General features: G+C 31.2%; 3 protein-coding genes and 2 long non-coding RNA genes across 13 annotated transcripts; 2 read left to right on the top strand and 3 right to left on the bottom strand.

Moving 5' to 3' along the window:
* Positions 1–2,236: 2,236 nt before the first annotated feature.
* LOC140440333 (uncharacterized) lies at positions 2,237–12,178 on the bottom strand. 3 transcript variants are annotated; one of them, XM_072530771.1, is made up of 3 exons: positions 12,160–12,178; positions 10,060–10,365; positions 2,237–3,735 (listed from the first exon to the last, which is right to left on the bottom strand). In XM_072530771.1, the coding sequence occupies exons 2-3, from the start codon at positions 10,292–10,294 to the stop codon at positions 2,237–2,239; spliced, it is 1,734 nt and encodes a 577-aa protein (XP_072386872.1). In that variant the 5' UTR covers positions 10,295–10,365; positions 12,160–12,178. The 3 variants fall into 3 exon arrangements, with proteins under 3 accessions (XP_072386872.1, XP_072386874.1, XP_072386873.1); XM_072530773.1 differs by lacking the exon at positions 12,160–12,178 and adding an exon at positions 10,719–10,942; XM_072530772.1 differs by lacking the exon at positions 12,160–12,178 and adding an exon at positions 10,567–10,665.
* LOC140440335 (uncharacterized) lies at positions 12,172–35,014 on the top strand. Of its 2 annotated transcripts, none has more exons than XR_011950814.1 (3): positions 12,172–12,379; positions 14,145–14,257; positions 14,832–14,961. It is a non-coding gene; the product is annotated as an uncharacterized lncRNA (long non-coding RNA). The 2 variants fall into 2 exon arrangements; XR_011950815.1 differs by lacking the exon at positions 12,172–12,379 and adding an exon at positions 34,929–35,014 and having other exon boundaries at positions 13,483–14,257; positions 14,832–15,702.
* Positions 15,629–31,529, bottom strand: LOC140440334 (uncharacterized). Of its 5 annotated transcripts, none has more exons than XM_072530776.1 (4): positions 31,396–31,529; positions 29,754–30,059; positions 22,814–22,990; positions 15,629–16,761 (listed from the first exon to the last, which is right to left on the bottom strand). In XM_072530776.1, the coding sequence occupies exons 2-4, from the start codon at positions 29,986–29,988 to the stop codon at positions 15,629–15,631; spliced, it is 1,545 nt and encodes a 514-aa protein (XP_072386877.1). In that variant the 5' UTR covers positions 29,989–30,059; positions 31,396–31,529. The 5 variants fall into 5 exon arrangements, with proteins under 5 accessions (XP_072386877.1, XP_072386879.1, XP_072386876.1 ...); XM_072530778.1 differs by lacking the exon at positions 31,396–31,529 and adding an exon at positions 26,708–26,919 and having other exon boundaries at positions 29,754–30,345; XM_072530775.1 differs by lacking the exon at positions 31,396–31,529 and adding an exon at positions 30,258–30,345.
* LOC140440336 (uncharacterized) lies at positions 31,498–34,923 on the top strand. Its single transcript, XR_011950816.1, has 3 exons — positions 31,498–31,615; positions 33,455–33,567; positions 34,140–34,923. It is a non-coding gene; the product is annotated as an uncharacterized lncRNA (long non-coding RNA).
* Positions 35,015–41,348: 6,334 nt separating the features above from the next.
* LOC140440332 (uncharacterized) lies at positions 41,349–56,288 on the bottom strand. 2 transcript variants are annotated; one of them, XM_072530769.1, is made up of 3 exons: positions 55,815–56,288; positions 51,506–52,774; positions 41,349–43,677 (listed from the first exon to the last, which is right to left on the bottom strand). In XM_072530769.1, the coding sequence occupies exons 1-3, from the start codon at positions 56,032–56,034 to the stop codon at positions 41,429–41,431; spliced, it is 3,738 nt and encodes a 1,245-aa protein (XP_072386870.1). In that variant the 5' UTR covers positions 56,035–56,288; the 3' UTR covers positions 41,349–41,428. The 2 variants fall into 2 exon arrangements, with proteins under 2 accessions (XP_072386870.1, XP_072386871.1); XM_072530770.1 differs by lacking the exon at positions 55,815–56,288 and adding an exon at positions 55,645–55,762.
* Positions 56,289–60,948: the final 4,660 nt, after the last annotated feature.

Below are 60,948 nucleotides of genomic sequence, written 5' to 3'. Positions count from 1 at the left end.
AAATTATTGTTGGAAACGAAAAATTCGATAATAGGGTAGGATTAAAAATGATACTTTTGTTTATCTATATAAAAATAACGATTTTACACATTTTTAATGGAGTTTAGAATAAAAATTTAACAACAGCGATTCATTGCTCAGTTTTTGAAGTTATATGCGTATATTAAACATATGCGTAAGCAAGTTATGTATATTGTCATTTTTAAATAAACTCCTGGACAAAATTAATGCACCACTTTAATTAATCTAAATATTTACAATATGAACAAAAAATAAAACTAAGTTACATTGAAATAATAATAAACACCTACAAATAAGTCCAACATGACTTTACCATGACCTTAATTTACCTTATTGTTTCCTTAAAAATTTTTTTTGCCGGAAACGCGTAAATAAGCTTGCATCTCCAAATTGCAAGAAGAAAAAAATCAGTTAAGTAACACAATAAAATGCATCTGGATCAACACTAATACTGTGTAGGCCCTCCCCTACTTCTTATGACTGCATTTATGCGTCGAGTCATCCTTGATATAAAATGTTCAACAAAAGCTTGCGGAATATTCTCTCATTCTTCAATAACGGCCTCAACGAGTTGGATGTGATTGGCAATAGAGGGTCTACGACTTTGAATCTTTTTTTTGAAATAGTCCCATAGATGCTCTATAGGATTCATGCCCGGACTGTTAGGTGGCCACTCTAATAATGGAATATCAACATCATTTAGGTAGCCAATAACCTGTCGAGCCACATGAGGACGAGCGTTGTCTTGCATGAATAAAAAATTAGGTCCAAGAAACGGAGCAAAAGGTATTACATGTTCGACAATAACGTTATCTAAGTAATAATGGGCATTCATAGACCTCGTATGTATGGGGACCAACTCCGTACGAGCTTCAAAACAAATTCCCCCCAAAACATTTTAGGGCCACCACCAAAAGGTACTTTAGGAGAGATATTACAGCTGGCAAACCTTTCTCCTCGCCTTCGCCAGACACGCTCACGACTATCTGGAGCTTTTAGGCTTACTAGTCCCATTAAAGAAAAGAACTCGTTTCCAATCATCGATGGTCCAATTTTGATGCAATCTTGCAAAATTCAGTCTCTGAACCCTGTGTTCTCTGGTAAGCAATGGTTCTTTGGCCGGTTTTCTGTTACTCAATTCTGCTTCATGTAAAGGTCTTCTAACTATTCGAGACGATATCGCGACATTTCGAACATCTGCTAGTTCACTTTTCAGCAAATTTCTGGTGACTCTCCTATCTTAGAGAGCACGTTGTCTCAAAAAACGATCCCCAATTTGATTAGTGCAACGTTTTCGCCCTTGCCCTGGTCTTCGATGGTACGACCCTGTTTCATTATATTGCCTCACCTTGCGACTGATGCTGGAATGGTGTGTTCCTAAAAAACCTGCAACGTATCGCAATTGAATATCCTTCATCTAGGAAAGTCGATGCTCGCACTGCCTCCTCCATTGGCAAATTTCTTTGGCAGTTCATTTTTTTATTTGATTTTTATGCAAATGAACTTCTAAACATGCATGTGATGAAAAATGTCACAATAAAAAGCTTATTTCTCACAAGCACTTTGCTTTAATCGGCACTTTTTATGAAAAGTTTAACTCACTTTTAGACTAAAACGAAGTTTAATACAAACTATTGCTAAAACAAGACTATTGTTAGCTTACATAACAATTGTCACTGTCAAACAAGGTCCATAGGCAACTTACAGTACAGTCGTACAGTAAATTATCAATAAATAAAGATTATTGAGAAAAATATGAGTGGTGCGTTAATTTTGTCCAGGAGTTTACTTATGACTATTGCATTTTAATTTGTATTGTATTATTATATTGAATTATGTTGCAGTGTATTGTATTTTTATATTAATAACAAAATAAACAATGAATTTTACTGCAGAGTATGTGTAAAAAATTTTTGTTCATTCAACTCCTTTCATACATATATGAAAATAAAAATATACATTTTCATCAAAATATTATTATATTTTGATAAAATCCTCCTATTACAAGTCAAATGTTTTTTATATACAGCAAAGGATGCACCATATACCTATATACCTAATTCTGTTTCTCTTTCTGCTCTCTCTTACCTATAGCATTACATATGTAATGATTGTGCAGATTGACCCCTATAAAAATTTGTAACGGCGAACGCTTGTATAGAAGTATATCTTCTACCAGCGGTCCCACTGGTCCTGCTTCACTAAATTGCTTAAATCAAATGTCATACTTGTGAGGTATTTCTCCAATGTGATCTTTCATATGTTTAGTTAAATTAACTTTTTGTGCAAATTGTTTTAAACAAATCTCGCACTGATAGGATGTTTCTCCAGTGTGCACTCTCAAATGTACTCTTAGATTAAAGGCGTGACTAAATCGCTTAAAACAAATTTCACACTTGTGAGGTTTTTCTCCCGTATGAATTATCCAATGTTTTTTTAAAGAACCTGCCTCACTAAACTGCTTAAAACAAATTTCACACTTGTGAGGTTTTTCTCCAGTATGGATTCTCAAATGTTTTTTTAAATTACTTGCTTCACAAAATTGCTTAAAACAAATTTCACACTTGTGAGGTTTTTCTCCAGTATGGATTCTCAAATGATTTTTTAAATTACTTGCTGTACAAAATTGCTTAAAACAAATTTCACACTTGTGAGGTTCTTCTCCAGTATGGATTCTCAAATGTTCTTTTAAACTACCTGCTACCCTAAATTGCTTAAAACAAATTTCACACTTGTGAGGTTTTTCTCCAGTATGAATTATCAAATGTTTTTTTAAATTACTTGCTTGATAAAATTGCTTAAAACAAATTTCACACTTGTTAGGTTTTTCTCCAGTATGTACTCTCAAATGTTCTTTTAAATTTCCTGCCACCCTAAATTGCTTAAAACAAATTTCACACTTGTGAGGTTTTTCTCCAGTATGTATTCTCAAATGTGTTTTTAAATTACCTGCTTGACAAAATTGCTTAAAACAAATTTCACACTTGTGAGGTTTTTCTCCAGTATGTATTCTCAAATGTGTTTTTAAATTACCTGCTTGACAAAATTGCTTAAAACAAATTTCACACTTGTGAGGTTTTTCTAAAGTATGGCTTCTCAAATGTTTTTTTAAAGTACCTTCGTGACTAAATTGCTTAAAACAAATTTCACACTTCTGAGGTTTTTCTCCAGTATGGATTCTCAAATGTTCTTTTAAACTACCTGCTACCCTAAATTGCTTAAAACAAATTTCACACTTGTGAGGTTTTTCTCCAGTATGGATTCTCAAATGTTTTTTTAAAGTACCTTCGTGACTAAATTGCTTAAAACAAATTTCACACTTGTGAAGTTTTTCTCCAGTATGTATTCTTAAATGTCTTTTTAAATCATATGCTTCACTAAATTGCTTACAACAAATTTCACACTTGTGGGGTTTTTCTCCAGTATGTACTCTCAAATGTTCTTTTAAATTACCTGCTATCCTAAATTGCTTAAAACAAATTTCACACATGTGAGGTTTTTCTTCAGCGTGCACTCTTAAATGTACTTTCAAATTACCTGCTGTAGTATATTGCTTAAAACAAAATTCACATTTATAAGGTCTTTTTCCAGTCACAAATTTTATATTTTTATTTAATGTTTTTCTTTTAGCATGTGGATTCATATTATTTTCTTCGTGAGATAAATGTTCAGATAGTGTCTCCATAACTTCCACCTTGATCTCTTGGAAATAATCTAAAAATCAAACTGACTATAATATAAAGATATGAGTACAAGAGAAAATGAATGTAAAATAAAGAAATGTAATAATCAAGTTAAAGGTTAATAAAATACAACACAATGCAGGGAAACACGATTAACAATAACAACATACATGCAAAAATTGACATACAAAAATTGAGACAAGATACTAAACAGAACGATGAGACAGAAATAGCACTAACTCTGACAAATACAAGCAGTTTAGGACCTAGGTAGCGAAGTGTAGTATCGAAGCTTCAAACCAGTGACGGACTAAGACTAAAGCGGGCCCTAGGCACCATTGTAATTCGGGGCCTATTTTTCAGTCATGACACATATTTTGCGTTTGATAATTTAGTTTCAAAGCATATAGTATGTAGTTTTATTTAGATGTCGGATTCCAAAAAAAAAGGAAAAAATAATATACATGTACAAAAATTAAATAAACATAGTTTATTAAAACTAACGATAATACATTTTAAGGCAACCGGTAAAATATTTGCATGTGTATAGTAAGTTTACTGACCCTCACTCCTGCAGGCGAAAACTATAGTAAGTTGAATTACTGTAGTCTTCGTTGCAAGAAACAGCAGAAGGTATTGCAAGTTTGACTTACTATGGGTTTCACCGCATGCTTACTTGTAGGGTATGTTTGTTAAATGCTATTATAAACATTTAAAGTTGCTGCTGTGTGAAAATAATCATTTTTAACGCGAATTAAAATGAAATCAAGAACACAAAAAATTTTGCTCAATGGAAAAAACTTATGTGAAAAACAATCATCAGATTCAAGTAAGTTTGATCTATATTAATTTTATTTCTTGTTTTTTACTAACATGAATTATTATTTTAGAACCAGAAGAACATTCGAAAACAGTATGCTCTTCTAGCACATGCACATTACAATCTATGAAATGACAACCAAGTTTACTTATGCCAGTAAAATTAGCAAATAATGTACCAGTGAATTTAGGTATGTTCGTTGCTTTTATTATTTATTTATTTTAACTTGTCCTTTTTTAGAATTGGATGACTCTCAAATCACTGAATTTACTTGTGCTAGTGAAGTACCCATTGTATCAGATGCAGGAACCTCATTGTATGATACAGCTTTAGTTCCCAGCAACCACTCTACAGACAAGCAAATCAGTGCTCATAATGCACAATCAGGTACATCACTATTACTTAATATAACTGTTGATAACACCAACAACTTTACTTGGAACTTGTCAGATAGTTCAGATCTCGATCCTAATTATGAACCAGAACAAACATCAGATTCTGACTCATCTAATATGCCAGATACTGAAGTTAAAAGTCAAATTAAGGGTGTCAACGTCCGTAGAAAGCGTAATATGATGCGTAAATAAAAAACAGGTAGAAAACGTGTAAGAAATACAAGTGGGTGGCTTGATGTGAAGGCTAAGAAGGATCTAAACGTAGGCATCGAAGACAAAAATCGTAATGATGAATTTATTCCTGCCAGACAGATGAAGAATCCATGCAAAGAAGCCTGTAGAAATAAATGTCAAGAGAAGATAAGTGAGGAAAATAGGAAGATATTGTTTGAAGAATTTTGGAAAATTGGTGATCACGCTAGACAATGGGATTACATAGCAAGATACGTTAAGAAAGAGGATAAAAAGCAAGTGAGAAAAACAGACGGCAAATCAAGACGAAATTTCTCTAGAAAATATTTGCTCGCTCTTAACAACAACGACATACCGGTTTGCAAAGCTATGTTTCTCAATACTTATGGAATATCCGAACAGTGGTTAACAACCGCTTTAAGTAAAATTGGAAACAGTGGATCTCTTGAGGCATATAGAAGAGGGAAACACGCTACAAGACCAAATAAAATTGATGAAAGCATCTTAAACTCGATACGACATCACATTTAACTTTTTCCTGTAGTGCCTTCCCATTACACCAGACAAAAGTCAACAAAAATGTACTTGGAGGAGGGTCTTAACGTTGGAATAATGCATAGATTGTACTTAGAATACATGCAAGAGAAAAATGTTGTAGAATTAGGTACTTTAAGACAATACAGGGAAAGTATTAATGCCGAGTTAAATCTTCCATTTTTTAAACCAAAAAAGGACCAATACAGCCTCTGTAGAGCCTATCCACTAGCAAGTCCAGAAGATAAACTTAAAATAAAAGATAGGTTTGATAAACACATTTCTAATAAAATAGCTGCCAGAGCTTTAAAGGATGCAGATAAGGAGGCGGCTATCGATGATAAGTCAGTTTGTGCCGCTTGTTTCGATTTAGAGAAAGTCAGTCACAACCTCAATCTGCTGTGAGCGACTTTTATTACAAGAGTAATCCCGCCACATATAATTTTACAATTTATAATATGGGAAATAACAAGGACTATTGTTATGTGTGGCACGAGGTTCTTGCGAAAAGAGGGCCAAACGAAATAAGCAGTTGCATTTTGCATTTTTTAAATCATCAAAAAGAAACCGGAGTAAAAAAGGTTATTCTTTACTCTGATAACTGTGGCGGACAAAACCGCAACCGTTTTATTTTCTCACTGTTTTCTTATGCTTCTATCAATCTCAATATTCAAATAGTTCATCGATTCCTAGAAGCAGGTCATACACAAAACGAAGGAGACAGCATGCACACTGTTCCCTTCAATGGATCATGTTGGTTCGCATGACAAAAGTGTCTTGAAAGCCATACATTGTAAAAGAAATAGCAAAAAGCAACTTTTTTAGTTTAAAACAAAAGGTGAAATTAGAAAATTGGGATAAAGATAACGGTGGAGAAAAGCTAAAGATAATCAAGATTAAAGAAGTGCACTTTTTATCAGATATGCCTCATAAAATGAAGTTCAAATATGATTATGCCGATGAGCTAAAAATAATAACTTTAAAAAAGACTAAAACAAATACAATAAAAAACGATAATTCTAAAGATTTACCTCAACTATATACAAGTTTGCTTCCAATAAATGAGAAAAAAATGAATGGTTTATTTGATTTATGTAAACCCAGAGGAAACAGTCTTCCTAACATTCCTGAGGTTTACCATGAGTTTTATTTTTCCCTCAAAGCCGAGAATGGGACGAAAATACAAAAGGGACAGAATATTAAAACTAGTAAAAATATGGAAGCAGAAAGTGACAACAATGAACAAGATTCTAATTTTAGTTATTCTGATTAGTTCTAGGAATGTTTTTATTAACATTTATTAAACAGTAATGCTTTTTTTCAATAAATCTGTTACTAAATCTAGAGTAAGTGTTTTTTTTCTTCGACGAGAAATGCTTGGACGAAAACTATAGTAAGTCTTCAAAATTTAGCAGAAAAACAAGTAATTTTGTTATGTTTAATTTGTGAAATTCCTTAAAACCCTTTATATAATAATATATCAGAAATTTAAGTATGTAAGACATATTTCTTCCAAAAATAACGCCATTTCTTAGAGCGAAATCTTTGCGAAAAATTTTCAAACGCGATTATCTCAGTTCAACCAAAATTGAGGTACAATAGTTTTTGTTGCATGGGTCGATATATAAATACAATTCCTGAACAATATTAAAAAACAAATTTTCATTTTTTATAAAAATTTCGGCAGCAGGTATGAAATGGACAGATAAAATATAATGTTTTATTATGGATTGAAGTACCTTAAATTTACTGGACATATTAAACCCATTATCATAACGCTGTCCCCGCCCGTTAGTGATGGAGTTAATGTGGTCACTGGAGTTTTCGTAGTCTGACAATTTTCTATGTACATTTTTCCAATCATTCGTCATTTAGGGACATTTTCCAAATAAATTCATTTCACGATTTACTGACTTTCCCTATCCTGCACATTCTCCAGACTTAACATCTCCTGACGCATAAATTTGGGGCATTGCTAAAACTGCCGTTTTTAAACGGGTACCAAAACTATCAATGAGTTAAAGGATGCCGTTAGAGCCTTCTTCGCGGACTTGAGACAACCTTTATTCCGTAACATTAAGAGAAATCTGGAATATCGGTATGAAATCTGTCTTGAGAGAGGAGGAGCTCATTTAGAACATGTTATAAAGTGCCAATAATATGTTTTTTTTTAAACAATAAAATAATTACAAATTCAGTTGTAAAATATCTGATTTATCTAGCATGCAAAAAACGCTTAAAAATGTTTTTTCCCTATAATCAATCAATTGATGATTAGTAAATTTGTATATGCCTACCTTTTAGGCAATCAGAACTGTAATTTTAGAGCCATTTGTTTACTACAAAGCTAATAGTATCATTTAGATCGCGAGGAACTATGAGTGTGGGAATTTGAAACAAATAGTCTATATTTTTTTTTTGAAGTTATACTTCTATACGCGCGCTCCACGTTGGAAATTTGTATGGGAGTGAATCTGTGAAATCATTACATATGTAAGATAATGAGTAAGAGAGAGACAGAAGATATATTTTCTCTCTCTTCCTCTCTCGAATATAAAAATGTTTCTTTTGTATATATATTTAATATTATATATAATAAATATACATATAATATAATATAATAAAATATTTATTAATATTATTATTTATGTGATATGTTTTGTATTATTTATTAAATGTTCAGAATTATATTAGTCTTTTGTATTTCAAAATAATAATCTCAATAAATCACTGTATGACCCAGAACTGTCAATTTTGAAATAAGTTTGCGTCATGTCTTCGGTAGCATAGTAGTCAGTATCCCCGCCTGTCACTCGGGAGACCGGGGTTCGATTCCCAGTCGGGGAGGACTTTTTTATTAATATTATTACATGGTAAATTAAACATATTATGCGTAAGTAGAAAAGCTATTATAGTATGTATATTATTGTCATTTTTAAATACTTACGAATATTGCATTTTAATTTATATTGTATTATTATATTGAATTATGTTGCAGTGTATTGTATTGTATTTTTATATTAATAACAAAATAAACAATGAATTTTACTGCAGAGTATGTGTAAAAAAATTTTTGCTTCAACTCCTTTCATACATATATGAAAATAAAAATATACACTTTCATCAAAATATTGATTCAATCCTTCATTTACTATACTCCTATTACAGGTCAAATGTTGTTTATTAATTGTGAGTAAGTTGTTATTAATTCTGTTTCTCTTTCTGCTATGTCTTACCTATAGCATTACGTATGTAATGATTGTGCAGATTGACTCCCAAATAAATTTGTAACAGCGAATGCGTGTATAGAAGTGTAACTTCTACCAGCAGTCCCACTGGACTGCCACACCCGTTTTTTTGTCTTAAAGACGGATATATTAATTCCTCTCATGTCCAACGACAGTAAGAGTAGGAAGACAATGAATCATCCAATATTCAAATCGAAAATTGGTTTTGATCAGCCCCGAAAACCTATAGTATACTTGAAAATGATTGATAGCACAAATTTTATTGCACAGGAGATAACTTGTCTTAAATTTTGTAGTCATTTTAATCCACAAATGATATAAGTATGTAATCTCTACAGGTACAAAACATTTACAATTTCCAAAAAGGAGAGGTTCAATTTATGAGCCCTTAACTTTCTTAGAAACAATTAAAATTTCCAAGAGGTGGAACATATTTTGCAGATTGTGAATCATTTTAGTTAAGAAATTATTTGTTGGAGCAAGAAATTCGAAAATTGAGGAGATAAGGCAAAAATATTTTTTATTTAGATGAAACATGGATAAATGAGGGCATTTTGTAAAAAAGTTTGGCAAGGTAAAGTGGTTACAAATGCTTCTTAGGCATTTATAAAAGATTTGTCTATGGGCTTAAAATTTCCAAGTGGTAAAGGTCACAGTTTAACTATCACTTATATTGGAGAAGATAAAGGATTTGTTGATGGAGGCTTGCTAGATTTTATTTCAAATTCTACGAACAACTACCATGAAGAAATGACTGCTGATGTTTTTGAGGAATATTTCAGTCAAATAATATATTATTACTGACCAATTCTGTAATAGTCATGGATAATGTCAGTTACCATTCAAGATTAAAGGAACCATTACCTAACACTAAATGGAGAAAGCAAGAACTCTTGGATTGGCTAATAACCAAAGAAATAGTAATAGCAGCAGAAGTTTTACTCAAAAAAAGAGTTATTGCAGCTATGCAATATTCACAAAAATTTGAGAAGTACAGTATAGATGAAATAGCAAAAGAACATGGAGATGGAGTTAAAGTGTTGCAATTACCACCTTATCACTGTGAACATAACCCCATAAACTAATCTGGGCTCAAATGAAGGGATATGTCTCGAAAAATAATATAACATTTAAACTTTAAGATGTTTGTCAACTATTATACTAACCTTTTTCAGTTTTTTGATTTTCTTCAAATGGATGGAGTTTATTTCCATGTTGTTCTGTTTTAGTATTTATGAGACAATTCTTTAAGTCTAAAGAATCATATGTGTCATCAGTACTTTCTCTATTGGATTCCTCCTTAATTTCACATTTAAAGCCATCCAAAAGAACATCATCCAAGTGATCATAATTTATTTCTATATTACAGGTTTCCTCGCTGATTTCTTGTTTTACTTCCATTTGATTATACTTGATTTTAGATATTCCAATAATTTTACATCCAAAAAGTTAGAGTTAACCTCAGTCACATTCTATAAGAAAACACACACTTAACTTAATTTACATTAACATGATTAACATTACAAACAAAAGTAATGCTTGTACTCAAATGTACTGTGGCCACAGTATATTGCTTAAAAAGAATTCTTTTTAAGCAATATACGAATATACTGTGGTCTGGACACACTTTAAACTGTTTTATAATATTGATTTATTAACAATAAACTACATACTAAAAAACAAGTAGGTAGTAAGAAAACTGAGTAAGAGCACAGTTACAGTTTAACCAGAGAACAACCGAACACAGTTTTCGGTTTTTCTATGGTTTAACCACAAACCACTTTTTTATACTATGGTTAAGGTTAAGAGTTCTTTTCGTTGTTACCTCGGTGTCCTCGGTCTGTCGTCTCGTGGTGCAATGACGTATAATATATTATACGTCATTGTCGTGGTGTGATCACATGGTACAATGTTATAGACATATTTATGTGTATTCATTCATTGTACCATGGTTTGATCGTGTTCTGGTTCTGACAGTGATCAGCTCTCACATGGTACAATTGAATACTACATCCAGTGTTGATCGAGTTGTTAATGAATACAAGGTAGTCAAGGTCTCTGTTATTCTAGGGTTTAACCACAACCACAAACCACTTTTTTATACTATGGTAAGCAGAGTTGCCAACCTTCTTGCAAGCTTTTTCCCTCAACTTGCCTTAAAAATTTCCACTTTTATGAAAAAATTCCCTCCCGTTTACAAAATGGGTTTTATAACAGAAATATAAGAATGTGTATATTAAGCCACGTTATGTTCAGCAAAAAAAACACTTAATCTTATTTCGGCGCCTTTCACGGCATTTTGGTGTTTTAAAGAAGTATTACCAGTTGCTAAAAACGAGGAAATACTTGAAATACATTTAATAGCAGTCATTTTTTTAAATGTTTCTTACCTGCAGCATGTTTTGCAGTTTTCGCTTTTGTTACATAAAATGCATTACACACTTTCCACATACATTTTTTATTATTATGTGGCAAAACCTTAACCCAGATTTTAAAAGAAGGATCTTCTAACCACTTAACATTTAATGTTTTTTCTCTAGATTTGGTTTTTTTTTTCTATTGGATAACTACTACCACTATCACTAAATACACTACTGTTATTATTGTCATTAATTTTTGTTATACTTACACTCTGCTCTAAACTCCAATAATTATTAAGAAGTAACACTATACAGAAAGCACAGTAAGTATATTTATACACAAAGAATTATACTGTGCAGATGCAGAAAGTACCAAATACTAAATACGACAAATCGGTGGGTTTCCCACTTCCACTACAATATTTATTCAAACAACCATAATTGAAATTTTATTTAAGTACCTAATAAATAAAGACGAACTTATTGGGACAAGTTCTACATCAGCATTAATTAAGTTTTATTATATTTTGATTTAGGGAATAGGTACCTAAAGATCTTAATATTTATATAAAAGTATAGTGATCTGGTTGTGAAATAATTACCCAACCATCATATATTTTAATTTTTGACACTAAGTGCTTGAGATTCTTGAGAGTTATGATTACCGAATGATGTTTTGTTATGATTAAGAATACCGAAATAGGAGAACCTTATGGAACATTTCAATTACTACCACGGGGTAAAGATATGTTTAATTCTTTTGAATTTTTTTTTAACATATTTTACAATTTGCACTGGAGTAAATATTCCCTTTTGAGTTAATTTTTTCCCTTTTGAGTCAAAAATTCCCGTAAAAAGGGAAATTTCCCTCCGGTTGGCAACGGTAAGAGTTCTTTTCGTTGTTACCTCGGTCTGTCGTCTCGTGGTGCAATGACGTATAATATATTATACGTCATTGTCGTGGTGTGATCACATGGTACAATGTTATAGACATATTTATGTGTATTCATTCATTGTACCATGGTTTGATCGTGTTCTGGTTCTGACAGTGATCAGCTCTCACATGGTACAATTGAATACTACATCCAGTGTTGATCGAGTTGTTAATGAATACAAGGTAGTCAAGGTATGATATTGCGCATGACATTTGACAGCTGGTCCAGGAGTGTGACGTAGTCAAGACCGCTCGAACCCATTCTTTCAGTTTAACGTACACATTAATTTTGAAATTATGATCAAAAAATGATCGAATTTTTTTTAAATGTTTTGTTTTCGTTATAATTGAATAACAATTATATTTTCAGTAGCGTAAAACATTTACTTTTCCTGGGGGTTCAGGCGAAATATTTATTTTTGTTTTCATACATATACTACATACGCACTATTTTGTATAGGTAAATAGTAGTAGATTTGCGTATTTTGATTCACTGTCACTCGTTTCCAAGCAATTTTACTGAAATAAAAACAAAATAGATTACAATAAAGAAAAGTCTGATTTATAATTCAATATGGTATTTTAGATTTATTTATTTTTAAATTTAGTAAAATAAAAAATATACAATTACTATAACCCACCGATTATTATATGGAAAATTTACTTACCAAACAATATAATAATATGAAAATAACGCACAAATTAGTTCAAACGCAAAACACAATAAATATCGACTAAAGACGACTTTACACCGACAAAAGACAGAAGGCTTGTATAAAAACAAAAGATCGACAATAATATCGGTTATCAATGGTGACGACTGCAAATTTCAAGTTATGAGATAATAAATATATTTTAAAATAACTCAATACTGACCAAGTCATCTATTTTATAATAGAAAAATAATTTAGATATATGCTTACATAATGTCTCTTTATACAAATATCCACTTCGCAAGGGCTTAAAAAATTTGATGGATAAAATGTTGAATACTTTGCTTCACCACTGCCTGATGTTCATGGTTTGAAGATCTTCCTCCATATATCCTCTATCCACCTTTTATTGGGCCTACCTCTTGTCCTATTTGCTTGGGGTTTTAATCTCTGGATTACTTGTACAGCTCGATTATCTCGCATTCTTTTTAAGTGGCCAAGCCAGTTTAGTCTTTGTGACTTTACAAATCTAACGATATCTGCTCTCTGCAGTAATTAATCCAGCTCCGCATTAATTCATTTTTATTCTTCATGAACTTCATAGTTATGCAACTAGAAAAAACTTTATTATAATATCTTTCATTTTGTAGATTAACGAAGACCCAGAATTCATATGAATATATCAGTTTAAAGCTTTTTAACATGTTAGGTACTATAAAATTGTTTTTTTTCTTTTACAGTAACCTTAAATGGTTTTTTCATATCGATTTGTTAAGTAAGAAACTAGCCTCAATCTGCTATGCAATTTGCAATAAGATCTGTTTCGGAGGAAATAAACTTAGCATCTTCCAAAATAACATATTTTTCTTTGTTAAATCATGTTATCATTATAAAAATATATAATGCTTTCAACATCTGAAATATCAAACTCTGGAGTATAAGTTGATTAACCTGTACCTACGTGTAATAAAAGATAATTAAAACTTGTTTTATAAAGGATATCTATGTTAACAAAATAACTATACCAAAAATTAATAAATTTAAATTAACTTCAAAATTTTATTTATGATTAAATATTATAATAGCATAATTTTATTATCTCTTTATAATTACTATAGCCAAATTATATAAAAACACTTAAAATTAAAAGTCTTTCCTATACAACTACATTCAAATGTTGCGTGAAGAAGCGGTCTTGACTAGTCATGCGCGACGCGAACCTATTTTGGAACATTTACCATACAACATTACCATGAAACATGTATCATACCTTGTGTTCATTGTACCATGGTACATATTTGTAGAACCGAGTAGGTCACTTAAATTAAAGTGTACTCTCTTTGAGGTTTGTAGTAAAAACATTCCGGTAATATGCGAACTGTCTTGACCTTCATTCCGAAGACTATCTTTTCAAAAGGTAAAAAACTTCGACATTCTCTCACCTATATTGATTGATCAAATAATTATTTCAACTCTATTTAAGAGGAACGTGGAAACGCGAAAAAAAAAAAATAAATAAAGGATAGGGAAAAAGGATAAGGATGAAAATCTAAAACGCAATTCGAAATGTTAAATAAAAAGCTTATGAATTTTTTATTATACACAAAGTGGACAAAAAATACTACAATAGTTTTAATCTATATAATGAACAGTTTGTTGTTTTTATAATATACATATACGCAAGTTTGTACTATTTTTTGAAAGCACTTTTTCTTTATCGAAGAAACGCAAATTTGACACTTTTAATACTTGAGCGTACAATTTTACTTTGGTAAAGTTTTTCTCTAGCGTTAGCAAAGATTTTGTTTGCAACGTTTTTAATTTTATGCATGTAGGAATCTTACAAAAAATAAATTGAATAATAATTCTATTTCACTTTATCCTGTATTTTCAATATTCATAACCTCACTTCTTCCAAAGCCACGTTTTCAATTTTATGCATGTAGCAATCTTACAAACCTTAACTAATGTTAATAATAATTCTATTTCAGTTTATCCTTGTCATCTGCAATTTGTTTGATTGTGATTTTGTAAAATAATTGCCAAGGAAGTTAACCCCCTTTGATGTCTTTCTAATACAGGCTATGTTATATTCTAGTTTCTGGAATATTTTATGGGATAATTTATTAAATTAAATGATGAATTCACCACATATTCAACCAAATAAGACTGCAGCTGTTTTAAGACCATCCAACCATCATCAAGAGCCATGAACAACTTACCTTGTCAACCACATGAAGCCATAACTATCAGTTTTGAATTTGTTTATTGTAAAGCTTTAGGCAGAGTTTATTTGTGCAAACTAAATATTATTTTGTTTTATCCTAAATAAATATTAGTTAATTCATTGTTTTATTTGTTACCAGCTGAATTTTCATTGTTTAAGACAAGACGGATTCATACTTAAGAGACTGAGCTAGGCGAAGCATAGACGATAAGCTCCCATGGTCGATTGAGGTATTATTTTATAATAGTATTTCAATTCTCTTTGGTAGTCTTATCGTTACACATTGTCAGTTGCACACTTATAAGCATTTTTCTGCAGTGTGACTTTTTATGTGATAAGTTAAATGAGCTTTTCGAGCAAACTGCTTAAAGCAAATTCCACACTTGTAAGGTTTTTCTCCACTGTGCGTTCGTAAATGATTTTACAAATTAGTTTGAGAAAACAGCGTAAAACAAATTCCACATTTATGAGGTTTTTCTTCAGTGTGCACTCTCAAATGTATTTTCAAATGAGGTGCTGTCTTTGTCCTTAAAACAAATTTCACACTTATGAGGTTTTTCCCTAGTGTGCCTTTTTATGATTAGTTAAAACGCATTTTTGAGAAAACTGCTTAAAACAAATTTCACACTCGTAAGGTTTCTCTCCAGTGTGCGTTCTTAAGTGATTTTTCAAATTGCTTTTTTGAGAAAATTGCTTAAAACAAATTTCACACTTGTAAGGTTTCTCTCCAGTGTGCGTTCTTAAATGATTTTTCAAATTGCTTATTTCAGAAAACTGCTTAAAACAAATTTCACACTTGTAAGGATTTTCCCCAGTGTGGAGTCTCAAATGTTTTTTCAAAGTACGTGTTTCACTAAACCGTTTAAAACAAATTTCACACTTGTAAGGTTTTTCCCCAGTGTGCAGTCTCAAATGTTTTTTTAAAGTACCCGTTCCACTAAACTGTTTAAAACAAATTTCACACTTGTAAGGTTTCTCTCCAGTGTGCGTTCTTAAGTGATTTTTCAAATTGCTTGTTTGAGAAAACTGCTTAAAACAAATTTCACACTTGTAAGGTTTTTCCCCAGTGTGCAGTCTCAAATGTTTTTTCAGAATACCTGTTTCACTAAACTGTTTGAAACAAATTTCACACTTGTGAGGTTTTTCTCCAGTGTGCAGTCTCAAATGTTTTTTCAAATTACCTATTTCACTAAACTGTTTAAAACAAATTTTACACGTGTAAGGTTTTTCCCCAGTGTGCAGTCTCAAATGTTTTTTCAAAATACCTGTTTCACTAAACTGTTTAAAACAAAATTCACACTTGTAAGGTTTCTCTCCAGTGTGTCTTTTTAAGTGATTTTTCAAATTGCTTATTTGAGAAAACTGCTTAAAACAAATTTCACACTTGTGAGGTTTTTCTCCAGTGTGCGTTCTTAAATGATTTTTCAAATTGCTTTTTTGAGAAAATTGCTTAAAACAAATTTCACACTTGTGAGGTTTTTCTCCAGCGTGCACTCTTAAATGTATTTTCAAATTACCTGCTGTAGTAAACTGCTTAAAACAAATTTCACATTTGTAAAGTCTTTTTCCGGTCACAAATTTTATATTTTTATTTAATGTTTTTACTTCAGAATGTTGATTCATATAATTTTCTTCGTGAGGTGAATGTTCAGTTATTTTCTCCATAATTTCCATATTGTACTCTTGAACACCATCTAAAAATCAAACTGACTATAATTTAAACATTTGAGGGTAAGAGAAATGAATGTAAAAACAAAGATATGTGTAGTATCTTAAGAAATACTTTGTGCAAACTTGGCTTTAAGAAATATGACAGAAGGAATGGTTTCCGCCAAGCGATATAATTAGAGATTAGCTTGGCCCCTTATGTAGAAGCTTAGAACGTAGTCAGTTTTGTATTATACAATTTAATAATAAAGTGCCAAACGCTAATTTAGAGCCTATTTGTTTTCTGCTCCTCGGTCACAACAATATGAATTAATCAAATTCAATAAAATACAAGACAATGAAAACAAACAGGGGGGACAAAGAGAAACAAACAACAAAACAACTAGACGTACAAAAATTGAAACAACAATATATCAAACAGATCTATGAGACACAAATAATACAAACAACGACAAATGCAGGCAGTGCAGGACCGAAAAATATTGTGAAGAATTTGTAAAGAAAATGTCTTAAATCCAAAATTTCGTTTTTTCGATGTTTTAATTATATTAAAAATGTTATAGGTTTCTTCAGGTTTCGAATAGTTTTATGCACCAAAACGGCTTATTTAATATTTAAAAGTACATTGGAAAATTGTATTTATTTTCAAAAGGTCTCATCTCCCTACTTGTTTTATTTGCAATGAGTCTTAAATCGGCCTGGCCAATCTATAAGAGCATTAAAGTCACGTGACTTATCATTGCTGTTTTCTCGTTTGCTTTCGTTTTATGTTTATTTGAGTGAATAACGATAATTGCTGATTTTTGAAGAAGAGGTGTGTCTCAGAGGGATCGTGCTGCTAGAAAATGATCACGAGCACCTATACAGTGGACGAAAAATATAGATAAAACACGTAAATAGGTCACGGATAGCTTGTATACGTAATCGTAGACATTATCGATTATTATTCCATTAATAATGGCTGAATGAAAGTATTTTTGATTCTGAACTTTTTGGACAATAGGTACACAGTGTTTAGGAAAGATAGGTCAGAGCATAGGCTGCGAGGTGGAGAAGTACTTTTAGCAATTAAAAATGAACTACCTTATGAACTTGTAAATGTTACCTGTGATAGTAATTGTGTAATACTTAAGATAACTTTAAAAAACTTTACACTTTATGTTTCCGTTGTGTATTTTATACCTAAAGTTGATGTTGTGATGTATGAAAATTATTTTAATTTGTTTGAGAATATTTTATTATCAATAACTTAAATGTGATGTTACTAGGAGATTTCAATTTGCCCCATTTAATGATAACAGCTTTTTGGATTGTGATAAAAATGTGCTGATGCAGCAGTTTCTTATTATTAATAACTTGCAACAAATAAATAAAATTCCAAATTGCATGAATAGATTTTTAGATTTTGCTCTAACTAATATTGATGTTTGTACTGTGGCAAGGTCTGACTGTCCATTAGTGGCTAAAGATTCGTGTCACCCCGCTCTCATCTGAGCAGTGCTGAACGAGGTCAGCATTTAACAGTTGTATGTTCAATGAATGCAATTGGTACTTTTGTACGACCTTCATTTATTTTTCCCAGAAAAAGGTTCAAAAATGAATTAATGGACGCTGCCCCACCGGGAAGTGTTGTTTTTTGCCAGGAGAAAGGGTGGATGTCTTCAGACATTTTTGTTCAATGGCTTAAAAATTTTATTCACTATACCAAAGCTTCGAATGAGAACAAAAAATTATTATTGTTAGATGACCACAGTAGTCATAAGGGACTGGAAGTCTTACAAGTTGCAAAAGAAAATGGTATTGTACTTTTGTGCTTTTTACCACACTGTTCCCACCGGGTGCAGCCACTCGAAGTGGGCTTTTTTAGTCCTCTATAAACCTATTACAGCCAAGAGATTCAAAATTGGTTAAAACAAAATCCTGAAAGACTCGTTACGCACTTTCAAGTTGCTGGGTTGTTTAAAACAGCTTACCTTAAAAGTGCTACTCCTGCTAATGCCATAAATGCCTTTGCCAAAACAGTGATTCAACCTTTTAATCCTGATATTTTTGAGGAATGGATGTTCGCTCCATCATCGGTTACATATAAACTTATAGACAGCAATCAAGATCGAACTCAAAACATCCATCTAAACAAACCAGATTATAATCTAGAAGAAAACTTAGAAAGTGGACAAAATCACCCACCTAAACTGCCAACTGCCAACGGGTCCTTCTAGAAAATACTCGACAAGATTTTCTTCACATAACAATCCAAGATTTATCACCCATTCCAAGTGTTTCGCAGTCAAACACAAAAAAACAAAAGAAGTGTGGAAAAACAGGGGTAATAAATTCAACCCCTGAAATTCAAGAATTGAAAGATAAGTTTGTTGAAAAAGAAAATGTAGAACGAAGAAAACTGACAAACAAAGTTAAACGACAAATAAAGCAGAAGATAGAACCTAAAGGGAAAGCTACGTACAACAGTGGATTAGAACGGAAATCTGTAGATGACACTTTTCCTGAAAAACGAACATTATGCCAAATGGCAAAAGAAGGGATAGAGAGAAATAATGAGAAGGAACAAGAATTCGCGAGCGATAACGAAAATTTTGAAGATGATGATTCCGACGTCGCTTGCTTGTATTGTAATGGCCTGTATCGTATCTCAAAGTCGAAAGAATGCTGTATTAAATGTCAGGAGTGCCAATCCTGGTGTCACTTTGACTGCGCTGGGGTCGATAAAAAATGGAAGATATTTTATTGTGATTTATGTTCTTAATTGTTTTAATGTGTGTTACTTTTTTATTTGTTGTATTATTGTTCATATAATTATGCCATCATAATCAAGGAATGTGCCTATGATGGCACACTTGACATTTCTGATATTTCAATTTTTTAATATAAAAATCCACATTAACTTTCACCTTTATATGTCCAGCTTAATTGGTACATTCAACTGAACTAGAAAAAAAAATTGTAACAAATATGATCATGTATTTTAATAAAAAAAAACGAGAGGTGAAGTTAGGTATGCCATCATAGGCATATTTTTACTTTACATATTAATACTATTAAATATACTACAACAAAAGGTAAGAAACTTCGACATTCTCTCGTCTATATTAATTGATCAGATGATTATTTTAACTCTATGTAACAGCAACGAGGAAACCCGAAAAAATAAAAGGATAAGTAAAGGAAAAGGATAAAAATCTAAAACGCAATTCGAAATGTTTAACAAAAAGTTTATGAAATTTTTATGATATACTTACAAAGTGGACAAAAAAATAAAATAGTTTTAAAATGTATAATAAACAGTTAGTTGTTTTATATTACAAATATGAGCAAGTTTTTCTTATTTTTCGAAAGTACTTTTTCTTTATTCTAAAAACGCTATTTTGACAAGTAAAATCGTCTATTTCTCTAAATTACGCTAACTAAAATAAACATTCCATTATGAAATTGCATATAACGAATATAAGTGCAATGTATGGGAAAACCTCTAAAACAAATTTCACTTTTTAAAATCTTTTCTCGTACGGCTTTTCTCTAGTGTGGACTGTTAGATGTGCTTTTACATTACTTTATAGTTTTTCTCTAGCGTGTATTCGCAAATTATTTTTGAAGTTATACTTCTATACGCGCGCTCCACGTTGGAAATTTGTACGGGAGTGAATCGGTGAAATCATTACATATGTAAGATAATGAGTAAGAAAGAGACAGAAGATATATTTTCTCTCTTTCTCTCTCGAGAATAAAAATGTTCCTTTTGTATATATGTATTATATATACATATATATATATATATATATATATATATATATATATATATATATATATATATATGTATATACATATATATATATATATACATATATATATATATATATATATATATATATATATATATATATATATATGTATATATATATATATATATATATATATATATATATATATATATATATATTAATATTATTATTTATGTGATATGTTTTGTATTATTTATTAAATGTTCATATTTATTTTAGACTTTTGTATTTCAAAATAATAATCTCAATAAATCACTATATGACCGAGAACTGTCAATTTTGAAATACGTTTGTGTCATGTCTAATTGGCAAATATTTTACCTGTTTGGTTCATACGCTGGTGTATGTGAGTTCGAATCCCAATATGAATTTCTTATTTTATATTATTATTTTATTAAATTTTAAAATAAAATCGAAATTTACAACATAATCCTAGTTGTTGTGGCCGTGGTAACCCAGGTTCGAATTCTGGTCACGGCAATGTGCTAACATGTCACGGTGAGGCAATTTTTTGTTTTTTTTTTTTGTTAAAAAATATTTAAAAACATTAATTACTGTGTTTAAAACAATAAAATGTATTTTGAACAAATTTTTACAAACAGGTGTATATAGAAAACACTCTAACCCGCTCCAAAAAATTTGTTTTGAAAAAATTATTGTTGGAAACGAAAAATTCGATAATAGGGTAGGATTAAAAATGATACTTTTGTTTATCTATATAAAAATAACGATTTTACACATTTTTAATGGAGTTTAGAATAAAAATTTAACAACAGCGATTCATTGCTCAGTTTTTGAAGTTATATGCGTATATTAAACATATGCGTAAATAAGTTATGTATATTGTCATTTTTAAATATTTACTTATGACTATTGCATTTTAATTTGTATTGTATTATTATATTGAATTATGTTGCAGTGTATTGTATTGTATTTTTATATTAATAACAAAATAAACAATGAATTTTACTGCAGAGTATGTGTAAAAAATTTTTGTTCATTCAACTCCTTTCATACATATATGAAAATAAAAATATACATTTTCATCAAAATATTATTATATTTTGATAAAATCCTCCTATTACAAGTCAAATGTTTTTTATATACAGCAAAGGATGCACCATATACCTATATACCTAATTCTGTTTCTCTTTCTGCTCTCTCTTACCTATAGCATTACATATGTAATGATTGTGCAGATTGACCCCTATAAAAATTTGTAACGGCGAACGCTTGTATAGAAGTATATCTTCTACCAGCGGTCCCACTGGTCCTGCTTCACTAAATTGCTTAAATCAAATGTCATACTTGTGAGGTATTTCTCCAATGTGATCTTTCATATGTTTAGTTAAATTAACTTTTTGTGCAAATTGTTTTAAACAAATCTCGCACTGATAGGATGTTTCTCCAGTGTGCACTCTCAAATGTACTCTTAGATTAGAGGCATGACTAAATCGCTTAAAACAAATTTCACACTTGTGAGGTTTTTCTCCCGTATGAATTATCAAATGTTTTTTTAAAGAACCTGCCTCACTAAACTGCTTAAAACAAATTTCACACTTGTGAGGTTTTTCTCCAGTATGGATTCTCAAATGTTTTTTTAAATTACCTGCTTGACAAAATTGCTTAAAACAAATTTCACACTTGTGAGGTTTTTCTCCAGTATGTATTCTCAAATGTCTTTTTAAATTACCTGCTTGACAAAGTTGCTTAAAACAAATTTCACACTTGAGAGGTTTTTCTAAAGTATGGATTCCCAAATGTTTTTTTAAAGTACCTTCGTGACTAAATTGCTTAAAACAAATTTCACACTTGTGAGGTTTTTCTCCAGTATGGATTCTCAAATGTTCTTTTAAACTACCTGCTATCCTAAATTGCTTAAAACAAATTTCACACTTGTGAGGTTTTTCTCCAGTATGGATTCTCAAATGGTTTTTTAAATGACTTGCTTGACAAAATTGCTTAAAACAAATTTCACACTTGTGAGGTTTTTCTCCAGTGTGTACTCTCAAATGTTCTTTTAAATGACCTGCTATCCTAAATTGCTTAAAACAAATTTCACACATGTGAGGTTTTTCTCCAGTATGTATTCTTAAATGTCTTTTTAAATTATATGCTTCACTAAATTGCTTACAACAAATTTCACACTTGTGGGGTTTTTCTCCAGTATGTACTCTCAAATGTTCTTTTAAATTACGTGCTACCCTAAATTGCTTAAAACAAATTTCACACATGTGAGGTTTTTCTTCAGCGTGCACTCTTAAATGTACTTTCAAATTACCTGCTGTAGTATATTGCTTAAAACAAAATTCACATTTATAAGTTCTTTTTCCAGTCACAAATTTTATATTTTTATTTAATGTTTTTCTTTTAGCATGTGGATTCATATAATTTTCTTCGTGAGATAAATGTTCAGATAGTGTCTCCATAACTTCCACCTTGATCTCTTGGAAATAATCTAAAAATCAAACTGACTATAATATAAAGATATGAGTACAAGAGAAAATGAATGTAAAATAAAGAAATGTAATAATCAAGTTAAAGGTTAATAAAATACAAGACAATGCAGGGAAACAGGATTAAAAATATCAACATACATGCAAAAATTGACATACAAAAATTGAGACAAGATACTAAACAGAACGATGAGACAGAAATAGCACTAACTCTGACAAATACAAGCAGTCTAGGACCTAGGTAGCGAAGTGTAGTATCGAAGCTTCAAACCAGTGACGGACTAAGACTAAAGCGGGCCCTAGGCACCATTGTAATTCGGGGCCTATTTTTCAGTCATGACACATATTTTGCGTTTGATAATTTAGTTTCAAAGCATATAGTATGTAGTTTTATTTAGATGTCGGATTCCAAAAAAAAAGGAAAAAATAATATACATGTACAAAAATTAAATAAACATAGTTTATTAAAACTAACGATAATACAACAAATTTACTCAAATTTATTAGTTATATTGGTTTTTTTCTCACTTTTAGTGACACCACCTGATGTCACAAATGGGTTTAATGATCAAGTGTTTTGTAATGCATTCCAGCTATGTGTAGAACTTAAAAACATATCGACCCATGTAGCGAAGACTATAGTAACTCAAAAAACGCTTGATTTGACTTACTATTATGGTATTATTATTCTTTTCAAGCTCTGTTTGGTAGAAAAGTATGGTAAATCAGGTATACATTTTAAGGCAACCGGTAAAATATTTGCATGTGTATAGTAAGTTTACTGACCCTCACTCCTGCAGGCGAAAACTATAGTAAGTTGAATTACTGTAGTCTTCGTTGCAAGAAACAACGGAAGGTATTGCAAGTTTGACTTACTATGGGTTTCACCGCATGCTTATTTGTAGGGTATGTTTGTTAAATACTATTATAAACATTTAAAGTTGCTGCTGTGTGAAAATAATCATTTTTAACGCGAATTAAAATGAAATCAAGAACACAAAAAATTTTGCACAATGGAAAAAACTTATGTGAAAAACAATCATCAGATTCAAGTAAGTTTGATCTATATTAATTTTATTTCTTGTTTTTTACTAACATGAATTATTATTTTAGAACCAGAAGAACATTCGAAAACAGTATGCTCTTCTAGCACATGCACATTACAATCTATGAAATGACAACCAAGTTTACTTATGCCAGTAAAATTAGCAAATAATGTACCAGTGAATTTAGAAATGTTCGTTGCTTTTATTATTTATTTATTTTAACTTGTCCTTTTTTAGAATTGGATGACTCTCAAATCACTGAATTTACTTGTGCTAGTGAAGTACCCATTGTATCAGATGCAGGAACCTCATTGTATGATACAGCTTTAGTTCCCAGCAACCACTCTACAGACAAGCAAATCAGTGCTCATAATGCACAATCAGGTACATCACTATTACTTAATATAACTGTTGATAACACCAACAACTTTACTTGGAACTTGTCAGATAGTTCAGATCTCGATCCTAATTATGAACCAGAACAAACATCAGATTCTGACTCATCTAATATGCCAGATACTGAAGTTAAAAGTCAAATTAAGGGTGTCAACGTCTGTAGAAAGCGTAATATGATGCGTAAAGGAAAAACAGGTAGAAAACGTGTAAGAAATACAAGTGGGTGGCTTGATGTGAAGGCTAAGAAGGATCTAAACGTAGGCATCGAAGACAAAAATCGTAATGATGAATTTATTCCTGCCAGACAGATGAAGAATCCATGCAAAGAAGCCTGTAGAAATAAATGTCAAGAGAAGATAAGTGAGGAAAATAGGAAGATATTGTTTGAAGAATTTTGGAAAATTGGTGATCACACTAGACAATGGGATTACATAGCAAGATACGTTAAGCCTCTTGAGGCATATAGAAGAGGGAAACACGCTACAAGACCAAATAAAATTGATGAAAGCATCTTAAACTCGATACGACATCACATTCAACTTTTTCCTGTAGTGCCTTCCCACTACACCAGACAAAAGTCAACAAAAATGTACTTGGAGGAGGGTCTTAACGTTGGAATAATGCATAGATTGTACTTAGAATACATGCAAGAGAAAAATGTTGTAGAAGTAGGTACTTTAAGACAATACAGGGAAATTATTAATGCCGAGTTAAATCTTCCATTTTTTAAACCAAAAAAGGACCAATGCAGCCTCTGTAGAGCCTATCCACTAGCAAGTCCAGAAGATAAACTTAAAATAAAAGATAGGTTTGATAAACACATTTCTAATAAAATAGCTGCCAGAGCTTTAAAGGATGCAGATAAGGAGGCGGCTATCGATGATAAGTCAGTTTGTGCCGCTTGTTTCGATTTAGAGAAAGTCCTTGTAACACCCCAATCTGCTGTGAGCGACTTTTATTACAAGAGTAATCTCGCCACATATAATTTTACAATTTATAATATGGGAAATAACAAGGACTATTGTTATGTGTGGCACGAGGTTCTTGCGAAAAGAGGGCCAAACGAAATAAGCATTTGCATTTTGCATTTTTTAAATCATCAAAAAGAAACCGGAGTAAAAAAGGCTATTCTTTACTCTGATAACTGTGGCGGACAAAACCGCAACCGTTTTATTTTCTCACTGTTTGCTTATGCTTCTATCAATCTCAATATTCAAATAGTTCATCGATTCCTAGAAGCAGGTCATACACAAAACGAAGGAGACAGCATGCATGCTGTTCCCTTCAATGGATCATGTTGGTTCGCATGACAAAAGTGTCTTGAAAGCCATACATTGTAAAAGAAATAGCAAAAAGCAACTTTTTTAGTTTAAAACAAAAGGTGAAATTAGAAAATTGGGATAAAGATAATGGTGGAGAAAAGCTAAAGATAATCAAGATTAAAGAAGTGCACTTTTTATCAGATATGCCTCATAAAATGAAGTTCAAATATGACTATGCCGATGAGCTAAAAATAATAACTTTAAAAAAGACTAAAACAAATACAATAAAAAACGATAATTCTAAAGATTTACCTCAACTGTATACAAGTTTGCTTCCAATAAATGAGAAAAAATTGAATGGTTTATTTGATTTATGTAAACCCAGAGGAAACAGTCTTCCTAACATTCCTGAGGTTTACCACGAGTTTTATTTTTCCCTCAAAGCCGAGAATGGGACGAAAATACAAAAGGGACAGAATATTAAAACTAGTAAAAATATGGAAGCAGAAAGTGACAACAATGAACAAGATTCTAATTTTAGTTATTCTGATTAGTTCTAGGAATGTTTTTATTAACATTTATTAAACAGTAATGCTTTTTTTCAATAAATCTGTTACTAAATCTAGAGTAAGTGTTTTTTTTCTTCGACGAGAAATGCTTGGACGAAAACTATAGTAAGTCTTCAAAATTTAGCAGAAAAACAAGTAATTTTGTTATGTTTAATTTGTGAAATTCCTTAAAACCCTTTATATAATAATATATCAGAAATTTAAGTGTGTAAGACATATTTCTTCCAAAAATAACGCCATTTCTTAAAGCAAAATCTTTGCGAAAAATTTTCAAACGCGATTATCTCAGTTCAACCAAAATTGAGGTACAATAGTTTTTGTTGCATAGGTCGATATATAAATACAATTCCTGAACAATATTAAAAAACAAATTTTCATTTTTTATAAAAATTTCGGCAGCAGGTATGAAATGGACAGATAAAATATAATGTTTTATATATAAGTACCTTAAATTTACTGGACATATTAAACCCATTATCATAACGCTGTCCCCGCCCGTTAGTGATGGAGTTAATGTGGTCACTGGAGTTTTCGTAGTCTGACAATTTTCTATGTACATTTTTCCAATCATTCGTCATTTAGGGACATTTTCCAAATAAATTCATTTCACGATTTACTGACTTTCCCTATCCTGCACATTCTCCAGACTTAACATCTCCTGAAGCATAAATTTGGGGCATTGCTAAAACTGCCGTTTTTAAACGGGTACCAAAACTATCAATGAGTTAAAGGATGCCGTTAGAGCCTTCTTCGCGGACTTGAGACAACCTTTATTCCGTAACATTAAGAGAAATCTGGAATATCGGTATGAAATCTGTCTTGAGAGAGGAGGAGCTCATTTAGAACATGTTATAAAGTGCCAATAATATGTTTTTTTTTTAAACAATAAAATAATTACAAATTCAGTTGTAAAATATCTGATTTATCTAGCATGCAAAAAACGCTTAAAAATGTTTTTCCCTATAATCCTCTTTATCTTTTAGGCAATTAGAACTGTAATTTTAGAGCCATTTGTTTACTACAAAGCTAACAGTAGCATTTAGATCGCGAGGAACTATGAGTGTGGGAATTTGAAACAAATAGTCTATATTTTTTTTTTTTTTAAGTTATACTTCTATACGCGCGCTCCACGTTGGAAATTTGTATGGGAGTGAATCTGTGAAATCATTACATATGTAAGATAATGAGTAAGAGAGAGACAGAAGATATATTTTCTCTCTCTTCCTCTCTCGAATATAAAAATGTTTCTTTTGTATATATATTTAATATTATATATAATAAATATACATATAATATAATATAATAAAATATTTATTAATATTATTATTTATGTGATATGTTTTGTATTATTTATTAAATGTTCAGAATTATATTAGTCTTTTGTATTTCAAAATAATAATCTCAATAAATCACTGTATGACCCAGAACTGTCAATTTTGAAATAAGTTTGCGTCATGTCTTCGGTAGCATAGTAGTCAGTATCCCCGCCTGTCACTCGGGAGACCGGGGTTCGATTCCCAGTCGGGGAGGACTTTTTTATTAATATTATTACATGATAAATTAAATATATAGTATTTATATTATTGTCATTTTTAAATACTTACGAATATTGCATTTTAATTTATATTGTATTATTATATTGAATTATGTTGCAGTGTATTGTATTGTATTTTTATATTAATAACAAAATAAACAATGAATTTTACTGCAGAGTATGTGTAAAAAAATTTTTGCTTCAACTCCTTTCATACATATATGAAAATAAAAATATACACTTTCATCAAAATATTGATTCAATCCTTCATTTACTATACTCCTATTACAGGTCAAATGTTGTTTATTAATTGTGAGTAAGTTGTTATTAATTCTGTTTCTCTTTCTGCTATGTCTTACCTATAGCATTACGTATGTAATGATTGTGCAGATTGACTCCCAAATAAATTTGTAACAGCGAATGCGTGTATAGAAGTGTAACTTCTACCAGCAGTCCCACTGGACTGCCACACCCGTTTTTTTGTCTTAAAGACGGATATATTAATTCCTCTCATGTCCAACGACAGTAAGAGTAGGAAGACAATGAATCATCCAATATTCAAATCGAAAATTGGTTTTGATCAGCCCCGAAAACCTATAGTATACTTGAAAATGATTGATAGCACAAATTTTATTGCACAGGAGATAACTTGTCTTAAATTTTGTAGTCATTTTAATCCACAAATGATATAAGTATGTAATCTCTACAGGTACAAAACATTTACAATTTCCAAAAAGGAGAGGTTCAATTTATGAGCCCTTAACTTTCTTAGAAACAATTAAAATTTCCAAGAGGTGGAACATATTTTGCAGATTGTGAATCATTTTAGTTAAGAAATTATTTGTTGGAGCAAGAAATTCGAAAATTGAGGAGATAAGGCAAAAATATTTTTTATTTAGATGAAACATGGATAAATGAGGGCATTTTGTAAAAAAGTTTGGCAAGGTAAAGTGGTTACAAATGCTTCTTAGGCATTTATAAAAGATTTGTCTATGGGCTTAAAATTTCCAAGTGGTAAAGGTCACAGTTTAACTATCACTTATATTGGAGAAGATAAAGGATTTGTTGATGGAGGCTTGCTAGATTTTATTTCAAATTCTATGAACAACTACCATGAAGAAATGACTGCTGATGTTTTTGAGGAATATTTCAGTCAAATGATATATTATTACTGACCAATTCTGTAATAGTCATGGATAATGCCAGTTACCATTCAAGATTAAAGGAACCATTACCTAACACTAAATGGAGAAAGCAAGAACTCTTGGATTGGCTAATAACCAAAGAAATAGTAATAGCAGCAGAAGTTTTACTCAAAAAAAGAGTTATTGCAGCTATGCAATATTCACAAAAATTTGAGAAGTACAGTATAGATGAAATAGCAAAAGAACATGGAGATGGAGTTAAAGTGTTGCAATTACCACCTTATCACTGTGAACATAACCCCATAAACTAATCTGGGCTCAAATGAAGGGATATGTCTCGAAAAATAATATAACATTTAAACTTTAAGATGTTTGTCAACTATTATCTGACTCCATATCAAAAATTTCATCTGACAATTGGCAAAAAGCTATAAGACATGTCATAGCAGAGGAAGAAACATTCTGGAAACTTGATATGGTAATAGAAGGAAACAATAGACACAATTATTATTTCTGTGGGAAATGAAGAAATTGATGATGATGCCTCCTTATTGAAAGAAGACAACTTATGTATTTAGGTATGTAATTATATATTTATATTACTAACAGAGAACTATGAACTAGTTTTCTGTTACTAATACTAAAGATATATTATAATTGATTATGTTCCGTGCATTAAACTAACCATTGCCCTAGTATTTTTATAAAAAATAATGTGGGAGTGTCACAAAAAATTAGGCATTTTTAAAAATTGATTCCTATATAGTTATGCTACTTCTAAATATGGGAGGATTTAAATATTTTGATACTAACCTTTTTCAGTTTTTTGATTTTCTTCAAATGGATCGAGTTTATTTCCATGTTGTTCTGTTTTAGTATTTATGAGACAATTCTTTAAGTCTAAAGAATCATATGTGTCATCAGTACTTTCTCTATTGGATTCCTCCTTAATTTCACATTTAAAGCCATCCAAAAGAACATCATCCAAGTGATCATAATTTATTTCTATATTACAGGTTTCCTCGCTGATTTCTTGTTTTACTTCCATTTGATTATACTTGATTTTAGATATTCCAATAATTTTACATCCAAAAAGTTAAAGTTAACCTCAGTCACATTCTATAAGAAAACACACACTTAACTTAATTTACATTAACATGATTAACATTACAAACAAAAGTAATGCTTGTACTCAAATGTACTGTGGCCACAGTATATTGCTTAAAAATAATTCTTAAGCAATATACGAATATACTGTGGTCTGGACACACTTTAAACTGTTTTATAATATTGATTTATTAACAATAAACTACATACTAAAAAACAAGTAGGTAGTAAGAAAACTGAGTAAGAGCACAGTTTAACCAGAGAACAACCGAACACAGTTTTCGGTTTTTCTATGGTTTAACCACAACCACAAACCACTTTTTTATACTATGGTAAGCAGAGTTGCCAACCTTCTTGCAAGCTTTTTCCCTCAACTTGCGTTAAAAATTTCCACTTTTATGAAAAAATTCCCTCCCGTTTACAAAATGGGTTTTATAACAGAAATATAAGAATGTGTATATTAAGCCACGTTATGTTCAGCAAAAAAAACACTTAATCTTATTTCGGCGCCTTTCACGGCATTTTGGTGTTTTAAAGAAGTATTACCAGTTGCTAAAAACGAGGAAATACTTGAAATACATTTAATAGCAGTCATTTTTTTAAATGTTTCTTACCTGCAGCATGTTTTGCAGTTTTCGCTTTTGTTACATAAAATGCATTACACACTTTCCACATACATTTTTTATTATTATGTGGCAAAACCTTAACCCAGATTTTAAAAGAAGGATCTTCTAACCACTTAACATTTAATGTTTTTTCTCTAGATTTGGTTATTTTTTTTTATTGGATAACTACTACCACTATCACTAAATACACTACTGTTATTATTGTCATTAATTTTTGTTATACTTACACTCTGCTCTAAACTCCAATAATTATTAAGAAGTAACACTATACAGAAAGCACAGTAAGTATATTTATACACAAAGAATTATACTGTGCACTGTGCAGATGCAGAAAGTACCAAATACTAAATACGACAAATCGGTGGGGTGGGTTTCCCACTTCCACTACAATATTTATTCAAACAACCATAATTGAAATTTTATTTAAGTACCTAATAAATAAAGACGAACTTATTGGGACAAGTTCTACATCAGCATTAATTAAGTTTTATTATATTTTGATTTAGGGAATAGGTACCTAAAGATCTTAATATTTATATAAAATATAGTGATCTGGTTGTGAAATGATTACCCAACCATCATATATTTTAATTTTGCACTGGAGTAAATATTCCCTTTTGAGTTAATTTTTTCCTTTTCCCTTTTGAGTCAAAAATTCCCGTAAAAAGGGAAATTTCCCTCCGGTTGGCAACACTGATGGTAAGAGTTCTTTTCGTTGTTACCTCGGTCTGTCGTCTCGTGGTGCAATGACGTATAATATATTATACGTCATTGTCGTGGTGTGATCACATGGTACAATGTTATAGACATATTTATGTGTATTCATTCATTGTACCATGGTTTGATCGTGTTCTGGTTCTGACAGTGATCAGCTCTCACATGGTACAATTGAATACTACATCCAGTGTTGATCGAGTTGTTAATGAATACAAGGTAGTCAAGGTATGATATTGCGCATGACATTTGACAGCTGGTCCAGGAGTGTGACGTAGTCAAGACCGCTCGAACCCATTCTTTCAGTTTAACGTACACATTAATTTTGAAATTATGATCAAAAAATGATCGAATTTTTTTTAAATGTTTTGTTTTCGTTATAATTGAATAACAATTATATTTTCAGTAGCGTAAAACATTTACTTTTCCTGGGGGTTCAGGCGAAATATTTATTTTTGTTTTCATACATATACTACATACGCACTATTTTGTATAGGTAAATAGTAGTAGATTTGCGTATTTTGATTCACTGTCACTCGTTTCCAAGCAATTTTACTGAAATAAAAACAAAATAGATTACAATAAAGAAAAGTCTGATTTATAATTCAATATGGTATTTTAGATTTATTTATTTTTAAATTTAGTAAAATAAAAAATATACAATTACTATAACCCACCGATTATTATATGGAAAATTTACTTACCAAACAATATAATAATATGAAAATAACGCACAAATTAGTTCAAACGCAAAACACAATAAATATCGACTAAAGACGACTTTACACCGACAAAAGACAGAAGGCTTGTATAAAAACAAAAGATCGACAATAATATCGGTTATCAATGGTGACGACTGCAAATTTCAAGTTATGAGATAATAAATATATTTTAAAATAACTCAATACTGACCAAGTCATCTATTTTATAATAGAAAAATAATTTAGATATATGCTTACATAATGTCTCTTTATACAAATATCCACTTCGCAAGGGCTTAAAAAATTTGATGGATAAAATGTTGAATACTTTGCTTCACCACTGCCTGATGTTCATGGTTTGAAGATCTTCCTCCATATATCCTCTATCCACCTTTTATTGGGCCTACCTCTTGTCCTATTTGCTTGGGGTTTTAATCTCTGGATTACTTGTACAGCTCGATTATCTCGCATTCTTTTTAAGTGGCCAAGCCAGTTTAGTCTTTGTGACTTTACAAATCTAACGATATCTGCTCTCTGCAGTAATTAATCCAGCTCCGCATTAATTCATTTTTATTCTTCATGAACCATCGCTATTTTTGAATGTTTGTTATGTGTTAAAAATAGGTGCTTTTAAAAACATTTGGATAAACTGAGTGATGTGTATAGTTATGCAACTAGAAAAAACTTTATTATAATATCTTTCATTTTGTAGATTAACGAAGACCCAGAATTCATATGAATATATCAGTTTAAAGCTTTTTAACATGTTAGGTACTATAAAATTGTTTTTTTTCTTTTACAGTAACCTTAAATGGTTTTTTCATATCGATTTGTTAAGTAAGAAACTAGCCTCAATCTGCTATGCAATTTGCAATAAGATCTGTTTCGGAGGAAATAAACTTAGCATCTTCCAAAATAACATATTTTTCTTTGTTAAATCATGTTATCATTATAAAAATATATAATGCTTTCAACATCTGAAATATCAAACTCTGGAGTACAAGTTGATTGACCTGTACCTACGTGTAATAAAAGATAATTAAAACTTGTTTTATAAAGGATATCTATGTTAACAAAATAACTATACCAAAAATTAATAAATTTAAATTAACTTCAAAATTTTATTTATGATTAAATATTATAATAGCATAATTTTATTATCTCTTTATAATTACTATAGCCAAATTTTATAAAAACACTTAAAATTAAAAGTCTTTCCTATACAACTACATTCAAATGTTGCGTGAAGAAGCGGTCTTGACTAGTCATGCGCGACGCGAACCTATTTTGGAACATTTACCATACAACATTACCATGAAACATGTATCATACCTTGTGTTCATTGTACCATGGTACATATTTGTAGAACCGAGTAGGTCACTTAAATTAAAGTGTACTCTCTTTGAGGTTTGTAGTAAAAACATTCCGGTAATATGCGAACTGTCTTGACCTTCATTCCGAAGACTATCTTTTCAAAAGGTAAAAAACTTCGACATTCTCTCACCTATATTGATTGATCAAATAATTATTTCAACTCTATTTAAGAGGAACGTGGAAACGCGAAAAAAAAAATAAATAAAGGATAGGGAAAAAGGATAAGGATGAAAATCTAAAACGCAATTCGAAATGTTAAATAAAAAGCTTATGAATTTTTTATTATACACAAAGTGGACAAAAAATACTACAATAGTTTTAATCTATATAATGAACAGTTTGTTGTTTTTATAATATACATATACGCAAGTTTGTACTATTTTTTGAAAGCACTTTTTCTTTATCGAAGAAACGCAAATTTGACACTTTTAATACTTGAGCGTACAATTTTACTTTGGTAAAGTTTTTCTCTAGCGTTAGCAAAGATTTTGTTTGCAACGTTTTTAATTTTATGCATGTAGGAATCTTACAAAAAATAAATTGAATAATAATTCTATTTCACTTTATCCTGTATTTTCAATATTCATAACCTCACTTCTTCCAAAGCCACGTTTTCAATTTTATGCATGTAGCAATCTTACAAACCTTAACTAATGTTAATAATAATTCTATTTCAGTTTATCCTTGTCATCTGCAATTTGTTTGATTGTGATTTTGTAAAATAATTGCCAAGGAAGTTAACCCCCTTTGATGTCTTTCTAATACAGGCTATGTTATATTCTAGTTTCTGGAATATTTTATGGGATAATTTATTAAATTAAATGATGAATTCACCACATATTCAACCAAATAAGACTGCAGCTGTTTTAAGACCATCCAACCATTATCAAGAGCCATGAACAACTTACCTTGTCAACCACATGAAGCCATAACTATCAGTTTTGAATTTGTTTATTGTAAAGCTTTAGGCAGAGTTTATTTGTGCAAACTAAATATTATTTTGTTTTATCCTAAATAAATATTAGTTAATTCATTGTTTTATTTGTTACCAGCTGAATTTTCATTGTTTAAGACAAGACGGATTCATACTTAAGAGACTGAGCTAGGCGAAGCATAGACGATAAGCTCCCATGGTCGATTGAGGTATTATTTTATAATAGTATTTCAATTCTCTTTGGTAGTCTTATCGTTACACATTGTCAGTTGCACACTTATAAGCATTTTTCTGCAGTGTGACTTTTTATGTGATAAGTTAAATGAGCTTTTCGAGCAAACTGCTTAAAGCAAATTCCACACTTGTAAGGTTTTTCTCCACTGTGCGTTCGTAAATGATTTTACAAATTAGTTTGAGAAAACAGCGTAAAACAAATTCCACATTTATGAGGTTTTTCTTCAGTGTGCACTCTCAAATGTATTTTCAAATGAGGTGCTGTCTTTGTCCTTAAAACAAATTTCACACTTATGAGGTTTTTCCCTAGTGTGCCTTTTTATGATTAGTTAAAACGCATTTTTGAGAAAACTGCTTAAAACAAATTTCACACTCGTAAGGTTTCTCTCCAGTGTGCGTTCTTAAGTGATTTTTCAAATTGCTTTTTTGAGAAAATTGCTTAAAACAAATTTCACACTTGTAAGGTTTCTCTCCAGTGTGCGTTCTTAAATGATTTTTTGAATTGCTTATTTCAGAAAACTGCTTAAAACAAATTTCACACTTGTAAGGATTTTCCCCAGTGTGGAGTCTCAAATGTTTTTTCAAAGTACGTGTTTCACTAAACCGTTTAAAACAAATTTCACACTTGTAAGGTTTTTCCCCAGGGTGCAGTCTCAAATGTTTTTTTAAAGTACCCGTTCCACTAAACTGTTTAAAACAAATTTCACACTTGTAAGGTTTCTCTCCAGTGTGCGTTCTTAAGTGATTTTTCAAATTGCTTGTTTGAGAAAACTGCTTAAAACAAATTTCACACTTGTAAGGTTTTTCCCCAGTGTGCAGTCTCAAATGTTTTTTCAGAATACCTGTTTCACTAAACTGTTTGAAACAAATTTCACACTTGAGAGGTTTTTCTCCAGTGTGCAGTCTCAAATGTTTTTTCAAATTACCTATTTCACTAAACTGTTTAAAACAAATTTTACACGTGTAAGGTTTTTCCCCAGTGTGCAGTCTCAAATGTTTTTTCAAAATACCTGTTTCACTAAACTGTTTAAAACAAAATTCACACTTGTAAGGTTTCTCTCCAGTGTGTCTTTTTAAGTGATTTTTCAAATTGCTTATTTGAGAAAACTGCTTAAAACAAATTTCACACTTGTGAGGTTTTTCTCCAGTGTGCGTTCTTAAATGATTTTTCAAATTGCTTTTTTGAGAAAATTGCTTAAAACAAATTTCACACTTGTGAGGTTTTTCTCCAGCGTGCACTCTTAAATGTATTTTCAAATTACCTTCTGTAGTAAACTGCTTAAAACAAATTTCACATTTGTAAAGTCTTTTTCCGGTCACAAATTTTATATTTTTATTTAATGTTTTTACTTCAGAATGTTGATTCATATAATTTTCTTCGTGAGGTGAATGTTCAGTTATTTTCTCCATAATTTCCATATTGTACTCTTGAACACCATCTAAAAATCAAACTGACTATAATTTAAACATTTGAGGGTAAGAGAAATGAATGTAAAAACAAAGATATGTGTAGTATCATAAGAAATATTTTGTGCAAACTTAGCTTTAAGAAATATGACAGAAGGAATGGTTTCCGCCAAGCGATATAATTAGAGATTAGCTTGGCCCCTTATGTAGAAGCTTAGATCGTAGTCAGTTTTGTATTATACAATTTAATAATAAAGTGCCAAACGCTAATTTAGAGCCTATTTGTTTTCTGCTCCTCGGTCACAACAATATAAATTAATCAAATTCAATAAAATACAAGACAATGAAAAGAAACAGGGGGGACAAAGAGAAACAAACAACAAAACAACTAGACGTACAAAAATTGAAACAACAATATATCAAACAGATCTATGAGACACAAATAATACAAACAACGACAAATGCAGGCAGTGCAGGACCGAAAAATATTGTGAAGAATTTGTAAAGAAAATGTCTTAAATCCAAAATTTCGTTTTTTCGATGTTTTAATTATATTAAAAATGTTATAGGTTTCTTCAGGTTTCGAATAGTTTTATGCACCAAAACGGCTTATTTAATATTTAAAAGTACATTGGAAAATTGTATTTATTTTCAAAAGGTCTCATTTCCCTACTTGTTTTATTTGCAATGAGTCTTAAATCGGCCTGGCCAATCTATAAGAGCATTAAAGTCACGTGACTTATCATTGCTGTTTTCTCGTTTGCTTTCGTTTTATGTTTATTTGAGTGAATAACGATAATTGCTGATTTTTGAAGAAGAGGTGTGTCTCAGAGGGATCGTGCTGCTAGAAAAAGATCACGAGCACCTATACAGTGGACGAAAAATATAGATAAAACACGTAAATAGGTCACGGATAACTTGTATACGTAATCGTAGACATTATCGATTATTATTCCATTAATAATGGCTGAATGAAAGTATTTTTGATTTTGAACTTTTTGGACAATAGGTACACAGTGTTTAGGAAAGATAGGTCAGAGCATAGGCTGCGAGGTGGAGAAGTACTTTTAGCAATTAAAAATGAACTACCTTATGAACTTGTTAATGTTACCTGTGATAGTAATTGTGTAATACTTGAGATAACTTTAAAAAACTTTACCCTTTATGTTTCCGTTGTGTATTTTATACCTAAAGTTGATGTTGTGATGTATGACAATTATTTTAATTTGTTTGAGAATATTTTATTATCAATAACTCAAATGTGATGTTACTAGGAGATTTCAATTTGCCCCATTTAATGATAACAGTTTTTTGGATTGTGATAAAAATGTGCTGATGCAGCAGTTTCTTAATATTAATAACTTGCAACAAATAAATAAAATTCCTAATTGCATGAATAGATTTTTAGATTTTGCTCTAACTAATATTGATGTTTGTACTGTGGCAAGGTCTGACTGTCCATTAGTGGCTAAAGATTCGTGTCACCCCGCTCTCATCTGAGCAGTGCTGAACGAGGTCAGCATTTAACAGTTGTATGTTCAATGAATGCAATTGGTACTTTTGTACGACCTTCATTTATTTTTCCCAGAAAAAGGTTCAAAAATGAATTAATGGACGCTGCCCCACCGGGAAGTGTTGTTTTTTGCCAGGAGAAAGGGTGGATGTCTTCAGACATTTTTGTTCAATGGCTTAAAAATTTTATTCACTATACCAAAGCTTCGAATGAGAACAAAAAATTATTATTGTTAGATGACCACAGTAGTCATAAGGGACTGGAAGTCTTACAAGTTGCAAAAGAAAATGGTATTGTACTTTTGTGCTTTTTACCACACTGTTCCCACCGGGTGCAGCCACTCGAAGTGGGCTTTTTTAGTCCTCTATAAACCTATTACAGCCAAGAGATTCAAAATTGGTTAAAACAAAATCCTGAAAGACTCGTTACGCACTTTCAAGTTGCTGGGTTGTTTAAACAGCTTACCTTAAAAGTGCTACTCCTGCTAATGCCATAAATGCCTTTGCCAAAACAGTGATTCAACCTTTTAATCCTGATATTATTGAGGAATGGATGTTCGCTCCATCATCGGTTACATATAAACTTATAGACAGCAATCAAGATCGAACTCAAAACATCCATCTAAACAAACCAGATTATAATCTAGAAGAAAACTTAGAAAGTGGACAAAATCACCCACCTAAACTGCCAACTGCCAACGGGTCCTTCTAGAAAATACTCGACAAGATTTTCTTCACATAACAATCCAAGATTTATCACCCATTCCAAGTGTTTCGCAGTCAAACACAAAAAAACAAAAGAAGTGTGGAAAAACAGGGGTAATAAATTCAACCCCTGAAATTCAAGAATTGAAAGATAAGTTTGTTGAAAAAGAAAATGTAGAACGAAGAAAACTGACAAACAAAGTTAAACGACAAATAAAGCAGAAGATAGAACCTAAAGGGAAAGCTACGTACAACAGTGGATTAGAACGGAAATCTGTAGATGACACTTTTCCTGAAAAACGAACATTATGCCAAATGGCAAAAGAAGGGATAGAGAGAAATAATGAGAAGGAACAAGAATTCGCGAGCGATAACGAAAATTTTGAAGATGATGATTCCGACGTCGCTTGCTTGTATTGTAATGGCCTGTATCGTATCTCAAAGTCGAAAGAATGCTGTATTAAATGTCAGGAGTGCCAATCCTGGTGTCACTTTGACTGCGCTGGGGTCGATAAAAAATGGAAGATATTTTATTGTGATTTATGTTCTTAATTGTTTTAATATGTGTTACTTTTTTATTTGTTGTATTATTGTTCATATAATTATCCCATCATAATCAAGGAATGTGCCTATGATGGCACACTTGACATTTCTGATATTTCAATTTTTTAATATAAAAATCCACATTAACTATGACCTTTATATGTCCAGCTTAATTGGTACATTCAACTGAACTAGAAAAAAAAATTGTAACAAATATGATCATGTATTTTAATAAAAAAAAAAACGAGAGGTGAAGTTAGGTATGCCATCATAGGCATACTTTCCCTTTACATATTAATACTATTAAATTTACTACAACAAAAGGTAACAAACTTCGACATTCTCTCGTCTATATTAATTGATCAGATGATTATTTTAACTCTATGTAACAGCAACGAGGAAACCCGAAAAAATAAAAGGATAAGTAAAGGAAAAGGATAAAAATCTAAAACGCAATTCGAAATGTTTAACAAAAAGTTTATGAAATTTTTATGATATACTTACAAAGTGGACAAAAAAATAAAATAGTTTTAAAATGTATAATAAACAGTTAGTTGTTTTATATTACAAATAAGAGCAAGTTTTTCTTATTTTTCGAAAGTACTTTTTCTTTATTCTAAAAACGCAATTTTGACAAGTAAAATCGTCTATTTCTCTAAATTACGCTAACTAAAATAAACATTCCATTATGAAATTGCATATAACGAATATAAGTGCAATGTATGGGAAAACCTCTAAAACAAATTTCACTTTTTAAAATCTTTTCTCGTACGGCTTTTCTCTACTTTATAGTTTTTCTCTAGCATGTATTCGCAAATTATTTTTGAAGTTATACTTCTATACGCGCGCTCCACGTTGGAAATTTGTACGGGAGTGAATCGGTGAAATCATTACATATGTAAGATCATGAGTAAGAAAGAGACAGAAGATATATTTTCTCTCTCGAGAATAAAAATGTTCCTTTTGTATATATATATATATATATATATATATATATATATATATATATATATATATATATATATATGTATATATATATATATATATATATATATATATATATATATATATATGTATATATATATATATATATGTATATATATATATATATATATATATATATATATATATATATATAATATATTAATATTATTATTTATGTGATATGTTTTGTATTATTTATTAAATGTTCATATTTATTTTAGACTTTTGTATTTCAAAATAATAATCTCAATAAATCACTATATGACCGAGAACTGTCAATTTTGAAATACGTTTTGTGTCATGTCTAATTGGCAAATATTTTACCTGTTTGGTTCATACGCTGGTGTATGTGAGTTCGAATCCCAATATGAATTTCTTATTTTATATTATTATTTTATTAAATTTTAAAATAAAATCGAAATTTACAACATAATCCTAGTTGTTGTGGCCGTGGTAACCCAGGTTCGAATTCTGGTTACGGCAATGTGCTAACATGTCACGGTGAGGCAATTTTTTGTTTTTTTTTTTGTTAAAAAATATTTAAAAACATTAATTACTGTGTTTAAAACAATAAAATGTATTTTGAACAAATTTTTACAAACAGGTGTATATAGAAAACACTCTAACCCGCTCCAAAAAATTTGTTTTGAAAAAATTATTGTTGGAAACGAAAAATTCGATAATAGGGTAGGATTAAAAATGATACTTTTGTTTATCTATATAAAAATAACGATTTTACACATTTTTAATGGAGTTTAGAATAAAAATTTAACAACAGCGATTCATTGCTCAGTTTTTGAAGTTATATGCGTATATTAAACATATGCGTAAATAAGTTATGTATATTGTCATTTTTAAATATTTACTTATGACTATTGCATTTTAATTTGTATTGTATTATTATATTGAATTATGTTGCAGTGTATTGTATTGTATTTTTATATTAATAACAAAATAAACAATGAATTTTACTGCAGAGTATGTGTAAAAAATTTTTGTTCATTCAACTCCTTTCATACATATATGAAAATAAAAATATACATTTTCATCAAAATATTATTATATTTTGATAAAATCCTCCTATTACAAGTCAAATGTTTTTTATATACAGCAAAGGATGCACCATATACCTATATACCTAATTCTGTTTCTCTTTCTGCTCTCTCTTACCTATAGCATTACATATGTAATGATTGTGCAGATTGACCCCTATAAAAATTTGTAACGGCGAACGCTTGTATAGAAGTATATCTTCTACCGGCGGTCCCACTGGACTGCCACACCCGTTTTTTTTTTAATAATTCGTTTGAGAAAAGTGCATAAAACAAATTACACACTTGTGTTCACAAATGTTTTTTTAAAGTACCTGCTTCACTAAATTGCTCGAATCAAATGTCATACTTGTGAGGTATTTCTCCAATGTGATCTTTCATATGTTTAGTTAAATTAACTTTTTGTGCAAATTGTTTTAAACAAATCTCGCACTGATAGGATGTTTCTCCAGTGTGCACTCTCAAATGTACTCTTAGAGTAGAGGCTTGATTAAATCGCTTAAAACAAATTTCACACTTGTGAGGTTTTTCTCCCGTATGAATTATCAAATGTTTTTTTAAAGAACCTGCCTCACTAAACTGCTTAAAACAAATTTCAAAACTTGTGAGGTTTTTCTCCCGTATGAATTATCAAATGTTTTTTTAAAGAACCTGCCTCACTAAACTGCTTAAAACAAATTTCACACTTGTGAGGTTTTTCTCCAGTATGGATTCTCAAATGTTTTTTTAAATTACTTGCTTTAAAAAATTGCTTAAAACAAATTTCACACTTGTGAGGTTTTTCTCCAGTATGAATTATCAAATGTTCTTTTAAAGTACATGCCTCACTAAACTGCTTAGAACAAATTTCACACTTGTGAGGTTTTTCTCCAGTATGGATTCTCAAATGTTTTTTTAAAGTAGCTGCTTGACAAAATTGCTTAAAACAAATTTCACACTTGTAAGGTTTTTCTCCAGTATGGATTCTCAAATGTTCTTTTAAACTACCTGCTACCCTAAATTGCTTAAAACAAATTTCACACTTGTGAGGTTTTTCTCCAGTATGGATTCTCAAATGTTCTTTTAAACTACCTGCTACCCTAAATTGCTTAAAACAAATTTCACACTTGTGAGGTTTTTCTCCAGTATGGATTCTCAAATGTTCTTTTAAACTACCTGCTACCCTAAATTGCTTAAAACAAATTTCACACTTGTGAGGTTTTTCTCCAGTATGGATTCTCAAATGTTCTTTTAAACTACCTGCTACCCTAAATTGCTTAAAACAAATTTCACACTTGTGAGGTTTTTCTCCAGTATGAATTATCAAATGTTTTTTTAAATTACTTGCTTCACAATATTGCTTAAAACAAATTTCACACTTGTGAGGTTTTTCTCCAGTATGAATTATCAAATGTTTTTTTAAATTACTTGCTTGACAAAATTGCTTAAAACAAATTTCACACTTGTGAGGTTTTTCTCCAGTATGGATTCTCAAATGATTTTTTAAATTACTTGCTTTAAAAAATTGCTTAAAACAAATTTCACACTTGTGAGGTTTTTCTCCAGTATGAATTATCAAATGTTCTTTTAAAGTACCTGCTTGACAAAATTGCTTAAAACAAATTTCACACTTGTAAGGTTTTTCTCCAGTATGGATTCTCAAATGTTTTTTTAAATTACCTGTTTGACAAAATTGCTTAAAACAAATTTCACACTTGTGAGGTTTTTCTCCAGTATGGATTCTCAAATGTTCTTTTAAACTACCTGCTACCCTAAATTGCTTAAAACAAATTTCACACTTGTGAGGTTTTTCTCCAGTATGAATTATCAAATGTTTTTTTAAATTACTTGCTTCACAATATTGCTTAAAACAAATTTCACACTTGTGAGGTTTTTCTCCAGTATGGATTCTCAAATGTTCTTTTAAACTACCTGCTACCCTAAATTGCTTAAAACAAATTTCACACTTGTGAGGTTTTTCTCCAGTATGGATTCTCAAATGTTTTTTTAAATTACCTGCTTGACAAAATTGCTTAAAACAAATTTCACACTTGTGAGGTTTTTCTCCAGTATGTATTCTCAAATGTGTTTTTAAATTACCTGCTAGACAAAATTGCTTAAAACAAATTTCACACTTGTGAGGTTTTTCTAAAGTATGGATTCTCAAATGTTTTTTTAAAGTACCTTCGTGACTAAATTGCTTAAAACAAATTTCACACTTGTGAGGTTTTTCTCCAGTATGGATTGTCAAATGTTCTTTTAAACTACCTGCTATCCTAAATTGCTTAAAACAAATTTCACACTTGTGAGGTTTTTCTCCAGTATGGATTCTCAAATGGTTTTTTAAATGACTTGCTTGACAAAATTGCTTAAAACAAATTTCACACTTGTGAGGTTTTTCTCCAGTGTGTACTCTCAAATGTTCTTTTAAATGACCTGCTATCCTAAATTGCTTAAAACAAATTTCACACATGTGAGGTTTTTCTCCAGTATGTATTCTTAAATGTCTTTTTAAATTATATGCTTCACTAAATTGCTTACAACAAATTTCACACTTGTGGGGTTTTTCTCCAGTATGTACTCTCAAATGTTCTTTTAAATTACCTGCTACCCTAAATTGCTTAAAACAAATTTCACACATGTGAGGTTTTTCTTCAGCGTGCACTCTTAAATGTACTTTCAAATTACCTGCTGTAGTATATTGCTTAAAACAAAATTCACATTTATAAGGTCTTTTTCCAGTCACAAATTTTATATTTTTATTTAATGTTTTTCTTTTAGCATGTGGATTCATATAATTTTCTTCGTGAGATAAATGTTCAGATAGTGTCTCCATAACTTCCACCTTGATCTCTTGGAAATAATCTAAAAATCAAACTGACTATAATATAAAGATATGAGTACAAGAGAAAATGAATGTAAAATAAAGAAATGTAATAATCAAGTTAAAGGTTAATAAAATACAACACAATGCAGGGAAACAGGATTAAAAATATCAACATACATGCAAAAATTGACATACAAAAATTGAGACAAGATACTAAACAGAACGATGAGACAGAAATAGCACTAACTCTGACAAATACAAGCAGTCTAGGACCTAGGTAGCGAAGTGTAGTATCGAAGCTTCAAACCAGTGACGAACTAAGACTAAAGCGGGCCCTAGGCACCATTGTAATTCAGGGCCTATTTTTCAGTCATGACACATATTTTGCGTTTGATAATTTAGTTTCAAAGCATATAGTATGTAGTTTTATTTAGATGTCGGATTTCAAAAAAAAGGAAAAAATAATATACATGTACAAAAATTAAATAAACATAGTTTATTAAAACTAACGATAATACAACAAATTTACTCAAATTTATTAGTTATATTGGATTTTTTCTCACTTTTAGTGACACCACCTGATGTCACAAATGGGTTTAATGATCAAGTGTTTTGTAATGCATTCCAGCTATGTGTAGAACTTGAAAACATATCGACCCATGTAGCAAAGACTATAGTAACTCAAAAAACGCTTGATTTGACTTACTATTATGGTATTATTATTCTTTTCAAGCTCTGTTTGGTAGAAAAGTATGGTAAATCAGGTATACATTTTAAGGCAACCGGTAAAATATTTGCATGTGTATAGTAAGTTTACTGACCCTCACTCCTGCAGGCGAAAACTATAGTAAGTTGAATTACTGTAGTCTTCGTTGCAAGAAACAACGGAAGGTATTGCAAGTTTGACTTACTATGGGTTTCACCGCATGCTTACTTGTAGGTTATGTTTGTTAAATACTATTATAAACATTTAAAGTTGCTGCTGTGTGAAAATAATCATTTTTAACGTGAATTAAAATGAAATCAAGAACACAAAAAATTTTACCCAATGGAAAAAACTTATGTGAAAAACAATCATCAGATTCAAGTAAGTTTGATCTATATTAATTTTATTTCTTGTTTTTTACTAACATGAATTATTATTTTAGAACCAGAAGAACATTCGAAAACAGTATGCTCTTCTAGCACATGCACATTACAATCTATGAAATGACAACCAAGTTTACTTATGCCAGTAAAATTAGCAAATAATGTACCAGTGAATTTAGGAATGTTCGTTGCTTTTATTATTTATTTATTTTAACTTGTCCTTTTTTAGAATTGGATGACTCTCAAATCACTGAATTTACTTGTGCTAGTGAAGTACCCATTGTATCAGATGCAGGAACCTCATTGTATGATACAGCTTTAGTTCCCAGCAACCACTCTACAGACAAGCAAATCAGTGCTCATAATGCACAATCAGGTACATCACTATTACTTAATATAACTGTTGATAACACCAACAACTTTACTTGGAACTTGTCAGATAGTTCAGATCTCGATCCTAATTATGAACCAGAACAAACATCAGATTCTGACTCATCTAATATGCCAGATACTGAAGTTAAAAGTCAAATTAAGGATGTCAACGTCTGTAGAAAGCGTAATATGATGCGTAAAGGAAAAACAGGTAGAAAACGTGTAAGAAATACAAGTGGGTGGCTTGATGTGAAGGCTAAGAAGGATCTAAACGTAGGCATCGAACACAAAAATCGTAATGATGAATTTATTCCTGCCAGACAGATAAAGAATCCATGCAAAGAAGCCTGTAGAAATAAATTTCAAGAGAAGATAAGTGAGGAAAATAGGAAGATATTGTTTGATGAATTTTGGAAAATTGGTGATCACACTAGACAATGGGATTACATAGCAAGATACGTTAAGCCTCTTGAGGCATATAGAAGAGGGAAACACGCTACAAGACCAAATAAAATTGATGAAAGCATCTTAAACTCGATACGACATCACATTCAACTTTTTCCTGTAGTGCCTTCCCACTACACCAGACAAAAGTCAACAAAAATGTACTTGGAGGAGGGTCTTAACGTTGGAATAATGCATAGATTGTACTTAGAATACATGCAAGAGAAAAATGTTGTAGAAGTAGGTACTTTAAGACAATACAGGGAAATTATTAATGCCGAGTTAAATCTTCCATTTTTTAAACCAAAAAAGGACCAATGCAGCCTCTGTAGAGCCTATCCACTAGCAAGTCCAGAAGATAAACTTAAAATAAAAGATAGGTTTGATAAACACATTTCTAATAAAATAGCTGCCAGAGCTTTAAAGGATGCAGATAAGGAGGCGGCTATCGATGATAAGTCAGTTTGTGCCGCTTGTTTCGATTTAGAGAAAGTCCTTGTAACACCCCAATCTGCTGTGAGCGACTTTTATTACAAGAGTAATCTCGCCACATATAATTTTACAATTTATAATATGGGAAATAACAAGGACTATTGTTATGTGTGGCACGAGGTTCTTGCGAAAAGAGGGCCAAACGAAATAAGCAGTTGCATTTTGCATTTTTTAAATCATCAAAAAGAAACCGGAGTAAAAAAGGCTATTCTTTACTCTGATAACTGTGGCGGACAAAACCGCAACCGTTTTATTTTCTCACTGTTTTCTTATGCTTCTATCAATCTCAATATTCAAATAGTTCATCGATTCCTAGAAGCAGGTCATACACAAAACGAAGGAGACAGCATGCACACTGTTCCCTTCAATGGATCATGTTGGTTCGCATGACGAAAGTGTCTTGAAAGCCATACATTGTAAAAGAAATAGCAAAAAGCAACTTTTTTAGTTTAAAACAAAAGGTGAAATTAGAAAATTGGGATAAAGATAATGGTGGAGAAAAGCTAAAGATAATCAAGATTAAAGAAGTGCACTTTTTATCAGATATGCCTCATAAAATGAAGTTCAAATATGACTATGCCGATGAGCTAAAAATAATAACTTTAAAAAAGACTAAAACAAATACAATAAAAAACGATAATTCTAAAGAATTACCTCGACTGTATACAAGTTTGCTTCCAATAAATGAGAAAAAATTGAATGGTTTATTTGATTTATGTAAACCCAGAGGAAACAGTCTTCCTAACATTCCTGAGGTTTACCACGAGTTTTATTTTTCCCTCAAAGCCGAGAATGGGACGAAAATACAAAAGGGACAGAATATTAAAACTAGTAAAAATATGGAAGCAGAAAGTGACAACAATGAACAAGATTCTAATTTTAGTTATTCTGATTAGTTCTAGGAATGTTTTTTATTAACATTTATTAAACAGTAATGCTTTTTTTCAATAAATCTGTTACTAAATCTAGAGTAAGTGTTTTTTTTCTTCGACGAGAAATGCTTGGACGAAAACTAAAGTAAGTCTTCAAAATTTAGCAGAAAAACAAGTAATTTTGTTACGTTTAATTTGTGAAATTCCTTAAAACCCTTTATAACAATAACAATAATAACAATAACAATATCTTTATTTTTAGAAAATAATATACATTCCGTGAACATAAAATTATTTAAAAAAAACAGTGTCACAAACGAAAATATTATTTACTTATTCCTAACCGTTACATATACAAATAGTCCTCCACAGAATATGGCTCAAGAGCTACCAGTAATTTAAATATTTGATGTTTATACAAACTTAATCTTTCCTCCCTTTTAATAGGTACAGGCAGTTTATTAAACAATTTGATGCAGCAATAAAGAGCGTTTTTTTCTGTTATACTTAACCTGTGTATTGGAATTTTATAATTATATAACCTGGTATTTACTATACTATTGGGCTCAAAGTTCCTAAAGAGTATTTTATTCTTATATAGAAACAGTAAGCATTCTTGAATAAATACAGCGTAAACTGTTAAAATATTATTACTCCTAAAATTGCTTCTGCTATTGCTTCTGCATAAACTATTGCTTCTGCATAAAGAGATACGCTGGTTAAGCAAGGGGAAGATTCTTCGGCGCTTTTAAGAGCTCTTACCAGCTTTAATCGCTATTCTTAAGGAGCGTAAAGAAGACTACTCAACATTAGAAGAACCCGCACTGTTGAGAGATTTTGGATTCTTGACCGATGTCACAGGAAAGTTGAATGAACTAAATTTGCAACTTCAGGGTAAAGAAAAAAGTATTCTTCAAATGATTTTCGAAGTAAAGTCATTCATTGCGAAACTTGAACTATGGGAAAAAAATCTACTGGAAGGAAATTAAATCATTTTCCTTGTTTAAAAGAAGTAATCGAAAAAGAAGTAGTAAACGTTCAACCTTACACAGGAGAGGGGCATATAGAAATGTTGACCAGACTGAGGCATGAATTCGATACCTGATTTAGTGACTTCAACAAAAGTGAAGCGATTGCTCAGTTTGTATCTTATCCGTACATGCCCCTCGATGCAGAAAGCTTATCCCAAACCATCGAATAGCATTTCAGCGAAAGCAGACCAGAGACTGAATTAGAAATAGTCACACTGCAGAATGATTTGTGTTTGAAGAGCGTTGCCGGAAAAGAAAATTTTTGGTGTCTAGTGTCCAAACAGAAATACCCAAATCCTAGTCAATGTAGCTTTGAAAATTAGTGCCCTGTTTTGTTCTACCTATAGTCCATTTCCATCATATTGATAGCACATTATGTATGCAAATCCCTAAACTGTTGATACGGGTGACTCAATGAAAAATAGATATTTGTCAACAAGTTTATAGAAGTATATAGAAAAACAATTTTAAATTGATTATGACCACCAGGTATAAAGGTTGAAGCAGAATAGAATACAATAGTTTTGAGGGTTACTAATCCCTAAATAAAGTTGCCAGTGTCGGAGTGATGGAGATTAACAGGTACTAATGAATTTGCAAGAAATGTAAGATGTTTATTTTATTGGTTATATATAAAATAATTTGTGGCCGTAACAGGGGCCGATTTGTAAAAAAATGAATATTATTTTAATCAAATTCCATTTCAGATTCACTGCTTTCTTCAGAATCTAAGGAATCTTCAACTCCAATGTTAATTATTACCGGTTCCAGCATTGCATCAATCATATTATCCAAATTCCACATGTTATTTTCTTCCTTGTGAGCATGACTAACAGCATTTTTCCAATTTTCTGGAGTTACTTTTGATGAGGAATGTTCTAATAATTGTTGTAAGTCTTCTAATTTAAAAGTTTTGTTGTTGCGTCCGACTTCACCCTTTACTTGAGACCATATATTTTCTATCTGATTCAGATCACAGTGGTATGGGGGTAAACGTAAAATAATTACATCACGGTTTAATGCCATTTCATCAATTAGATATTTTTTATAAGCTGCTTTATGTTGCCTTACAATAGGTAATAATTCCTTTTTTGTCGAATTCTCCTTGTACTCAATTGCGTGTTTATCCAACCATTCGATTATCTCTCCTTTTTTTCCATGCCGTTGCTGGTAATTTTTCTGCTAGTCTTGAATGGTAACTAGCCTTATCCATGACTATGACAGAATTTTTTGGAATTAAATCCAACATTTGCTCAAAATATTCTTCAAAAACGTCAGCAGTCATTTCCTCGTGGTAATCTTTGGTTGATTTTGAGGCAAAACTTAATAATCCACCATTGACAAAACCGTATTCGTTTCCAATATGGGTTATTATGAGTCTGCGTCCTTTTCCAAAGGAAATATTGTTTGTTCCAGTAGATACACCTTCGATGAATGCCTGACGGGAACTTTTCACATTTGTATCAACCCATAGATATGGTACAGTATGACCTTCATTTAGCCAAGTCTCGTCCAAATAAAAAATTGTTTTCCCTTCTTCTCGATACTTTTTAATAGTTCTTAGATAATCTCGTCTCCAACATACAATGTAATCTTTTTCAATTAAAACGAATTTTCTTCTATTCTTTTGCCAACGAAATCCCATCTCTCTCAATAGTCCCCATAATTTCTTGTTGCTTATGATTGGTAACTTTTCGTTTTCTCTAATTAATGTTTGGATTTTGTCCAATGTTGGAAATTCTTTGTTAAAAAAAAAATGAGTGGACGCTGCGTCTTGTCATGTTTTTATATATTTCTTCAATTTCCAAGGGTTTACTCCCTCCACTCTTCTTGGGAGATGAAACAGTTCCTCCTTTTCTTTCTTTCAGAAATCTATAAATTGTTGCTTCTCCAACCCCTGTCATATTTGAACACATGTTAACGATTTCACGAACATTACTTAAAGGGCGTTGATGTACAAGTGCATCGTGTACATTTAATATTATATTTTTCTTTCTTAGACTGAAGGCACCTTTAAAACTACACTTAACCGGGATAAAACCTGTTGTCGACGTGATTTTTAAATGTAAATAACAAAATATCGACACCAAAAACGTAGGTAGGTAAGACACGAACAATGTACATCTACAAACTAAATGGAAGATGCAAACAATTTCTAATTTATATTATTGGCATAAGCTGTAATGTGGCATAAAAACTACTTAAACTATCATTAGTGATGTCTTATCAGAAATTCCAGGTAATCGTTCAAAGAAGGTATTCTTTTGTGTCAGGCGATAACTTGTATAGAAAACAATAATCAACTTTAAATTACTGTTTACATTAATTTATTTCGTGAAACATTGAATTCTCTCGTTAATCACCCGTGTATAATTAACAATAATCGTGTGGCATATATACCGACGTTTTTTACGCACCAAAAAGGTATAGTGAGATTAGTGGACACTTATTTTACAGAAGATTTTTTAAAAGATAATGAATTGTTGACGGCATCTTAAAATATAAATTTTTTTAGTTTATTTCAAAACAAGTATAGGGTGACGCCTATGGTTTTTTGACCTGTTGAGGATTTGCATACATAATGTGCTATCAATATGATGGAAAAGGACTATACCTTTGTGAATCAACGTTTTCAAACATGAAGTTCATTAAAAACAAATACAGAAGCCGACTAACGGATAAACATTTGGACTCGTGTATTAGACTAAGAATAACAAACTACCAACCGGATATTAAAAACGTAACAGACATGATGGACTGTCAATCCTCCCATTAAAACAAAATACGTATGTATTTTTTTTTTTTTTTCACCATGTTTAATTTTTACTTCCTGTTCTCTTAAGTATACGTCTATAATAAAGGTTTTTAAAACAAGGTAGATCTTTGGTGCTTGGGATTTTTTTAGTAGCTCTTTCCTGTAGTGTGGTTGCCGACCCCTGATCTATACAAAAATAACGATTTTACAAATTTTTAATGGAGTTTAGAATAAAAATTTTACAACAGCGATTCATTGCTCAGTTTTTGAAGTTATATGCGTATAGTAAACATATGCGTAAGTAAGTTATGTATATTAAATTTAAAAAAAATATATACATTTTTATCAAAATATGATGATGAAATATTTAACTATTACAAGTCATTAACTATTACAAAAATAACTATTACAAGTCAATTGTTGTTTATATACAGCAAACGATGTACCATTTTGTGCAGATTGACTCCCATATAAATTTGTAACGACGAACGCGTGTATAGAAGTATAACTTCTACCGGCAGTCCCACTGGACTGCCACATCCGTTTTTTTTTTAAGTATCTGCCTGACTAAATTGCTTAAAACAAATTTCACACTTATGAGGTTTTTCTCCAGTATGGGTTATCAAATGTTTTTTTTTAAGTACCTGCGTGACGAAATTGCTTAAATCAAATTTCACACGTGGGAGATTTCTCTCCAGTATGCACTCTCAAATGTTCTTTTAAATTATCTGCTATTCTAATTGCTTAAAACAAATTTCATACTTGTGAGGTTTTTCTCCAGTATGAATTATCAAATGTTTTTTTAAAGTACCTTCGTGACTAAATTGCTTAAAACAAATTTCACACTTGTGAGGTTTTTTTCCAGTATGGATTCTCAAATGTTTTTTTAAATTACTTGCTTGACAAAATTGCTTAAAACAAATTTCACACTTGTGAGGTTTTTCTCCAGTATGTACTCTCAAATGTTCTTTTAAATTACCTTCGTGATTAAATTGCTTAAAACAAATTTCACACTTGTGAGGTTTTTCTCCAGTATGGATTCTCAAATGTTTTTTTAAATTACTTGTTTGACAAAATTGCTTAAAACAAATTTCACACTTGTTAGGTTTTTCTCCAGTATGTACTCTCAAATGTTCTTTTAAATTACCTGCTACCCTAAATTGCTTAAAACAAATTTCACACTTGTGAGGTTTTTCTCCAGTATGGATTCTCAAATGTTTTTTTAAAGTACCTGCTTGACAAAATTGCTTAAAACAAATTTCACACTTGTGAGGTTTTTCTCCAGTATGGATTCTCAAATGTTTTTTTAAATTACTTGCTTGACAAAATTGCTTAAAACAAATTTCACACTTGTGAGGTTTTTCTCCAGTATGTACTCTCAAATGTTCTTTTAAATTACCTTCGTGATTAAATTGCTTAAAACAAATTTCACACTTGTGAGGTTTTTCTCCAGTATGGATTCTCAAATGTTTTTTTAAATTACTTGCTTGACAAAATTGCTTAAAACAAATTTCACACTTGTTAGGTTTTTCTCCAGTATGTACTCTCAAATGTTCTTTTAAATTACCTGCTACCCTAAATTGCTTAAAACAAATTTCACACTTGTGAGGTTTTTCTCCAGTATGTATTCTCAAATGTCTTTTTAAAGAACTACTTTCACTAAATTGCTTAAAACAAATTTCACACTTGTGAGGTTTTTCTCCAGTATGGATTAGCAAATGTTTTTTTAAATTATATGCTTTACTAAATTGCTTACAACAAATTTCACACTTGTGAGGTTTTTCTCCAGTATGAATTGTCAAATGTTCTTTTAATTTATCTGCTTCAAGAAATTGCTTACAACAAATTTCACACTTGTGAGATTGTTCTCCAGCGTGCACTCTTAAATGTACTTTTAAATTATCTGCTGTAGTATATTGCTTAAAACAAATTTCACATTTATAAGGTCTTTTTCCAGTCACAAATTTTATATTTTTATTTAATGTTTTTCTTTTAGCATGTGGATTCATATAATTTTCTTCGTGAGATAAATGTTCAGATAGTGTCTCCATAACTTCCACCTTGATCTCTTGGAAATAATCTAAAAATCAAACTGACTATAATATAAAGATATGAGTGTAAGAGAAAATGAATGTAAAATAAAGAAATGTAATAAAGGTTAATAAAATACAACACAATACAGAGAAACAGGATTAACAATAACAACATACATGTAAAAATTGACATACAAAAATTGAGACAAGATACCAAACAGAACGATGAGACAGAAATAGTACTAACTCTGACAAATAAAAGCAGTCTAGGACCTAGGTAGCGAAGTGTAGTATCGAAGCTTCAAACCAGTGACGGACTAAGACTAAAGCGGGCCTACGCACCATTGTAATTCAGGGCCTATTTTTCAGTCATGTACAAAAATTAAATAAACATACTTTATTAAAACAAACAATAATAGGGTAGACCAAACAGCCTCTGTAGTTGGCAGGTTGATTCTCTTGGCTTATTTATGTATTTTCACTATATAATTTATATTTATTTTCACTATATATATAATATATAATTTCACTATTGCAGACGATCCACTAGTTATCCAAAAATGAATGAAGAGTTAGTCGAAGGGGAAATTGTAGGTAGGTACTAAGTAAGTAATACATTAATTTTTTTAAAGTTATTTAATTTGGACTATTATAGACGAGCAATGTATTCTGGAGAAACTGCTGAAGAAGTAGCAGAGATAATTAGTAAGTAAGCCATACTTATGTATATATATGCCATACTTATGTATATATGTACACATATGTTATAAAAATTGGACAAAAGCTTCGACTGTAATGGAAAGTCAAATAATTCTAGATGGATTTAAATGTAGTAAATACATACATGGAATTACCTACAATTTTTAATAGCCGATGGAGATAGTAGTGTTCATCAAAAAATTTTAGAAAATAGACCATATGGTAATATTGTTTTTGAGGAAATTGAATGTCGTAATCACCTTATAAGAAACTATTGTACAAGATTAAAAGAGTTATCAACAAAACGATATAGTTCCGATGGAAAACTGGTACCAATTTTCTAACGAAAGCTTTTAAAAAATAACATATTAAGATCTCTCGTCCTGTAATTCTATTCATTGATGGACATTCATCCCATTTAACATTACACATTAGTAGATTTTGCACTGAACATGGTATTATATTAGTAGCCCTTCATCCGAATGCAGCACATTTGCTTCAGCCAATGGGTGTTGCTGTATTTCATTCTTTGAAAGGGGGTTGGAAAGATGCAGTACACCAGTAGCGGATTGAGAATCAGGTTTCCCCAGTTTTAAGGAAAATTCACTTCTGTCCTCTTTTGAAAAAAGTTCTAGAGAAAAAGTTAGTGCCATCATTTTTAAAAAATGGTTTCTGAAAATGTGGCTTAGTTCCCTGGGATGTTGGTGCGATTATGTTTCACAATGAGAAAATAGACATTTCAAACAAAATGCAGGAACTACAGGAAATGAAACAAGGGAAAAACTTTATAGAGATACATATTGCTAAAGAAAAACTACCTCTTTTCAAAACAAGCCTAGAATGGAACAATGACAATGAAGATTTATCTTTTTTTCATTTTTACAAAAACATTTGCATAAAATACAGTCTTTTAGAAGAAGAAATAAACAATTTGAAAGCGAAACAAGGTGGTGAAAGAACCAAATGATGAAGACAACATTATTGACGATACCACTTATATTGAGGACATACCAAATGTTGAAGACAACCCTAATGTTGAAGATATTTACATAGAGGACAAATCTGATAAGCCAGTCAAAGAACAGTATGAAATAAGTGAGTTATTAAACCAATCAGAGGCTGAAACAGATAGAAACATTTCGAATGTTTTGGAAGGTTATACCACCAGGAAAAATCTTCAACATAACAATTTTGCTATTATTCAAGACACTTGTGCTTCTTCATTAACACAACCACAAGTCCCGTCTTCAGCAATTGAAGATTTACCTACACCTTCTATATCCAATGAAATTATACCCTCTCCTTTCAAATGAATACTGTTTTGGCCTGAACCCAGAGTATCCTCAGTAAAAAAAAAAAGAAGAATGGAAAAAGTTCGTCCTGTGGCTAGTTCAAAAGAATGACAAACTTATCACCAAAATCAAGCTCCTGAAGGAAAACAGAAAAGAGCAGAAGAGAGATCAAGGAGAAGAGAAGAAAAAAACTTTAAAAAACAGAAACCGAAAGTAAAGAAAAACAATAATGTTAGTAAGAAAAAGGAAGAATCATCAAGTGATGATAATGAATCATGGTTGAATCTGGTAGTAAGTAGTCTGGATGATATATTTTTGAAACAGGTGATTGCAGTGATAAGGAAAATACTGATCATGTAAATTATATGGAGGGGGATTATGTACTTTCACAATTCCCTGGAAAGAAAAAAGAATATAAATTTGTATGTGTAATACAAAAAATTTTCAATAACTATGAAGCAGAAGTTGTGGTCATGAATTATTGTGATGACAGTAAAACTTCATTTCGATTTAATGATAAAGATGTGAGCTTAATAAAATTTCATCAAATCCTAAAAAGGATCCAACCTCAGATACTTACTCATTTCAGGAGAAAGAATGAAGTATCAGTTTCTGGATTCAGTGGATGTAGATGTCTAAATTTCTTATTTTAAATATTTTATTATACTGTAATTACATAACATTAATAAAGTTCTCTTATAATTACACATTCTTAATAAAGTTATCAAAATATATTTGAGTGTCAATTACCAAACCTTGGATGTGTCAACCACTAATTTTTTTTCATTTTGTTGTGTTGTTTCAACTACTGACACTTTTGCAACATTTTTTGTAAATTTTTACCATATTTTTTGGTAAAGTTCAACATCAGTTTGAGGCTAAATACTTTTTTTTCTTCTTATAACGTCAACTACTAGAACATTTACCTTATGTTCGGTGCATTAAACTAATCATTCCCCTAGTATTTTTATAAAAATTAATGTGGGTATTTCATAAAAAATTAGGCATTTTTGAGGCGTACCCACTTTTAAAAATTGATTCCTATATAGTTATGCTACTTCTAAATATGGGAGGATTTAAATATTTTGATACTAACCTTTTTCTTCGAATGGATCGTATTTATTTCCATGTTGTTCTATTTCAGTATTTATGGGACAATTCTTTAACTCTAAAGAATCATATGTGTCATCAGTACTTTGTCTATTGGATTCCTTCTTAATTTCACATTTAAAGCCATCCAAAAGAGCATCATCCAAGTGATCATACTTTAGTTCTATTTTACAGGTTTCCTCGCTGATTTCTTGTTTTACTTCCATTTGATTATACTTGATTTTAGTTATTCCAATAATTTTGCATCCAAAAAGTTAAAGTCAACCTAACTCACATTCCATAAGAAAACAACACGGACGATTTTCACATTTGGTCCCATTGAAGATAGCTACAAAGGAGCTGTGAATTAAATTCACAAAACAAATTTTTGACGTTTGACTGTGTTGTCATGTCTTTATAATGCATATGTTGTAGGCTTCAATTACAAATAGAGAAGCTTTCAAAAATACATTTTTATTATATTATTATATGAATTATGCACTTTTTTTATTTTTATATATACAACACGAACGAATAAATACTCGTTTCTTCTCATATAAATTGCAGTTAATTATTACAACATTTTTTTGGCATTTGCCTTTGATAATAAGCTAATAGATTTGGCAATCCTCAAACCACTAGTTGCCAGATTGTTACAGATGGTCACCAGATATCTGTGGAAAGTACCTGAATACTATTCTTATTATTTTTTGAAAGAATTTCTTTTTTACTGTTAGTTTGTTAACGTTCTATTGGATTTTTATTAATTATAAATCACATGCTATTTACATTAACATTACAAACAAAAATAATGCTTGTACTCAAATGCCCTACTTTTCTAAAGCTTTATCTCTTTGTTTTAGATTGTCTTTGATTTGAAGAATACAGCTTATACATTATAAAAACAAGACAACACCACAACACCAGAAGTCCTACTTTTCTAAAGCTTTATCTCTTTGTTTTAGCTTGTCTTGGATTTGAAGCATACAGCTTATACCTGAGAACAACCAACAATGTGTCTCTGTTATTCTATGCTTATACATTATAAAAACAAGACAACACCAACACCACAATGGCCACTCTGCTTGAAAAAATAAGTACGCGCATCCCACATCCCATTCGCGCAGACGGAATCAGCCATGTTTTAGTCGGAAACAGTGCTGTTCAGTGCACGTGGCATTTTATCTGGTATGCATAGAAAAATTAACCCGGTTTAATTTATTTACGGCAAATGGCAAAAAAACCTAACATACTGTATATGTAGGCTGGTAGAACTGATCTGGAAGCAAATAAAGTTGTCAAAAGACTGAAATGTAGGTATAATAATTGTACCTATCCACAAGAAAGGAGATCAAACAATATGTGACCACTACAGAGGAATAACCCTCCTAAACGTAACATACAAAATATTGGCATATATTCTTTACGGCCGACTATCGGGATATTGTGAAGACATAATAGGTAAATATCAGTGTGGGTTTCGTAAAGAAAGATCAACGACCGTCAAATATTCTCTAAGGCAAGCTCTAGAAAAAACAAATGAGTATGGCATTGATACTCATCACCTGTTTGTTGATTTTAGATGTGCCTATGATAGTGTTGAAAAAAACGTACTGTACAAGGCCATGATAGAATTCAGCATACCAGTACACTTAGTAAAATTGGTGAAAGCGACCCTCTCAAGAGTCGAGTGTAAAGTTAGAGTGCAGAACGGAGTTTCCAGAAAGTTTCAGTCTCAGATAGGACTTAGACAAGGAGACAGCCTATCATGCCTTCTATTCAATATTGCACTAGAGAAAGCGATAAGCGAATCTGGAATAACAACCAGAGGAACTATTATTAATCGCAGCGTACAATTACTAGCGTACGCCGATGACATCGACATTATTGCAAGAAGAAAGGCGGACGTGGTCGAATTATTCAAGGCGCTTGAAGCAGCAACAAAAAGAATGGGACTTGAGGTTAACACTAGTAAGACGAAGTATATGAAAGTATCAAATTATATACAAGCAGCACAACCCGAAGATCTAACGATCGGAACATAAACTTTCGAAGGAGTAAGAGAATTTATATACCTACCTAGGCTCACAAATTATTCAGAATTATGCAGTAAGTGCAGAAATTAACAGAAGGATATATCTGGCAAATAGAGCCTATTATGGATTAAAAAAATTTTTAACAACAAGCCTAGTTACAAAAAGAAGGAAACTAGTGATATACAGAACTCTTATCAAGCCCATCCTCACCTATACGTCGGAAACATGGACGATGAGAAAGAGCGATGAAGAACGTTTAAGATGCTTTGAACGTAAAATCCTCCGACATCTCTATGGAGGAGTACAGGAGGGCGGATTATGGCGTAGACGCTATAATTTCGAACTTTACAGCGTGTATGACAAACCTGATACCTATTAGCTCCATCAAAATAAACCGGCTGCGCTGCGGTGGTTAGGTTACATAGAGAGAATGAATGAGATGGAGCCGCCAAAACATATTTATAACCAAAGAATAGATGGAGTGAGAAGGAAAGGCAGAGCCATAGCACGATTTAAGGATCAGGTGGAGGAAGACTTGAGAATGTTGAGAGAACGAAACTGGAAAGCCAAGGCGAGGAATAGGAGGGAATGGAGACTTATCCTTGAGCAGGCCAATACCCACCATGGGTTGTGGAGCCGATCATGATGATGAATTTATTTACGGCAACTATAGACATAATATGTACTATTTTATTCATACTTTTAGTTGAAGAATAGATTAAATTATTTCAAATGTACTAAATTATTAATCTCTAAAAATTTCAATGACAGTTCTGTCGGAGCTTGTCACAAATTTCTCAATCCGAGTCTACGTTTCCGTTTAAAATATGGCGAACGCGTGCTGACAAACTTCAAAGGCGGCATCTGAGAGTGGGCATTCTGATTGTTATTTATTCTGTGACCACACTATATTTATATTGAAACGACGTGTATCTCTTTGTACCATCGCTTTCAAAGGTTGTAGAAAAATCGGTAAAAATTCCAATAATGACTTTCTTACAAAAACAAATTTACTTTCTTCCTTCCAATTCGGTTTCCAGTCATTAAAAAGTTCATATGATGCCATCTTCGAATTGATGGACGATTTAAATAACTATTATTTTGCTGCCGCAATTTTCTGTGATCTATCTAAAGCCTTTGACTGTGTCAATCACAAAATACTTCTTAATAAACTGGAAAGATATGGTTTTAGAGGCACTGCTCTAAAGTGGTTCAGTTCATATTTTGAAGACAAATGCCAGTCTGTATCAATCAATGGGTGCTACTCTATATAGAAAATGTCACACCGAGAGTGCAGTACGGCTTATATAGGAATGCACAATTGCCGGATTTCACGCCTTGTGCTTGGCGATACAAACAGGTCCAAGTGGTAGTCACAGAACCGTACCCAGATCTCTACGCCGGGCTCTGTTATTTATTATAAAATAATATATTGATAAAATAATTGCCTACAAGTAGCTAAATAAGAGGCATGAATTTGAATAAAAAGACCTCAAGTTTTTAACGAGAATTTTATTATAAATCTGTATACTTTATTAAACTAACAAATGTATATTAAATTTCTTGATAGCTATAAATATACCGGGTGGAACCTCCGGTAACTCGATTTCCGTGCACCCAGCCCAATATCCAAGAAAAACTTTTTCTTTTGTAAATATGTGAAAAATTATCAGGAACGGGAATATCGAAAAAGCTTTGCACATTTTTTAATTCCGGCGATGTTATTAAAAAAACAAGTTGCGCACTTGAATCACTGCGAAATTTTAACACCTACTATGAAATTTTTTTTTGTGGAAATCTGAAGTGCAGTTTTTGTCCTTGTTGAAACATAATGCAGTCTCGCATTTTTTACACACAACATGAGTTTACCTAGTTCCTTGGCATAGCAACCTGGTAGTTTTCAACGAAACCTTGTGTTATTCCATATGGGAGAATGCTTAAAATATAAACATTATGTTGTGAAGCATACTCATCAAGATGATACTTATCGTATTGATCTTTAAAAGCACGCGCTGCTCCTAATAGCTCGGATTTCAAATAACACTCCTCGAAAAAAATGCCATCATTTTTCTTTGCCAGAAAAACACGCTGTGTGCCAGGAAAGAAACCTCCTGAAAAACCTGCATGCAATAAAACATATCGTGCACCTCGTTTAGTAGGTGCTTTTAAGCCAGTACTTAAACCTTTGAGAAAAGCATCACGACTGTTTTGTATCGTAGTATCGCACCATTCGTAATTTATAGATTCGCCAACATTAACCCACGATTCGTCCAAATATATCATATTGCAATGGTCTTTTCGCAAACGTCGTATAGTTCTCAAATAATTATGGCGCCAATGAATAATATCCTCTCGCTCCACCATGATGATTCTTCAGCCACGTTTCTTATAAACAAATCCAATATATTTTAGAAGTCTGTATAGAGTAGAAAGAGAAAACGTTTGTATATTCTCATTACCTTGTATGAAGTTATGTATATGCTTTAAGAATGGCGGCAAATTTTTCATGAAAAATTCACAATGAACAATTCTCCGTAGAATACTTCTTACACCCTCGTCATATGTGAATATTCTAGAATTTGATTGACACACTCGTTTTTTACGTTTTTTTTTGGCGATTTCAACGTTCCACTCTGTTCTTTTTCTTTTTTGAAATTGTAAATGCTTCTTTCGCTAACACCAGTCATCAACGAAGTACGTCTTACAGCAGCACTTACATTAAGTTGTTCCGTATTTTGTAAAAAACACAACACATTTAACAGTACGAGTTTAGCGCAACCGTTAAATAATTCACCGGATTTAAACTTATGGGACTCCATGCTCTCTGTTGAAACTCGGACTAAATTTTGAAGTGTAGTTTCGTTTTCCAAAAGCACTTTCACCCCCTACCCATCCTTAGGATGGGTAGGGGGTGAAATAGGGAAAGCTTGGAGTTTATCAAATACTAATTATGACAAACAAGTTTATGGCCATATTTAGGTGATTATGTTAATGATGGTAATTTGTAGCAGAAGTTTTACAAAAGAAATGAAGACCTATTTATAGAAACAACATAACTGTATTTTTAATATTTTACATACAATAGAAAAATCTAATATCTATGAA

Source organism: Diabrotica undecimpunctata, chromosome 4, assembly GCF_040954645.1.
Source record: "Diabrotica undecimpunctata isolate CICGRU chromosome 4, icDiaUnde3, whole genome shotgun sequence".
NCBI classification, from domain to species: Eukaryota; Metazoa; Arthropoda; class Insecta; order Coleoptera; family Chrysomelidae; genus Diabrotica; species Diabrotica undecimpunctata.
Note: the sequence above shows the minus strand (reverse complement) of the source record. Positions and strands in the feature narration are given on the sequence as shown.

Coding starts and splice junctions, on each gene's coding strand:
- LOC140440333 (XM_072530771.1), bottom strand. CDS start 10,294: ATGGAAGTAAAACAAGAAATCAGCGAGGAAACCTGTAATATAGAAATA. Junction 3,736..10,059: donor AAATCAAAAAACTGAAAAAG/GTTAGTATAATA, acceptor TTTGATTTTTAG/ATTATTTCCAAGAGATCAAG.
- LOC140440334 (XM_072530776.1), bottom strand. CDS start 29,988: ATGGAAGTAAAACAAGAAATCAGCGAGGAAACCTGTAATATAGAAATA. Junction 22,991..29,753: donor AAATCAAAAAACTGAAAAAG/GTTAGTATCAAA, acceptor TTTGATTTTTAG/ATTATTTCCAAGAGATCAAG. Junction 16,762..22,813: donor TAAGCAATATACTACAGCAG/GTAATTTGAAAG, acceptor TTTGATTTTTAG/ATGGTGTTCAAGAGTACAAT.
- LOC140440332 (XM_072530769.1), bottom strand. CDS start 56,034: ATGGAAGTAAAACAAGAAATCAGCGAGGAAACCTGTAAAATAGAACTA. Junction 52,775..55,814: donor CGATCCATTCGAAGAAAAAG/GTTAGTATCAAA, acceptor TTTGATTTTTAG/ATTATTTCCAAGAGATCAAG. Junction 43,678..51,505: donor TAAGCAATTTAGTCACGAAG/GTACTTTAAAAA, acceptor TTTGATTTTTAG/ATTATTTCCAAGAGATCAAG.